Source organism: Nyctereutes procyonoides, unplaced genomic scaffold, assembly GCF_905146905.1.
Source record: "Nyctereutes procyonoides isolate TBG_1078 unplaced genomic scaffold, NYPRO_anot_genome, whole genome shotgun sequence".
NCBI lineage: Eukaryota > Metazoa > Chordata > Mammalia > Carnivora > Canidae > Nyctereutes > Nyctereutes procyonoides.
In genome coordinates this window covers 553,560-623,368 of record NW_026575111.1, presented here as the reverse complement: position 1 = coordinate 623,368, position 69,809 = coordinate 553,560, and the positions used below count along the sequence as shown (strand labels likewise).

The window sequence follows — 69,809 nt, the reverse complement described above, 5'->3', positions numbered from 1 at the left end:
GGATGGGGTCTCGGCAGGGTCACGGCCCAGGGCCCCTGTGACCCGCGGGGAGAGGGCGTCCGAGGCCAGTGGTGCTGACGGTGACTCCAGAGTGTGGGGGCCGGTGGGGGCACCGGGGCAGCGATGACCAGTGGCCGCGACGCCCAACCTGCAGCTCCCTGAGCTCCAGAGGGAGCCGGGACTCACCACGGGGGGCGGGGTCCCGGGGGCTGGGGCTGCTGCCCCCACACCCAGACCCCCTGCAGGGGGCCGGGACAAGCGCCCGGGTGGGACCGCCAAGGCCAGGGGACGAGGCCTGGGGGGGCGGGCACGTGACTCCATCCAGAGGGAGGGGGACCGTGAGCGGGTCTGGGGGCGCGGAGGAGTCGGGAGCCGCGGGCGTGGTGGGGACAGCACAGCTTGGCTGCCTCTAGGGGCCCAGGCTGAGGATCTGCAGGCGGGGTCTGGGTGTCCCGGGCTGCCGGGCGGGGTGAGCCCGGGCGTTCCCTGACCCCTAGCCCCCCGCCGCTCGCCCTCCCCCGCCAGGGCTGTCGGGGGGCCCTGAATGGAGAGCAGGACAGGAGGGGCGGCGGGGGCAGGACGCTCGTGCCTCTGGCGTGTGTGGGGGGTGACCCGGGCGGAGGTGGCATTGGGCCCTCGTCCCTGAGAGAGGTGTTAGGGTCAGGTGAGGGACGCGGTGACCCCACACGTCTACACATCACTCCTGCTGCCCCGGGGAGGGCCGTCACCTGTGTCACCCGCGACGCCGTCCCAGCGCCAGCGACCCGCTGCCGTGCGGCGCTCTCAGCCCGTAACCGGGAGTGGGTACCCCCGGGCCCTGCACCCGGGCCACCCGCCCCTCGCCCCGCCCCGCCGGCCACCGCCAGCTCGCCCTTCTACCCTGGTCACGTCTGAGACACGAGCTGTGAGCATCAACACACCCCGCGGCCTCCACACTCCTGGCCCCCGCGTGGCCCACCCGCACCCCGACCCCTGTCCCCCAGGGGGTAGCCCGTCGGGGCCTGAGCTCGGTGCCAGCAGAGCCCGCCTCCCCCCGAGGCCCCCGCCGCGCGGCTCCTCTGTCCCCGTTCCCCACGCAGCCCGGCCTCTCTGGGCGGCTCCGGGACCCCTCCCGCAGACCCCAAACCCACACGCGACCCCGCAGGGCCCCCGCCACTCTGGAACTCCCCACCCCTGTCCTGAGGCCCTCCCAGTGTCCACCCGTGTCCTCGGGCTGTGCCGTGTGCTGCTCTTGCTCTCCGGTCGTCCCCCAGGCCCCGGCCCCAGGGCAGCAAGGCCGGGCCCCAGGTGTCCGCCCCCCGTGGGGGCCCCTGCATGAGCCCCAGGCCTGAGCCCAGCAGCTGGGGTCCCAGGGCCTCAGGGCACCAGAGCTCCCGCGTCCCCTGCCACAGGGGCCCCCTCTTCCCAGCCCCTGCTGGGGACCCATGCAGCCTGCAGGCTCCCCCCCGAGGCCCAGGGGCCTGCTCGGGCCTGCACAGCGACAGGGTGCAGGGCGCAGGGCTGGGTGGGCGTCCCAGGGGCCGTGGGGGCCAGACCCCCGAGGGGCACGTGGGTGCCCAAGCGGCCCTGCCCCACCCGCACACCGCGCCCGCCTCTGCCCAGGACTTCTCGGCTGCTCCCGCGGGGGCTGACGTCCGCCCTCGTGCCCCTGCACCATCTGGGGGCCTTCGTGGGGCACAGGGCACGTGCCCCCCGACAGCTGGGCCCCCAAGGTGCACGGGGCGCTGGTCTAGGCACCCAGACACCCGGGTGTGCCGCTCAGCCCCACAGGGTGAGGCAGGGACCCCGAGCCCCCAGGGCGCAGAGGGGCAGTGTGGGTGGGGGTGGGCACATAGGCACGTGGGCGTCTGGCCGCCCCCCTCTGTGGACGTGAGGGGGTGAGTTAGGTCGAGAGTGCGGAGGGCGGTGGTGGTCAGGGCCCAGCCGTGGGTGCGTGTGTGAGGGGCTGGGTCCCGGGGCCGGGCCGCGTCCTGCCCTCTATCTCTGTCTCTCCCCGTCCCCATGTCGCTCCCGACTGTCCCGTGGTCCCAGCCCCCGTCCCGGACCCCCGGGGTCCCCGGCGTGGGATGTGGGTCCTGCCATGAGCCCCACGGAGCGAGCGTGCCTGTCCCGGTGCACGGCCCGGGGGGCATGGCTGCTGGGGTGCCAGCCAGCCTGGCTGTGGGCACAGACCTCAGCCCTCGGGGCCTGCACACTCACGGGTCCTGTGGCCCTTGGGAGCCCCACTGATCTGGCCTGAAGGTGTGGGTGTCACGGTGTCCTGCACGGATCCGAGCAAACCCCTGGCTGAGCCTGCAGACCTAGGGTGACTTTGTCTCAATCTGGGTGACCTTGGCCCCCCGAGGTCTGAGCCTGGCTGACCCTGGTTCACCCTGGCCGACATAGGATGACTTTTGTCTCAATCTGGCTGAACTTGGCCTCTCTTAGTCCTGACCCTGGCTGACCCTGGCTGATCCCAGGCTGGTGTTTGCTGTCCCAGGTGATCCGTGCTGACCCTGGACAGACCCTGGCTGATGGGGGCCCACATGAGGTGGGGGCTGGGGTGGTTTGCAGGTTTGGGGAACCTCCCTTGCTCAGGCCTCCCGCCCATCTGCCCAGGTCTTGGTTTTCGGGCCTGATTCTTGGAATAGCAGTCTCTGGTGGGGACACCTGGCCTGGGTTGCGCTGTGCTCACAATGACTCAGCCCCCTCCTAGGGCTATTTTGGGTGTTCAGCAGGTGAAGACTGACAAACATGAGAAAAACAAGAGAACGCAGACACCATCGCCTCTACCCCTGTTCCCACTCCAGTACCTGAGCCCCCTCCCCCTGGCACCCCTGTACTGGTGACCCTCATGGCCTGGGGGTCTAGCTCATTCATGCCTCCCGGGCCCTGGACTTGGGCTGATTCTCTTTCCTTCAAGTCAACATCTTTATGCCCCTCTGGGCCCTGGAAAAGATGAAACCGGACTTGGGGGTCACTATCTCATCCTCTGTCCAGTGCCCATGCCAAGAGGGTCTTGGATTGTCTGAGGGGCTCCCTCTCCTTACTGTGGGTCACTTCTGATGAGGGTTAGGACTAAGGACCCAGAACATGGGAACAGGACTCCAGATCTAAGTTGTAATGCAGGCCATGAACAAGGGCTCCAACTCAGAATAAATGGGCACTGGGTCACTTTCTGCATATGTAATGAACACTGTGACGCAGTTTTTAGGACAAGGGTTCAGTGACCAGGAACTGGGATTAGTGATCAGGACCAGGGCAGAGTGACTGGGCCCAGGGCCCAGTGATCAGGAGCAGGGTTCAGTAACTTGGACTGTTGATAAGTAATCAGAGCAAAATGTTAAGGACCAGAGCCCAGTGATTAGATCAGGTCACAGTAACTGGGACCAGGGCTGAGTGGTAAGTACCAGGGAACAATGTAAGGACCAGGGCTCAGTGACCAGGGCTCAGTGATCATGACCAGGACCAGGGCTCAGTGGCCAGGACCAGAGACCAGTGACCAGGGCCAGTACACAGTGATGAGGACCAGAGCTCAGTGATCATGACCTAAGCCCAGTGTCCTCTAGTGGGGCTACCTGGCCTGGGTTGCACGGTGCTCACAATGACTCAGCCTCCTCCTAGGGCTAAGACCAGGCCATGGTGATTAGGACCAGGGCTCAGTGACTAGGACCAGGGCTCAGTGATCATGACCTAAGCCCAGTGACTAGGACCAGGCCATAGTGATTAAGACCAGGGCTCAGTGATGAGGATCAGCGTCTAGTGAAGGGCTCAGTGACCAGTACCAGGGTCCAGTGACAAGGACCAAGGACCAGTGATGAGGACTAGGGTCTAGTGGTCAGCACCAGGCCTCAGTGATCATGACCAGGGCCTAGTGATGAGGACCAGGGCTCAGTGATCATGACCAGGACCAGGTCTCAGTGAGCAGGACCAGGAACCAGTGATGAAACCAAGGTCTAGTGATTAGAACTAGGGCTCAGTGACCAGTACCAGGGTCCAGTGACAAGGACCAAGGACCAGTGATGAGGACTAGGGTCTAGTTGTCAGCACCAGGCCTCAGTGATCATGACCAGGGCCTAGTGATGAGGACTAGGGATAAGTGATCATGACCAGGGCCTAGTGATGAGGATTAGGGTCTAGTGGTCAGCACCAGGCCTCAGTGATCATGACCAGGGCCTAGTGATGAGGACTAGGGATAAGTGATCATGACCAGGGCCTAGTGATGAGGACTAGAGTCCAGTGATCATGATCAGGACCAGGGCTCAGTGATCATGACCAGGGCCTAGTGATGAGGACTAGGGCTAAGTGATCATGACCAGGGCTCAGTGATGAGGACCTGGGTCTAGTGGTCAGGACCAGTTCTCAGTGATCATGACCAGAGCCTAGTGATGAGGACAAGGGCTCAGTGATCATGACCAGGACCATGTCTCAGTGACCAGGACCAGGGACCAGTGATGAAACCAAGGTCTAGTGATGAGAACTAGGGCTCAGTGACCAGTACCAGGGTCCAGTGACAAGGACCAAGGCCCAGTGATGAGGACTAGGGTCTAGTGGTCAGCACCAGGCCTCAGTAATCATGACAGGGCCTAGTGATGAGGACCAGGGCTCAGTGATCATGACCAGGATTAGGTCTCAGTGACCAGGACCAGGGGCCAGTGATGAAACCAAGGTCTAGTGATGAGAACTAGGGCTCAGTGACCAGTACCAGGGTTCAGTGACAAGGACCAAGGCCCAGTGATGAGGACTAGGGTCTAGTGGTCAGCACCAGGCCTCAGTGATCATGACCAGGGCCTAGTGATGAGGACTAGGGATAAGTTACCATGACCAGGGCCTAGTGATGAGGACTAGGGTCTAGTGGTCAGCACCAGGCCTCAGTGATCATGACAGGGCCCAGTGATGAGGACCAAGGCTCAGTGATCATGACCAGGACCAGGTCTCAGTGACCAGGATCAGGGACCAATGATGAAACCAAGGTCTAGTGATTAAAACTAGGGCTCAGTGACCAGTACCAGGGTTCAGTGACAAGGACCAAGGCCCAGTGATGAGGACTAGGGTCTAGTGGTCAGCACCAGGCCTCAGTGATCATGACCAGGGCCTAGTGATGAGGACCAGGGCCCAGTGACCAGGACCAGGGCTCAGTGATCATGACCAGGGCCTAGTGATGAGGACTAGGGTCCAGTGATCATGATCAGGACCAGGGCTCGGTGATCATGACAAGGGTCTGGTGATGAGGAGCAGGGCTCAGTGACCAGGAAAAGGTCCTGGGTGCAGTGCTTAGGAAGGTTTTGTTTCATACTGTCCTTGGTGAAGGACGACTTTTGTCCTAAGCCTGTGGCTTATGCAGGACCAGATCAGGTAGACTATAGGTGAAGGGAGCCTCAACCTGGGTCATGAGGCTGATGTCCCCCCTCTCCCAAGCCTCTATCCCTCTCCTCTCCCCTCCTCTCATTTAGAGTCTGAGAACCTTTGCCTTTGAGATCAGTTTATTGCACCAGCAAGGCCTGTGTGGGGGGCGGGTGGGCAGCTTCTGAGCAGGGCTGAGCTCTGACATCCAGCTGGGCTTCCAGGAGGCTCCTCCAGGCTCCTCCCTGCAAACACAGTGGGATCAGGGCCCAGGGGAACTCCTCACCAATGCCCTGTCCCCCACCCTGCCTGCCTCAGGGGAGATGGTTCGAGTCCTGCTGTGACTGGAGCCCAGGGGAAGCTAACTCCCTGATGCTGCTGGGAGATATCTAAGCTCTGACCCCAGGACTGCCCATAATCCTCAGTGTCAGACCCCCAGGGGTGGGGAATAGGCAGGTGCCCTGGTGGGCGACCTCCCTGCCCCAGTCAGCCCAGCACTCTGCCTCCTTGCCCCTACCTGTGCCTGGCTGGCTTCTGCTCAGTACTGGGGGCCCTCTCTGCTGTCAGTTGGGCCCCGCACACTTGTCACAGTCAGTGCTGTGCTGTAGAAGAGACTCAGTAGGAAGAGGGTGAGAAGGGTGACGGTAGTGGGCCACAGGCTGGCTCCTGGGGCATCCTCCTCCAGGTCCTCCTGCGGCAGGTCCAGCACCAGCCAGGGAAGTGGCTCCCGGTAACCTGCAAGACACTGTGAGTCTGCCAGGCCCATGCCTGCATGGACGGGGGCTGAGCCAATGCCTTCCCCTCCCACACACTCTTAGGGTCAGGACAGGGGCAATGGGGGTGCCCTCTCTGAGGTCTGAGGCTGCCTTGGGGAGGATGAGGTGACAGGTGCCCAGGGAAAGGGCTGGGGCCCTTATAGCAATTTAGATAGCCAAAGAGCCCCCATCTCTAAAGGAGTCCTGGCAGGACCGTAGGGAGAGGGACCTGGCAAGGCAAGAGGGTGGGCACTGGCTCTGCTGCCGTAAACAGAGCTCAAACCCAAAGCCTCCTGGATCCCAGCTCCATGTGTTTGCTCACCAAGTCCTCACTCTTGGCTTGGCCTTGGTCTGGACCCTGAGTGGCACCAGAGAGGACCAGACTTGCCACCCTCAGGGTGCTCCAGGTTGAGACGTAAATCTGGGTCTGTAGTTCAATGTGTCAAGGGCTAGACAGGCACGTTGCCTTCCCATAAGCTACAAGGAGCAGGAGGGGGGCCCAGGTGAAGGCCACCAGCACAGGCTATTTTCAGGATCCCAGGGCACAGACCTTCTAGGTTAAATGGGATTTGGACTTGCTTGTCATTGATGACACATCCAATTATCCATCCATCCATCCATCCATCCATCCATCATCTATCTGTCCATCCATCCATCCACCTGTCTGTCCATCTGTCCATCCATCACCATCATACAACCATCCATCCATCACCCACCCATCTATCCATCTGTCCATCCATCCATCCATTCATCCATCATCCACCCATCCATCTATCCCTCCTTCCCTCCATCCACCCACCCATCCATCCATCCCTTCTTCCCTCCCTCCATGCTTCCATCCACTACATGTCCTATGATCTGTCCATCTACTGACTCTTCCTCCCCTCTCCCTCTCTAGAATACTCCTGCTTCGGGCTGGGTGCTAGCTCCCTTGGTGGCTGGAGTACCTTCTCTATGGCAGCACCTCCCCTGCAATGAACCTGTTGTTCCCTCTATTACCCTTTGGTGATTAGACCCTTGAAAGGGGAGCAGTGAGCCTGTGGGTGTGTGTGTGTGTGGGTCCCACCTCACTTTGGCCCTGGGAGCAGAGAGAGGAGCAGAAGGCCAGGTCCCACGGGGAAGCCCAGAAGGTGTCTGAGACAAGAGCAGGGGCCCCGCTGCCCCCTTGTGGGAGCGGTAAGGCCAGGTGTCCCACAGTGTCCCCGTACCGCCTCTATGCTGTCTCCTCAAACCTCCCTTTCTACCAGACCATCCAGGAGCAGCTGCACAGGGGCCCTGGGTGGGAGGTTTCTCTGCTGACTCCTCTCTAACCTGCCCCCCACCCCTACCCTATCTGTGGTTTGGGCTACCCTTGGGCTCAGGAAGGGATGGGAGACTTGAGTCTGGGCGTCAGGCGGGGGGTAGAGGCTGCCTGTGTGGGGTCAGTGGGGCACACAGGGAAGGCCTGGGGAGGTGGCCCTGGGCCTGGGAAATCTTGCTGGGGCTAGGGTGGGGATCCCCCTCACTTTCCTGGGGCTGGGGCTGGGCTAGGGACTTCCTGCAGCTGGAGGGCTCCGGTGTGTGTACAGATGCGTGAGCGTGAGCATAGAGGGGGTGGCTGTGTGTGTCTGTGAGTGAGCCGTGTACGGAGCAGTGTGGCACAGGGCAGCTCCCTGTCCAGGGCACCAGTGGGGCAACTGCATGCACCGCACCCACCAAGGGTGGTGTGGGTCCCTCTGGAATCCTGCCTCGACCCCTGACAGTGACACCAGCCTCTTCACTGGTCACCTGCTCTCCTGCCTCCCTCTGGCCCCTCAAGGCTGCCCCTAGAGGCATCTTCTGAGACACAAGAAACTGCATCATTGCCCGCAGAGGACTTACCCACTGTGCTGTGCCCTCCCCCGACTGTCAACTGCAGGTTTTGCTCCCAGCTTGTCTAACTACCATGCACACCATACGCTCACACTAATGCTCACACTCTTACACACACACACACCCATGGGTGTGAGAGGCACGTTGAGGTGCCAGGCTGAGCAAGACAAGTGAGGCCCCAAAGGGTCAGGGGCGCAGGTACCCTTTCCTCTTTGGGCCCTACCCCTGCCTCAGTATGCCACAGACCCCGAATATGGACAGACAGGCGGCCTGATGGAAGCACGGGGCTGCTTTGGGCGAGCATGGAGTTTATTTAGGGAGGGAAGGCTGGGCGGTTCAGTAGCAGATGCCGTCCACCTCTGCCATGACCACAGACACGTTGACGTGGGTGGGTTTACCCGCCAGGCGGTCGATGGTCTTCTGGGTGAAGGACAGGGGCAGGGCCTCGTGGCCCACCATGCAGGAGAACTTCTCCCCCTGCTTCCAGTCTTCGGCTGTCACCCTCAGCATGCTGGTCACGGCAAACATGTTGGTCTGGTCGGGCTCCTTCAGGGGCTCCCAGGTCAAGTACTTCTCTTGGGGTAGCTCCTGGGTCCCTCGCAGCCATCGTACGAGCACATCTTTTGGGTTGAAGCCCCTCACCAAGCACGTCAGTGTCACCAGCTCATTGAGGGCCAGCTCTTCCGACGGCGGCGGCAGCAGGTGGACCTGGGGCGGGAAGATGTTCTCTGCAAGACAGAGAGCCAGGTCAGGGATCTGGGGTGGGGGAAGAGCCTTCTTCCCCATAGCACCCCATGCCACAGTTTCCCTTTGTAAAATGTGGATGGGAGCACCCAAGCCCAGGGGCTAGAGGAAGGAAGCAGGCTTAGGAGATGCCTCACAAACTTTTGTGTGCCAAGCAGTGCCTCACGGGCAGGGTCTGGGCCCACCTATGGGTTTGGTGATGCTGACGGTGATCGGGCTCTTGGATTCAGGGTGGGTGGCTGTGCAGGAGAAGGTGTCCCCACGGTTCCATGGATCAGAACAGCCTGGTAGGACACTGGACACACTGTAGCAGCCACAGGAGTCACGCTCAGGAGTCTTCTGGATGGGTTTCTTCCCGTTGGAGGGGTTCCAGGTGAAGGTGGCACCCTTGGGGTCTTTCAGGCCACTCAGTGTGCATGTGAGGCTGGCATTGGAGCCTAGAAGCAGATCCTCGAGGGCTGGCTTCTGTAGTGACAGGCGGGGCTCATTGCACGAGGGACACGGATAAGGACAGTTACCTTCAGGAGCAGAGAGAGAGAGAGAGAGAGTGGAACAGGTCAGTGTGTGCCCTCTGCCCGCCTGCCCCCTGCCACCCTCCAGCTCCTTCATGGGGGCCCCACCTTGGCCGCTTGCTGGGAGCTCAGCCCAGCAGCCCACTGCCCTCCCCGTGGAGTGCCCTTGGGGACACGGCTCCAGGTGGAGGGTCAGAGTGAGGATGTGGGGCCCCTGCCCCTCCCCAGCCTGCCCTCTGACCTTTGCAGGGCACAGACACGGCCGTGCTGGGGCTGGAAGCGTGCTGCACTTGGCATTTCACAGATGAGTCAGCAGGGCACTGGGAGGCTGGCAGGGTCAACTGGCTGCTCATGGTGTATAGGCTCCCGGTAGCAGCCTTCACGGGGGGGAAGTTCTTGACAGATGTGCTGTCCTTGCCGGCGTTCCAGGTCACGTTCACAGGCTCCGGAGGGAAGAATCCCTGCACCAGGCAGCCGATGACCACGTACCCTTCTGACTCCTGGCGGCTGAGGCTCAGCGGGAACACACTGGGGCTGGTTTTGGACTCTGTGACACAGGACACTCTGTGAGCCAGTGGGCCAGTGCTGCCTGGACCCCTGACACGGCCTCACAGGCCAGGGTGAGGCCTATTTTTTCTTTGCACTAGAGGAAACTGCACAGAGATGGTCAGTGACAGCCCCAAGGTCATGCAGCTCATATGCCGAGGACTCAGAACGACACGCCTGGGTCCAACTGGACATGCTCGTCAGGGTTCTAGCATGACCACCTGGACAGGTTCCTCGGGGAGGGCCTCTGGTCCAAGCCACCCCCAGATTGGATCTGTGGTTATTGAACGTGGCTCTCCCGCTCACTGAGTCTGCAGGTACTCCTGGAGCCTCAGTTTCCCATCCATGCAGTGGGCCCAGACATGCTCTGCTGGGCTTTGGGTATCACCAGAGATGGGCCCAGAGGGAGAGCACGGGCCAGGACAGAGCAGCCCAGGCTTCAAGCAAGGCTGTGTAGGGGGTGACACAGGGGAGGAGAAGGCGCCGGCTCCTTCTGGGACCCCCTTCCTCTTACCAGTCAGGGTCCCAGTCAAACCACCCACCCTCACTAGTCCCATGTCTAGCCTCCCTGTTACTGACAGGTGACATCTGTGGCTTATGAGGTTTTGGAGGTTAGAGGCCCAATTCAAACTCCATCCAAAGGTGTCCCTGCTGGAAAAGCCAGAAATACAGAGTGTGGTCTACTCACATATACAGGACCAGTTCCCTGAAGTGATGGTGGGGAAAGAGGGCATTATGGGTACAACCTAACTAGCATGATCCCATGGACCCCTAAGAACACACAGAAAAATGGGGCTGAGGACTGGATCTCTGGGGGGTGATACAAACCCAACTTATTCCTTTACATTCACCTCAGTCACTAGCCTGAACAGCGCAGCTCAACCCAATACGGTCCAGTTTAGACCAGCTCAGTCCAACTCATCCTAGTTCAGCACAGTTCAGCCTAGCTCAGCCCAGCCCAGCTCAGCCCAGGTCAGCCCGGCCCAGTTCACCCCAAACCAGTTCAGCCCAGCCCAGCCCAGTTCAGCACAGCTCATCTTGGCCCATTCAGCTCAGCTCAGCCCAGTCCAGCCCAGTTTAGCCCAGCTTGGCCCATTCAGTTCAGCTCATCCAAGCCCAGCTTAGCCCAGCCTAGCCCGGCCCAGCCCGGCCCAGCCCGGCCCAGCTTGGCCCAGTTCGGCCCAGCTCATCCCAGTTCAGTGCAGCTCAGCTTAGCCCAGCCCAGGCCAGTTCAGCCCAGTTTAGCCCAGCTCAGCTCAGCCCAGCTCAGCCAATTCAGCCTAGCTCAGCTCAGCCCAGCTCAGCTTAGCCTAGTTCAGCTCAGCCCAGCTCAGCCCAGCCCATTTTAGCCCAGGTCAGCTCAGATCAGCTCAGCCCAGGTCAGCCCGGCCCAGTTCACCCCAACCCAGTTCAGCCCATCCCAGCCCTGTTCAGCACAGCTCATCTTGGCCCATTCAGCTCAGCTCAGCCCAGCCCAGCCCAGTTTAGCCCAGCTTGGCCCATTTAGTTCAGCTCATCCCAGCCCAGCCTAGCCCAGCCTAGCCCGGCCCAGCCCGGCCCGGCCCAGCCCGGCCCAGCTCGGCCCAGCTCACCCCAGCCCAGCCCAGTTCAGCCCACCCCATTCTAGCCCAGCTCTGCTTGACCCATTCAGCTCAGCTCTTCCCAGGCCAGCTCAGCCCAGGTCAGCCCGGCCCAGTTCACCCCAACCCAGTTCAGCCCAGCCCAGTTCAGCACAGCTCAGCTTGGCCCATTCAGCTCAGCTCAGCTCAGCCCAGCCCAGCTCAGCCCAGTTCAGGGCAGCTTAGCTTGGCCCATTCAGCTCAGCTCAGCCTAGTTCAGCTCAGCCCAGCTTAGCCCAGTTCAGCCCAGCTCAGCCCAGTTCAGTTCAGTTCAGTGCAGCTCAGCTCATCCCAGCCCAGCCTAGCCCAGCCTAGCCCGGCCCAGCCTGGCCCAGCTTGGCCCAGTTCAGCCCAGCTCAGCCCGGTTCAGTTCAGTTCAGTACAGCTCAGCTTAGCCCAGCCCAGGCCAGTTCAGCCCAGTTTAGCCCAGCTCAGCTCAGCCCAGCTTGGCCCAGCTCACCCCAGCCCAGCCCAGTTCAGCCCACCCCATTCTAGCCCAGCTCTGCTTGACCCATTCAGCTCAGCTCTTTCCAGGCCAGCTCAGCCCAGGTCAGCCCAGCCCAGTTCACCCCAACCCAGTTCAGCCCAGTTCAGCTCAGCTCAGCTCAGCTCAGCCCAGCCCAGCTCAGCCCAGTTCAGGGCAGCTTAGCTTGGCCCATTCAGCTCAGCTCAGCCTAGTTCAGCTCAGCCCAGCTTAGTCCAATTTAGCTCAGCTCAGCCCAGTTCAGCACAGCTCAGCTCAGCTCAGCCCAGCCCAGCCCGGTTTAGCCCAGCTTGGCCCATTCAGTTCAGCTCATCCCAGCCTAGCCTAGCCCAGCCCAGCCCGGCCCAGCTTGGCCCAGCTTGGCCCAGTTCAGCCCAGCTCAGCCCAGTTCAGTTCAGTTCAGTGCAGCTCAGCTTAGCCCAGCCCAGCCCAGCCCAGCCCAGCCCAGCTCAGCCCAGCCCAGCCCAGCCCAGGCCAGCTCAGCCCAGCTCGGCCCAGCTCACCCCAGCCCAGCCCAGTTCAGCTCACCCCATTTTAGCCCAGCTCAGCTAAGCTCTTCCCAGCCCAGCTCAGCCCAGGCCAGCTCAGCCGTTTAGCCCTGCTTAGCTTTGCCCAGCTCAGCCCAGTCCACCCCACTCAGCTGAGCCCAGCTCAGTGCAACTCAGTTCAGCCCAGCCCAGTTCGGCCCAGCTCAGCCCAACTCGGCCCAGCTTGGCCCAACTCAGCCCAGCTCAACTCAGTTTAGCCCAGCCCAGCTCAGCCCAGTTCGGCCCAGCTCAGCCTAGTTCGGTCCAGCTCAGCCCAGCCCAGTTCAGTCCAGCCCAGCCCAGCTCAGCCCAGCTCAGCCCAGCCCAGTCCAGCCCAGCCCAGCCCAGTTGGCCCAGCTGAGCCCAACTTGGCCCAGCTTGGTCCAACTCAGCCCAGCTCAGCTCAGTTTAGCCCAGCCCAGCTCAGCCCATTTTGGCCCAGCTAAGCCTACTTCGGCCCAGCTCAGCCCAGCCCAGTTCAGTCCAGCCCAGCCCAACTCGGCCCAGCTCAGCCCAGCTTGGCCCAACTCAGCCCAGCTCAGCTCAGTTTAGCCTAGCCCAGCTCAGCCCAGTCCGGCCCAGCTCAGCCTAGTTCGGCCCAGCTCAGCCCAGCCCAGCCCAGTTCAGCCCAACTTGGCCCAGCTTGGCCCAACTCAGCCCAGCGCAGCTCAGTTTACCCCAGCCCAGATCAGCCTAGTTCAGCCCAGCTCAGCTCAGTTCAGTCCAGCCCAGCCCAACTCGGCCCAGCTCAGCCCAGCCCAGCTCAGCCCAGCTCAGCCCAGCTCAGCCCAGCCCGGCCTAGAGTAGCCCCCGGTAGTCTAGACGACTGTGCTTCTCCCAGCTCTCTGCTCGGTGATTCAATGGCTTCCAGGCCCATCGTCCCTCCTTCCTCTGCTCGCTGTCCCTTCTGCCTGTCTCCATCCTCTTGGGCCCAGCAGGGTTCAGGATGGTCTGACTGAGGAGAAAAGGTCTGGACCACGTTCGGACCCACCTGCTGTAGGCCGCCCGGGGGTCTATTGCATCTGAGAGGCCCGGCCTCCCTCTGCCAGGCGGTGCACTGCTGCATGTCCCCCAGCCTGCCTCCCTCGGGGACTGGAGTGAGGATGGGGCCGAGGCCTCCTGTCAGCCTGCCTGACGGCCCTGTGGTCTCAGCAGCCCCCTGCCCTGCTCTGGGGCATTTGCCGCTATAGGCGGGCTGAGGCTGTGAGGGGTGGGCTGGGAGGGATTGCATGACTGTGCCTGGCCCACAGACGGGGTCACTTGCCCACTTCCTGTCCCACAGTGGTGGCTGCTTGCCTCCACGTCATGTCTGGTCTGTGGTCTGGCTGTGGTGGGGCCAGGTGTATGTGGCCTGGCCTGTGAGACCCCCAAGAGTCTGACTCTGGCTTGAGGCCATGTGGGTGCGAGGCAGGTGGCCCAGTCGAGGTCATTGCTTCATGTGGCTGGCTGGGGGCCGAGGTGCAAGGAAGCGAAGGCTGAGGTGGACGTGGTGGGGGGCTCAGGGACACTGATGTAGAGGTGGCCTGGGAGGTGGAGATGGAGTGAAGGCTTGCAAACGCGCCCTGGAGGGAGAAGGCTTGCCCAGAGTGACCCCTGGGGGACCTGCGGGCCTCAGTAGGCCTTATGGCCACAGGGGCGGGTGTGAGGGTGAAAAGCCAGGCCAGTCTGGCCATGACCAGTGGCTGCCTTCCTCAGCCAGGGCTATGAGCAGGTGGCGGGGGTGGCAGGCTGTACCTGTCTGGGCCCCTGGAGCCCAGGTGGGAGGGGGCAGCTGCAGGGCCACCCGTGCCCTACCCTCCCAGCCCAGGGCTCTCCTGCCGGCGCCCGGGCGGCACCCACGTGTCTGCTCCCCTGCACCCTGTGTGGCTGTCCCTGGTGCAGATCGGGTCCAGCTGGTGTCTGTGCCCATCTGATCCTTCATTCCTGCAAGCAAGGAAGATTCTGGAGCCACACACAGGAGCCCTTGGTCCGCCCCCAGGAAGGACACCACCAGGGGGAGTGGCAGCAAGCTGCAGGCTGAATGGAGGTGTCTGCTAACCATGCTGCTTCCCTGTGGGCTGGGGGGGCCCGGGGACGGGGAGTCTGGGCAGGCGGAAGGGGGAGGAGGAGGTGGATTCCGGGAGGGCGGCCCAGGGTGCTGCACACACTGCGGCCGGCTCCAGGGGTGGGGGGCTTCACTAAGAGCCCCAGGGTCCCTGCAGCAGCATCACCTGTGGGGGATGTTCCCTCCCAGGCCGCCTGCCACTTGTCCCCCGCCTGCACCCTGTGAGCACTGCTGTGCGGATGACGCCCCTGGAGCTTTCCCTTTTTGCCTGCCTGTTGGCCCCTGGATTCTGCAGCCTCTCAGGGTCTGAAGCAGTAGAGTCCCCCAAAGCAGCCCGGGCCTAGGGAGCAGGAGAAATGAGAGGCAGGGTGGGCAGCACCCACAGGTCCGGCAGATGGTCCACCTTCTCCGTCAGCCGCCCTGCTCCTCAGCCCAGGCACCCACCTGTGGGCATCGTGGGCACAGGCAGCCTGGAACACAGGGCAGAAGAGGTGTTGTTTGGCCCTGGAGGTGACATCACAGTATTGCCCACCTGGCTGCAGCCATGAATGGAGTCCCTGGGAGCTCAGGAAGCAGGTCTGAAGTGCACTCTGCTGACACTGACCCAGCGCCCTCCATGGTCAGGCCTCTGCCCAGTGTGACCCAGCTCCCTCCAGGTGTCAGTGGCTGTCCCCAGGGCGACTCAGCCACCTCAGGGTTAAGGGGATGTGCCCTGTGTGACCAGCACCCTGCAGGGTCAGGGGCTCTGGACAGCACTGGGCCCATGCGGCTTGAAAAGACCCAGGAGTCTCCTGAACCTCCTCTTGGCCAAGCCCTTCTGGCTGCGTGTGCAAGTGTCCTGGGGCTGCTGTGACAGGGGCCACAGATGGACTTGAGCAGTGGAAATTTCCCTTCCCAGCTCTGGAGGCCAGATGTCTCAGGTCCGGGGGGACAGGACCGCCCTCCCCCCACAGGCTCCACGGAGGGTCCTTCCTGCCTCTTCCAGCCTCTGTGGGCCCCACACGCCCCGGGTTGTGGCCCCGTCCCTCCGGCCTCTGCCTCCGTCTTCATGAGGCTCCTCCTCTGCGTCTGTGTGTCTCCTTGTATGTGTCTTGTAGGACACGTACCATCGGGTGTAGGCCTGGAGCTTCTCATCCTAAGCTCGTTGACTTGAATCAGATGTGCAAGACCCTTTTTCCAAACAAGGTCACATCCACAGGTGCCACGGCATTGGGGGTGGACATAGCCTCTGGGCGCCAGCGTTCAGCCCACTGTGCTGGGTCCATAAGAGAAGGAGAGAGAGAGGGACAGAGGGACCTGACGTGGTGGCCTCTTGGTGCCCGAGGGCATGTGAAGGTAGCATCCCTGGTACTGTCCCCCACGCCCTGCTCCCAGGCTGTGCTCCCCGCGTGACAGGCCGCTGCTGGCCCCGCCTGACCGGTGACCGGCACACCTCCTCCCAGGCTCGGGCAGATGCCTTCTTCCCCTGTGCAGGGGTCTCTGGTGCTCGGGTCCTGTGTGAGCCGAGCCCTGGTTGTCCTCGAGCTGGGGGCCACAAGGCAGGTCTCCTGAACTGGGGCACCAGTCAGACAAGGGAGACGCTCAGCGCTGCCCTGAGGGACCCCCAGTCCAGGGGATGGGAGGAAGGCCCCCAGGCCTGGGCCTCTGAGAACCTGCCAGGTGGGGGTGGGTCTTGTGGCAGGAAATGAGTCATGTCTCTTGTAACATTATCTATCATCTCTCTATCATCTATTCATATATCTCTCCATCTCATATCTACCTACCTACCCAAGCATCGTCGTCATCTGTTTATCTTCGATTCATCTATCTAGTCATCTAGTTACCCATCCACTTATGTATTGTTCATCCATTCATAAAACTCTCTATCATGTATCACTCATCCTTCTATTATCTATCTCTCCACCATCCATCCATTGATCTGTCCATGTATCATCTATTGGTCTATCCTTCATCTATCTATCATCTATCCATCTGTCCATCCATCCATGCATCCATCCACCCACCCAACCATCCTTCCATCCCTTTCTTTCTTTCTATCCTTCCATTCATCCCATCCTTCTATCTATCATCTATCATCTATCTATCTATCTATCTATCTATCTATCTATCTATCTATCATTTTGGATGATACTCAGGTCCCAGGGCTGCCATATACTCCGCCTCCTAGCTATGCCTCTACAGGGCCTAGGCCCATGTAGGGAGAATACAGTTCCACCCTGCACCCTCTGCAAAATTTTTTTATTTATTTAAAGTTTACTCAGTTCACATGCAGTGCAATATTGTTTTCTGGAGTAGAATTCAGTGAATCATCACGTACATGTGACTCTCGGTGCTCATCACAAGAAGCCTGCACCCTTTGTGAAAATTGTAACAAAAAAGGAGAAGGCAGTGAGGACGGTGGCCGGGACCCTGCCTGCCCCGGGAGCGGTATTTCCTACAGGGTCTGTCTCCCATCAGGAGTTACAGATCATCGCGACCAAGGTCATTTCAGAAAGCGACAGATCACCTCCTGGTTTTGGTACATGCAAGGCTGCGTGATGCAACCCAGCGGGGACTTGGGGCGGCCTTCCTCTTATCTTGGCGTCTGCCCTGTTTCCCGCAGGTCACCCACAGCTGAAGCAGATGGACAGCATGTGCTGGGGGCGGCGATAGAGCCCCTGCTCTGAGGTCTGGTTGCGTCCCTGTGACCTTGGTCACAATCGAAGTAGAGCCTTCCTGGGAGCTCAGAAATAGTCTTAAAGCTGAAAATATCCTTTACTTTACCAGCGTGGGGCCCGGGTTCCTGAGAGCGTGTGTGCCTGTGTGTGAGCGCCGTGTGGGGCTGCAGCGTGGCCTCCTCCAGTTCTTAGACCCCGCCCCGGCTTCCTTCTTTTTAGGCCAAATCCTCCGAGGCTGGAAGGAGCCCCCGAGCCGCCCGATCCTGGGTGTTCTCCCCGCCCCCCGTGGGAGGCCAGTAGCCCAGGTGTGACCCCCACAGGCTGCAGGCAAGCTGTCACTCACTTCGATTCAGATCTGTGTGACATGAGCCAGGGATGGGGCTTGTCTCGGAGGGCCACTGGCACACGTGTCGCCTCCCGTGCACAGCATCCTGGGCATTTGTACGCTGGGCGTGCGGCCAGGGCCTGAGCGATGGTGCTAAGAGTTCACATGGCCTCAGACGGGGCTGAGAGGGCTGCCTCTCCCTGGCGTCCCTCTTAGTGTAGCTTTCGTAGCTATTTTAATGTTTTCTTCCCATAGTTGGCCACTTGGTTTTCCCTTTCTGCAAAGGACCCACGGCTCACTTTCTTTCCTTGTATTGGTTCCTGAGCACTCTTTGTATATGAGGGATTAATCCTTTCATCACGTGTGTGCACATGTTGTCCCCCCTTTTCCAGGGCACTTCAGGCAGACCCTAGAGGGAAGGTGTATCCAGCCAGGGAACCACCTCTTTATTCTGAGGAGGGGCACAGCCTCACACCCAGCACTGTGCTTGGCCAGCTGGCCGTCTCTCCAGCCCCTGGGCTCCTGCCTTCCAGGCTCGTTGGGTTTCTTGTTGAGGACGGCGCTGGCTGGCCCCCAGCAGCTCTTGCTTGCACGTCTGACTTGCTCAGCTCGCTGGGCATCCCAGGCTGGCTGGTGGGGTGGGGCCCAGGATGGCCTGTGTGTGTGCTCAGGGGGTGGACAGTCTGGGGTGGGTGCCCGGTGTCCCCGGAGGCTGATGGAGGCCCTGTGCTTGGTGATTGTGCAGCTGTATTCCTATGGCCTCCTGCACTGACCATGGAAGTAGCTACTTTGGGTTTGCCCGGGGAGATGTTGCTTTTGTGTTAGCGTGGAAGGGGCAGTGAGCCCTGCTGGAGGCCAGCAGAGGTGTGAGGGACTGAGCTGTGGTGTCTCTGGGGGTGTCCAAGGCAGCAGGGAGCAGCTGGCCGGCCCCCTGGGCTGTCAGGGTCAGACCTGACCCCTGCTCCCTTCCTCGGCCCCTTGTCCACATCCTGTGGGAGACTCTGCCTCGTGGCGCCTCGCAGGACCATCAGGACCCCTTCCAGCGCTTGCTCAGGTGGCACGGGATTTGTAAAAACGAACTTTACTAAGAAACTCAGAAGGAAGGCAACAGGGCCGCCAGGCGGGGAGCGAGGGTTCAGGTGAGGCCAGGGCGGGGTGGGCAGCTGCGGGCTGAGGCGGGACCCGTGGGAAGCTCCTTCTGCTGGGCGCTCCCTCGTCCCCCAGCCCCGAGCAGTCCTGCGGCCTCTGCCCAGCCATGCTTCTCTGTCCTGGCCTTCTGCAGGGACGGAGCTGCCAGTGGATGGCAGGAAGGCGGGGCAGGGGGCCCGGGGCTGGGCACAGGGCCGGGGGGACTTGAGCTGGTGCCAGGGAGGTGGACTGAGTCTGGGCGCCGAGGTCTTGCCCTGGACTTGGACTCTGAGTCGCGGGGTTGGCTCTGGGCCAGGCCATGGGCATCCCCCTCCCTGTGCTTTGGGGGGAGTTGCTCAGGGAGATGAGGAGTGGTCCTGACCCTAGGACAGGGAGGAGCCCGGGGGTCAGCGCCCAGGCCCAGCTCAGGTCACGGTGGCAGGGACAGATGCTCTTCTGAGGCTTGTTGCCAAGTGTGGGGGGGGGGGTAGGGGCTGTGACTGGCAGGTCCCATCGGTGCCTTGGAGCTGAGCTGGAAGCTTCTGGATGCCTGTGTGCTGGGCGTCTGGCTCTGGCCCCTCCGGGGCTTTGTCTGCTTTCCTCCTCCCGCTCAGGGCCAGCAGATTGCCCTCAGCCAGGGGGAGGGAGAAAGCAAGGCCTCATCGCCGTGTCTCTGGGCCTACTGTGCCGGTCGCACGATGTTGGCGTAGTCTCGGGCGGCCTGTGGCTTCTCCTGCAGGACGGTGGCGAGTACCCACTTCACCTGGGGGGAGGGCACGTGTGAGGACAGCTCTGCCGGGAGCTCTCCCTCCCTCCGGGCTGCCCCCGCCCCCGGCACAGGGGCTCCGCATGCCCACCTTGAAGAGGGTGCTGGTGGCGCCGTAGCTCACGCTGAGCAGGAAGAGGGTGATGAAGACGAGCAGGCTGGCCCACAGCTCGTCCAGCTCCTCGCTCTCAGTGGCGTCCGCGCACAGCTCCTGGAGCTCTAGCTCTGCGGGCACCGGCCAGTCAGCCCTCCCCGGTCCAGCCGCTTCATGCGCTGGTGGGGGGAAGGCAGGCCCACCCCCCCCCAGGGGACAAGAGAATGATGCCCTGGCCTCGGCAGCCCTGCCAGCGGCTGGAGTGGCAGGCCGCCTGGTCCAGCCCGTTCTGCAGGTGCAGCTGCCCCCAGAGGGTTGGGGTCCGAGGCCCTGCGTGGTGGCCGGTGGCCGTGGGAGTGCCCTGCCCTCTCTCACCCACCCCCCGCCCTCTGGGACGGCTCTGCTTTCTGCTGCATGGCCTGGGGCCACCGGCCTGGCCACCCCAGCCCTGTGCCCACTTCCTTTATACTCCTGCCAGCCTGAGGATGTGTGTGAACTGTCCTGGGATTGCCGCCCTGCCAGGAGCCCTGAGGAGCCTGAGCTCGGGAGCCCATCTCAGAGGACCTGGAATAACCCCAGGAAGCAGTGGACTGGGTGCTCTGAGGTGCCAGGTGGGCCATGTGGACCTGCTGAGGCCTGACAGTGCCCAGAGCTGCCACCTGGCCGCACACCGGGCCCATGGCCGTCCCCAGCCTCCTGGCCCTCCCGGCCTTGCACAGGTGGGCATCCACTCTGCAGGGTGACAGTGGGCCACGTGCATTGCCCAAGGGCTCCCGCGGGGAATGCAGGAGCTGCTGTTTCCAGGCTTGTCTTCAGAAGGTGGGCCGTGTGTGGGGGGGGAGGGGCATGCCTGGGCTGGGGGTCTAGGGCTAGCAGAGACCTGTACGCAGGCTTGGCGCTTGGGTGGGGGGGGGGGGCTCAGGCCCTGGGATGGGGCCAGCGCCTGTTCTGGGTCCAGTGGGAGAAGAGGACAGAGCCCACGCTCTAGGCGTGTGCATGCGTGTGTGTGTGTGTGTGTGTCCTGGAGTGTCGGTGTGTGCGTTCTTTCATCCTTGGGGTGCAGCCTACAGGGGGTGTCTGGACTAGGGAGGCCAGGGACACAGAGGAGGCTCCCGGGTGGGGGGCGGGAGGCCTCTCCATGTCCATCCTGGATGCAGCGGTCCAGATGGGACAGGGAGGTAGGAGCCACGTGTGTCCCTGTAGGGTGCGTCTGCCCTATGGTGCTTGGTGGTGGTGGGTGATTGTTGGAGCCACTTTGCTACTTGGTGTGCCTTGAAGGACGGCTGAGGTGTGTGTGACCCCGTGTGAGGCTCATGGGAACTTTTGTGCAAGGGCTGGGGGCTTCCCTGGCATCAGTTCAGGGCGGAGTGAGGCTGAACAGCAAGACAGGGCACTGGGTGCTGACCCCGCCTGGCGTGGCCGTGTAGGCAGGGGGGCGATTAGAGGGGCCGTGTGGGAGTAGGTGTGCAGTGGCCCCAGTGTGGGGTCGGGGGCCTGTCTGGCCCGTGTGTACGAGGGAGGTGACGCTGAGGGCCTGCCGGGGTGGGGCTGTCTGGGTTTCTGTGTGCAGGCACCCGTGTGGGGGTCTGGCTTGGCTGATTTCCCCTCTCAGAGGGCCTGCGTGCGTGTGTGCAGCTGGACCTGGTGATAGGTCCGTGTCTGGAGCGGCTGACAGGAGACTTGGTGAGGGTGGAGGCTGAGACCTCGGGGGCCTTCAGGAGAGGGAGGGGCCCCGGGCTGGCTGGGGTGTCTGTGGTCCCTCCCCTGGGACCCCTCTGAGCGGGCATACTCCATAGAGGGGTGGCAGGGAGGGCCCCCCACATGGATGGCTATGGTGGACAGAGCCATAGCCACACCTCCGCCCTGCCTCGTCCCCTCCTGTCCCCTCTCCTGGGGGTCCCTTCTGTGCCAAGACATCCCTGCTCTGCAACCCTGCCCACCCCCAAGAATGGGTGTGCCCAGGGCTCTGAGCAGACACTGGAGTGTTTATTGACAAGGACAGATGGAGGGTCTTGCCAGCCCCCCTCCCCTGCCCCAGCAGGGTGGAGCCCTGGGGGGTGGCGGCGGGAGGAGGGTGGGCATCATTTACCGGGGCTTTTGGACACCCATTTCTGGAGGATCCTAGAGCCGGACAGCGCCTCATGCACCACTTGGCACGTGAATTTGTTCTTCTGCTCCCAGTCCGCCCGGCTAACCTCCAGGCGGCTGAAGATGAAGAAGGCAGGCCTGGAGCCCGAGACCTTGTGGGGCCCCGTGGTGGTGTACTGGTCTGTCTGGATGGGGCTGTCGTTTCGCAGCCATTGCACCGAAATGTCAGCGGGGAAGAAGTTCTGGATCAGGCACGTGAGGGTGACTCTGTCCTTGGTCCCCTGCTCCTCCTCCGGTGGCAGGAACAAGTACACATCCGGGGGGGCACGCTTGCCTGTGGACAGGTGTGGGGTCAGCCCAGGCTCCGGCTCAGGAGGCCCGCCCACCTCCCCTGGGCCCGTGGCTCACCGGGGGCCTTGGCAATGGAGCGCACGATGTCCTTGGGCAGGTCCGGGTGGGTCACCCTGCAATAGTAGGTCTCGCCCTCGATCCAGTCATTGGTGTTCACTGGCAGGGTGGACGTGACTGTGATCGTCCCATTGAAGTGATTCTTCTTGTTCAAAGGGCCCGGGTTCACGGGTTCATTGCTCTCCCGGGACCAGGTCAGGCTCATGCCTTCTATCCTGGCCAGGTCCACTACCAGGCAGGTGATCTTGGGCGCCTTGTGGACATACAGGTCAAGGGGGCTGGGCGGGCTCAGGTAGCTGCTCACGCCTCGGGGGTCGGACTCTGCAGTGTGTGAGAGGCTGCATGAGGGCGTGCCTTGGCCCTCATCTCTGAGCCCTGCGCATCTGGGTGTCGGGGGGACAGGGGGGTCATACCTGTGCACTTGCGAGCCTCATCTTTAAAGGTAAAGCCTTGATAGGTGACCTGGCAGGTGTAGGTTTTTTGGGATACCCACTCGCCCTGGGTGATGTTGAGCTCGCTGTGGGTAGAGGTCACGTTGCCCTCCTTTGTGCCAGGCGCAGTGTATGGGAATATGTTTGTAGCCTTTTGCCCATCCACCAGCCAGATGACCTCCATGTCACCTGGGACGTAGCCAGAGATGAGGCACAGGAGCTGGATGGTGGTGTGGGTGTCACCGACGGGGTTGCAGGAGGAGTGGAAGAGCTTCACGGTAGGCGGAATGAAGTTTAAGGCACATGCTAGGAGTAGAGGCAGCCATGTGGAGTGGCGTCTCTGAGCCCACGGGACTCATGTGTCAGCCAAGTTACCATGTTACCAGCCATGGCGGCATTCGGGCCCGCCACCACCCCTCTCCTACCGCTCCCGCCCAGCCTGTCCCTCCTCCCTCCGGTGTCATGTGGGCCAGCCCAACCCTGGCTCACCACTGAAGGTCTTGTTGATGGCGGTGGACTCAGCGTGAGCCACGCTGCAGGTGAACCTCTGTTTGGCCCACTCGCCCGAGGCGGTCACCTGGCTGACGGTGCTGTGGAGGCCGGAGGTCTCGTGGAAGGTGGTGGGGAAGGTTGTGACATTCTTACTTAGAGACCCCGCGTCCCAGGTCACAGTTGTCGACATGGGGAGATAGCCGGTGACCAGGCAGCCCAGTGTCACAGAGGTACTGGCGATGTTGTCTTTACAGCAGGAGGCCAAGGGGAACACAGACAGGCCCTGGCTGGAGGCTGTGGGGACGGGGCCAGTGTCAGTGCCTGCCTTGGGACTGTCACCCCATCATATGCCAGGCCCGCTGTTGACCTGGGGTATCCCGCTCCTGGCCGCCTGGCGGGGGGCGTCTGAGAAGGAAAAGCGTGGGGGCAGAGATGGAGGGTCACTGGGACCCCTTCTCCAGCCTTGGGGGATAGATGCTCGTTTTGGACTCTTTCCTTATTCCCTGCTTCTGCTTGGAACACTTTCTGATGAACCACTTGTCGGAAGTAGTTGCTGCCCTTACCTTTGGCCAGGACTCCCTGCCCTCAGCCCTGAGAGGCAGGAACGTGGGGTTCTTGGGGACTCCTCCTCTCCTGACCAGACAGCCCTCTCTGGTTCTCTACTGTCCCTGCAGAGCTTCCAGGAGGCCTGACAATGGGCCCCATTCATAGAAGAGGAGACCCCGTCAGAGCCCAGGTCAATCTTCCCCAGTTGATGACTTGGGTTTGCACACCTGCCTGTGCTCCCTTGGCCTAGGAGCCCAGACCCCAGGTCATGTTGGTCCTGCCTCTCAGCTCCACTCTGCCCAGCCAGTCCAGTGAGACCAGTCCCATGGCCTTGTGTCAGGAGAGAGGGCGCCAGGGACACAAACCAGCTCCACACACAGCCTCACCAGCTCTGCCTAGTCAGATTACCTAAGTTCAAGGGGGCCACCTTGGCCTAGCCTGGCCCAGGTCAGCCTAGGATAACCCATTTCAAGCAAGCCGACTCATCTGATCAGTCTGCAAGTTCAACCAAGTTCATCCAGCTCAGCTTAACTTAGCGAGCCAGCCAGGCTTGTTCCACTAGGTCAGTTCCACTCACATTATTCCCATGGACCCCTGCCACTGGGCCTAGGAACACCCTACATGACTCAGGGCCAGGCCAAACCAACTAGCGAAATAAATTTAGTCTTACTCAGCTCAGCCCGGTTCAGCCCAGCTCAGCCCAGTTCAACCTAGTTAAGCCAAGTGCAGCTCAGCTCAGCCCTGTCCAGCTCAGCCTAGTTAAGCTCATCCCAGATCAGCCCATTTCAACCCAGTTCAGTCCAACCCAGCTCAGCCTAGTCCAGTCCAGCTCAGCCTAGTTAAGCTTGTCCCAGCTCAGCCAATTTCAGCCCCGCTCAGCTTAGTTCAGCCCAGCTCAGCCCAGTTCTGCCCAGCACAGATCATCCCAGCTTAGTTCAGGTCGGTTCAGGTCAGCTCAGCCCAGCTCAACTCAGCCCAGTTCAGCTCATCCCAGCTCAGTTCAACACTGCTCTCAGCTCAGTTCAGTCCAACTCAGCCTAGTTAGGCTCATCCCAGCTCAGCCAATTTCAGCCCAGTTCAGCCTGGTTCAGCCCAGCCCAGCTCAGCCCAGCTCAGGAGAGCTCAGGCCAGTTCAACCCAGTTCAGCCCAGCTCAGCCCCGTTCAGCCCCGTTCAGCTCAGCCTCAGTCCAGCCCAGTTCAATTCAACTCAGCTCAGCCCAGTCCAGCCCAGCTCAGCCCAGTTCACCCAGCTTAGCTCAGCCCGGCTCAACTCAGCCCAGTTCAGCTCAGCCCAGCCCAGTTCAGCACTGCTCAGCTCAGTTCAGCCCAGCTCAGCCTAATTAGGCTCATCCCAGCTCAGCCAATTTCAGCCCAGTTCAGCCTGGTTCAGCCTGGTTCAGCCTGGTTCAGCCCAGCCCAGCTCAGCTCAGCCCAGCTCAGCCCAGCTCAGGAGAGCTCAGGCCAGTTCAACCCAGTTCAGATCAGTTCAGCCCAGTTCAGCCCAGCTGAGCTCAGGCTGGTTCAGGTCAGCTCAGCCCAGCTCAACTCAGCCCAGTTCAGCTCAGCCCAGCCCAGTTCACTTCTCAGCTCAGTTCAGTCCAGCTCAGCCTAGTTAGGCTCATCCCAGCTCAGCCAATTTCAGCCCAGCTCAGCTTGGTTCAGCCTAGCCCTGCTCAGCTCAACCCAGCTCAGGAGAGCTCAGGCCAGTTCAACCCAGTTCAGCCCAGCTCAGCTCAGTCCAGCTCAGGAGAGCTCAGGCCAGTTCAGCCCAGCTCAGCCCAGCTCAGCCCAGTTCGCCCCAGCTCAGATCAGCCAAGTTCAGCCCAGTTCACCACAGCTCAGCTCAGCCCAGCTCAGGCCAGCTCAGCCCAGCCCAGGTCAGCCTAACTCAGTCCAGCCCACTTCAGTTCAACTCAGCTCAGCCTAGTTCAGCCCAGTCCAGCCCAGCTCAGCCCAGTTCAGTCCAGCTGAGCTCAGGCTGGTTCAGATCAGCTCTGCCCAGCTCAACTCAGCCCAGTTTAGCTTAGCCCAGCCCAGCTCAGCACTGCTCAGCTCAGTTCAGTCCAGCTCAGCCTAGTTAGGCTCATCCCAGCTCAGCCAATTTCAGCCCAGTTCAGCCTGGTTCAGCCTGATTCAGCCCAGCCCAGCCCAGCTCAGCCCAGCTCAGGAGAGCTCAGGCCAGTTCAACTCAGTTCAGCCCAGTTTAGCCCAGCTCAGCCCAGTTCAGCCCCATTCAGCTCAGCTTAGCCCAGCTCAGCCCAGTTCATTTCAGCCCAGCTCAGTGCAATTCAGCCCAGCTCAGCCCAGCACAGCCCAGTTCCATCCAGCTTAGCTCAGGCTGGTTCAGATCAGCTCAGCCCAGCTCAACTCAGTCCAGTTCAGCTGAGCCCAGCCCAGTTCATCACTGCTCAGCTCAGTTCAGTCCAGCTCAGCCTACTTAGGCTCATCCCAGTTCAGCCAATTTCAGCCCAGCTCAGCCCCGTTCTGGCCATTTCAGCCCAGTCCAGTCCAGTTCAGCCCAGCTCAGCTCAGCCCAGTTCAGTCCAGCTCAGTGCAGTTCAGTAGAGTTCAGTGCAGCCCAGCTTAGGCCAGTTCATCCCAGCTTAGCTCAGCTCAACTCAGTTCAGCCCAGCTCAGCTCAGCCTGGTTCAGCCCAGCTCAGCTCAGCTCAGCTCAGCCCAGCTCAGCCCATTTCAGCGCAGCCCAGCGCAGCCCAGCCCAGCTCAGGTCAGCCTAGCCCATTTAGCCAAGTGCAGCTCAGCTCAGCTCAGCTCAGCCCAGTTCAGGGCAGCTCAGCCCAAGCCAGCCCAGCCCAGTCCAGTCCAGTTCAGCTCAACTCAGCCCAGCTCAGCCTAGTTCCTTCTAGCTGAGCCCAGATCAGTCCACTTCAGCCCAGCTCAGCCCAGTTCAGCTCAGTTCAGCCCAGTTCAGCTTAGCCCAGTTCAGCCAGTTTATCTCAGTACAGCCTAGCCCAGCTCAGCCCAGTTCAGCTCAGTTCAGCCCTGCTCAGCCCAGCTCAGCTCATCCCAGTTCAGCCCAGATCAGCCCAGCCCAGCCCAGTTCAGCTCAGCTCAGCCCTGCTCAGTCCAGCTCAGCCCAGGCAAGCCCAGCCCTGGTCAGTGCAGCCCAGCGGAGCCGAGCCCTGTCCAGGTCAGACAGACTTAGCTCATTTAGGCACAGGTAGCCCATCTGTTTGCCAGCCTAAATCTTGCTGGTCTGGTCAGGTTGCCCAGGTTTTCCTGACTCAGCTCAACAATGCTGCGTGCAGTGCAGCTCAGGTTAGCCTAGTTCAGCTATTTGAGCCAAGGTGAGTCAACCCAGGACAGTCCTGCCAGGCTGCCTCAGATCTGCTCAGTTGGACCTGCTTGCCCAAGCCCTTTCCATCCACATCAGCCCAGCCCAGGACAGTCCTCACTGAAGAGAGCGTTTCACCTGACCCAAGTCTCCCCGACTCCCTGAGCCGCTCAGCTTGGTTCAGATCATCTTGGCTCAGGATAGCCCAGCACCGCCACAAGTACCCAGACTGGTCAAGCCTGTCCTGTGCTCTGTCCACCAAGCTCACCCCAGCTTAGCTCACCCCAGCTTTCCCCATCCACCCTGGTTCTGTAAAGTCAGCCCAGCCTGGCCCATCTCAGTCCACTCACACAGTGGAGCCCAGAGAGACCAGCCTGGTCCAGCTGAGCCTGGAGTAGTTTGACCTCTTTCACTTAACTCCTTCCCCTCAAGCTGTATAGGGCAGACCCAGGCAACCTGGCCCACCTTATTCAGGCTGGCTCAGGCAACCCAGCTCACACACCTGAGGATGTGGGCCAGTCCAGCCTGCCGCCTAGTCCACCATAGGGACAGCTCCCTGGTGCTTCCCCCCGACCTTGGGCTGGTGGTCATTGCCCTGCTGGTTGCAGGCAGCTCCATGCTCAGGCCCTCTCTCCATGCCCTCTGCATGGTCCTGGACCTTCTCAGCCTTGGGCTCTGCCCTAGTCCTGTCGTGTCTTTGATTCTTGGCCCCTAGTCTTCTCCAGATCAGCTTTGGGCAGAGTCTTGCTCCCGTGTGTCCATGTGCAGGGAAGAGACATCTGGGAGATGAGCAGTGACCAGGAAGCTCTGTTCCTCCTGGCTGCGTAGTGGACTGCAGCTTGGGCCAGCTTGAGTGGCTGGGATACCTGAGGTGCCTGGTGCTCCAAGAGGGGGCCTGGCCTGGCTGTCTGCAGCTCCCTGGATAGGCTCCTGGACAGATGAGGTGAATCATTAGTACAATGGCTGTTATTTTTGTGTCCAGATAATAGGGCCTGGGGGGAGGGGAGCTCTGCCTCAGTGCCCTGGCTAAAAATGGGGTGGGAACCCCCAGGGCCTCAGCAGCCCTGGAAATTCCCTTTCTTTATGTTCTTGGGAAGTGTACAGCAATGGTGGGGTTGCAGGTGAGACTCCTGTGCCATGGGTGAAGTGGGCTCCTCTCTGAGGCCTCTGCTGCCCAGCTCATGGCCTCTGCCTTGATACCATGGCTGACTCTGTGCACTGCAATACTGTGGTGACCACCGGGATGCCCCAGGAAGGGAGAAGGCCCCGGGCACCACCACCACTGCCTTGAGGCAGCCCTGTGAGGAAGGGGGGGCTGTTGTGTGCATGAGAAGCCAAAGCCCACATGGCCACGTGTCTGAGACATGGATGCAGGGCTTCCTGGTGGCATGCCACCCTTGTTCCTGTGTCCCACTGCCTAGAGGAGCAGGTTGGTGGCTGGCCCCATGGGAGGGGCTGTGCGTGTGAGTGTGCAGGGCCAGAGTCCCCAGTGGCCTTTGGGGACCAGGGACCTCACCCATTACCCACACACTTGTTCCCATACTAGCATCTCAGAGCTGGGCCTCTTACTGGGGCTGCAGCTGGGTGGTGTGGCCAGTGAGGGCTGGCAGGGACCTTGGGGGGTCTGGGCCTGGCTGTGAAGTTGGCCTGTGTGTCTGCAAGTCCTCTGTAGCTGCTGGAGGCTGGGGTGGACTGTGCCGTGGATCTGTTTTCTGGTTGCCCAGCACGGGGTGAAGACCGCGGAGTGGCTTTCTGGAGGTGCCCTGGCATCGGATTCTGGGCTGTCGGGGCAGCTGTCCAGTGATGACACGCCACCGATGTGTATGGAGCTGTGATGGGCTGGGTCTAGGCCTCACCTTCACCCAGTGCAGCCCTGGGTGCCCCCCAGAAAGCCCCGTAGGCCTGAGAGCACATGCCACCCCAGCTCATCCATGTGAGTGCTGGGAGATGTTGTGCAGAGTTTTGGAGAGGGGGGCATCAGGATCCCATCATCTGGACCCAGGACACCAGGGCCAGCATTCCCATGCTGGGAGGCTGTGTGGAGGTGGTCTCTGGCTGGTCTGGTGCCCTTGGGGGAACATTCAGGCTCACCTAGGAGGCCGAGAAAGGCTATTGCCCGCTGGGGCTGGGTGGCATGGGGTGGAGCTAGGCCCTGGAAGGCCTGGATGTGATGCCTGGGGAAGGCAGTGCCCAGCCCAGCCCCTCTGCCCTTCAGAGCTGTCTGTCAGTCTGTCCTGCTTGCCCTTGTCCCGGGGGACAGGTGCTGTGTGGGAGGCAGAGGGGGAGCACCCAGTTCCCAGGAAGGACGCGTGATTCTGAGAGAAACCACAGGGCTGAGAGCCCCACCTGGGAGCCTGTTGCCCCTGAGGGCCCAGGTCAGGTGGTGCCAGGCCCGGCAGGTGCACATAGGTGAGCATGCTGGGCTAAGGCTCCCCTGGCAGCCCTGGCTCACCCTGGTGTCCCCCTACTCATTCTGCCCAGGCTGTGGGGCAGGGTCTTCAGCGCCCAGCTGGGCTCCGGGCTCTATGCCGACATCCCAGGATGTGCCGTGCTGCTGGTGGGCCCTGTCTTCAGCCTGGGCCACCCGTGGAGAAGAGAATGGCTCTCCTCTCCTCTCCTCTCCTCCCCGTTCCCAGTAGGTGGCTGAGCTCTGAGCTCCCAGGTCTGTGCTGTCCCGCTCCACTCCTCTCTGGGGCTGTGGCCCTGCCTTGGTTCCAGGCACCACCCTTGCCTCTGCCCCCTCCTGTCCAGGGGCAGGCCTGGCAGCTGCAGGTAGCAGGCATGGGGCACTCAGGTCCAGGCTGCTCTGCTCTGGCCTTCACAGCTGTCCTGCCTGCAGAGTCCCCTGCCTCCCCACAATGTTGCTCCTGGACAACAGTGACCTGGGACAGACGACAGTAAACGGGCTGCTTCTCAGCTGTGCATGCGTGTGTGTGTGTGTGTGTGTGTGGCTAATGCCCCTGTGGGTGTGTATGGGTGTCTCCCTGTGCCTGTGTGTGGGTGGAAGCCCTTATCTGGGTGTGTCTACGTGTGTGTGTGTGTGTGTGTGCGCGTGCGTGCATGGCCCATGTCTGCATGTGTGTGCATGTGTATCTCCATGTGCATGTGTGTGCATGAGGCCCATGTTTGCATGTGTGTCTCCATGTTCTTGTATGTGGGCTCATGACTGTATGTGTGTGTATGTGTGTCTCCATGTGCATCTGTTTGTTGGGGAGTCTGTGCCTCTGTGTGTGTCCCAATGTCTCCATGTGCATGTGGATGAGTCGGGTCTGGGTCTCTGTGTGTGTGCATGTGTATCTCTATGTTATTGCATGTGGGCACGCATGTGCATGTGCATCTCTATGTGCATGTGTGTGTTGGGGGTCCATGCCTCTGTGTGTCCCAGGGTGTCTCTATGTGTGAGTGTGTGTGTTTGTGTGTGTGGAGGCCTGTGTCTGCATATGTGTGCATTGTGCCTCCCTGTGTGTGTATGTGGAGACCAGTGTCTGTGTGTGTGCACGTGTATCTCGATGTGCATGTGTGTGCATGGAGGCCTGTGTGTGTGTATATGTGTGCATATGATTTCCATGTGTGTGTGTTTGCATGGGGGTCGGTGTCTGCATGTGTTTGTTTATTTTATTTTATTTATTTTTTAACATTTTATTCTCTTTATTTTTTAAAATTTTTTATTTATTTTATTTTATTTTTATTTTTTTTATAATACATTTATTTTTTATTGGTGTTCAATTTGCCAACATACAGAATAACACCCAATGCTCATCCCATCAAGTGCCCCCCTCAGTGCCAGTCACCCAGTCACCCCCACCCCCCACCCTCCTCCCCTTCCACCACCCCTAGTTCATTTCCCAGAGTTAGGAGTCTTCATGTTCTGTCTCCCTTTCTGATATTTCCCACTTATTTTTTCTCCTTTCCCCTTTATTCCCTTTCGCAATTTTTTATATTCCCCAAATGAATGAGACCATATAATGTTTGTCCTTCTCCGATTGACTTACTTCACTCAGCATAATACCCTCCTGGTTCACCCACGTTGAAGCAAATGGTCCACACAGTTTTCCAGAGTGTCTGTCCCAGTTCACATTCCCACCAACAGTGCAGGAGGGTTCCCTTTTCTCCGCATCCTCTCCAACATTTGTTGTTTCCTGCCTTGTTAATTTTCCCCATTCTCACTGGTGTGAGGTGGCATCTCATTGTGGTTTTATTCATATTTCCCTGATGGCAAGTGATGCAGAGCATTTTCTCGTGCATGTTGGCCATGTCTGTGTCTTCCTCTGTGAGATTTCTCTTCATGTCTTTTGCCCATTTCATGATTGGATTGTTTGTTTCTTTGGTGTTGAGTTTAACAAGTTCTTTATAGATCTTGGAAACTAGCCCTTTATCTGATATGTCATTTGCAAATATCTTCTCCCATTCTGTAGGTTGTCTTTTAGTTCTGTTGACTGTATCCTTTGCTGTGCAAAAGCTTCTTATCTTGATGAAGTCCCAATAGTTCATTTTTGCTTTTGTTTCTTTTGCTTTCGTGGATGTATCTTGCAAGAAGTTACTGTGGCCAAGTTCAAAAAGGGTGTTGCCTGTGTTCTCCTCTAGGATTTTGATGGAATTTTGTCTCACACTTAGATCTTTCATCCATTTTGAGTTTATCTTTGTGTATGGTGCAAGAGAGTGGTCTAGTTTCATTCTTCTGCATGTGGATGTCCAATTTTCCCAGCACCATTTATTGAAGAGACTGTCCTTTTCCAGTGGATCGTCTTTCCTCCTTTATCGAATATTAGTTGACCATAAAGTTCAGAACTCAACGAAATTGAGACCAGAAGAACCGTGGAACAGATCAACAAAACCAGGAGTTGGTTCTTTGAAAGAATTAATAAGATAGATAAACCATTAGCCAGCCTTATTAAAAAGAAGAGAGAGAAGACTCAAATTAATAAAATCATGAATGAGAAAGGAGAGATCACTACCAACACCAAGGAAATACAAACGATTTTAAAAACATATTATGAACAGCTCTACGCCAATAAATTAGGCAATCTAGAAGAAAAGGACGCATTCCTGGAAAGCCACAAACTACCAAAACTGGAACAGGAAGAAATAGAAAATCTGAACAGGCCAATAACCAGAGAGGAAATTGAAGAAGTCATCAAAAACCACCCAAGACACAAGAGTCCAGGGCCAGATGGCTTCCCAGGGGAATTCTATCAAACGTTCAAAGAAGAAACCATACCTATCCTACTAAAGCTGTTTGGAAAGATAGAAAGAGATGGAGTACTTCCAAATTCATTCTATGAGGCCAGCATCACCTTAATTCCAAAACCAGGCAAAGACCCCACCAAAAAGGAGAATTACAGACCAGTATCCCTGATGAACATGGATGCAAAAATTCTCAACAAGATACTAGCCAATAGGATCCAACAACACATTAAGAAAATTATTCACCATGACCAAGTAGGATTTATCCCCGGGACACAAGGCTGGTTCAACACTTGTAAAACAATCAATGTAACTCATCATATCAGCAAGAGAAAAACCAAGAACCATATGATCCTCTCATTAGATGCAGAGAAAGCATTTGACAAAATACAGCCTCCATTCCTGATCAAAACTCTTCAGAGTGTAGGGATAGAGGGAACTTTCCTCGGCATCTTAAAAGCCATCTACGAAAAGCCCACAGCAAATATTCTCAATGGGGAAGCACTGGAGGCCTTTCCCCTAAGATCAGGAACAAGACAGGGATGTCCACTCTCACCACTGCTATTCAACATAGTACTGGAAGTCCTGGCCTCAGCAATCAGACAACAAAAAGACATTAAAGGCATTCAAATTGGCAAAGAAGAAGTCAAACTCTCCCTCTTCGCCGATGACATGATACTCTACATAGAAGACCCAAAAGCCTCCACCCCAAGATTGCTACAACTCATACAGCAATTTGGTAGCGTGGCAGGATACAAAATCAATGCCCAGAAGTCAATGGCATTTCTATACACTAACAATGAGACTGAAGAAAGAGAAATTAAGGAGTCAATCCCATTTACAATTGCACCCAAAAGCATAAGATACCTAGGAATAAACCTAACCAAAGAGGTAAAGGATCTATACCCTAAAAACTACAGGACACTTCTGAAAGAAATTGAGGAAGACACAAAGAGATGGAAAAATATTCCACGCTCATGGATTGGCAGAATTAATATTGCGAAAATGTCAATGCTACCCAGGGCAATTTACACATTTAATGCAATCCCTATCAAAATACCATGGACTTTCTTCAGAGAGTAGGAACAAATTATTTTAAGATTTGTGTGGAATCAGAAAAGACCCCGAATTCTCTAGGTTGTCTTTGAGTTCTGTTGACTGTGTCCTTTGCTGTGCAGAAGCTTTTTATCTTGATGAAGTCCCATTAGTTCATTTTTACTTTTATTTCCCTTGACTTCATAGGTGGATCTTGCAAGGGTTGCTGTGAGAATGACCTCTTGTCATTCTTCTCTTGTTTGTGTGATTCTGGGTCTCTATCTCTTACCTCTAATTAATCTCCTCCTGACTCTGTGATACTGAAACTATCTCTTACCTCTCATCATTCACCTCCTGGTTATGTGATCTGGGTCTCTATCTCCTACTTCTCATCCTTTCCTTCCTCGTTTTGTGACTCTAGGTCTCTCTCCTACCTCTCCTCAATGTCCGCCTCATCCTATGACTCTGGGTCTCTATCTCTTACCTCTCAGTTTTCTTTCCTTGCTCTGTGACTCAGTCTCTATCCCTTACCTTATCCTTCTCCTCCTGGTTCTGTGACTGCGTCTCTCTCTTACCTCTTATAATTCTTCTTGTTTTCTGACTCTGCAACTCTATCTCTTTTTTTAAATAATAAATTTATTTTTTATTGGTGTTCAATTTACCAACATACAGAATAACACCCAGTGCTCATCCGGTCAAGTGCCCCCCTCAGTGCTATCTCTTATATCTCATTATTCTCCACCTGATTCTTGACCCTGGGTCTCCATCTCTTACCTGTCATTCTTCTCTTCCTGGATCTGTGACTCTGGGTCTCTATCTTATCTCTTATCATTATTCTCCTTGTTCTCTGACTTTGCAACTCTGTATCTTATATTTCATCATTCTCCACCTGGTTCTTGACCCTGGGTCTCTATCTTTTACCTTTCATTCTTTTCTTCCTGCTTCTGTGACTCTGGGTCTCTACTCCAACTTCTCATCATTCATGTCCTGGTTCTGTTACTCTGGGTCTCTATCCCTTACCTCTCATCATTCTCCTCCTGGATCTGTGACTCTGGGCCTCTATCTTACCTCTTATCAATCTTTGCCTGGTATGGTGACCCTTGGTCTCAATCTCTTACCTCTTATCTTTCTCTTCCTGGCTCTGTGACTCTGGGTCTCTACCTCTTTCTTACCTCTTGACATTCATCTCCCATTTCAGTGTCTATGGGTCTCTATCTCTTTCTTCTTATCATTCTCCTCCTGGTTCTGTGACTCTGCATCTCTCTATCTTACCTCTCATCATTCACCCGTACCTTGTATGATTCTGGGTCTCTATCTTTTACCTCTCATCACTCTCCTCCTGGTTCTGTGACTCTGGGTCTCTACTTCAACCTCTTATCATTCACCTCCTGGTTCTGTGACTCTGGGTCTTTATATCTTACTTCTCATCATTCTCCTACTTGTTCTGTGATTCTGGGTCTCTATCTCTTACCTCTCATCATTCATGTCCTGGTTCGGTGAATCTGGGTCTCTGTCCTTTACTCCTCATATTTCCCCTCCTGGTTGTGACTCTTCATCTCTATCTCTTATCTCTCATCAGTCACTTCCTGCTTGTGTGACTCTGGGTCTCTACCTCTTACCTCTCATTCTTCTCCTCCTGGTTCTGTGACTCCGCGGCTCCATCTCTTACTTCTCATTATTCACCTTGTGTTGTGTGACTCTGGGTCTCTATCTCTTACATTCATTTTTCATGTCCAGGTTCTGTGACCTTGATCTGTATATCTTACCTCTCATCATTCCCCTCCTGGTTCTGTGATTGTGGGTCTGTATCTGCAACCTCTCATCATTCACCTGCTTGTTCTGTGATTCTTGGTCTCTATCTCCTACCTCTAATAACTCCCCTTCTGGTCTGTGACTCTTCATCTCTATCTCTCACTTCTAATCATTCTCCTGCTTTTGTGACTCTGTCTCTCCTTTTCTTAACTCTCATCCTTTTCTTCCTAGGTCTGTGACCTGCTTCTCTATCTCCGGCTTCTCATCTATTTTCTATGGTTCTTTTACTCTTGAGTGTTCCAATACATAGTTTATACTTGTGTAAATGTCAAATAGTATGTGTGAGTCACTGGGGTCACATGGTAGTTGAGGGGTGTCCAAGTATGAGGACAATATTGGAGGCTTACAATTGGGAGCCCCAGAACCTTTTGGGTAGTAAGTCTCACAGAGTAGGTGTAGCACCAAGGGTGAGCAAATAGCTTGACTTGTTTTTGGTGTCAGCAAAGAGGACATGGGCTCCTCCTGATGTAGGATGTCCAGTTCTTCCTTTGGGTGTAGTGGACAGGATGTGGGATCATTGGTCCAAGGAATGAGACAGGGGCAGGTGCTGGCACACAAAGTAAGAAGGGGCTGGGCAGGCTGTGTGGTGCGTTGGCAAATAGGCTTCTCAGGTAGATGTATAGTGTGAAGGGGATGGAGGGTGTGGCGTGAGCCTCAGGATGGTAACCTGGAGCCTCCAGGGTCCCTGAGGACTGGCTCATTCTCCTGGATGTGCTCTCTGTGCCACAGCCATCATGGGGCCCAGGCCAGGAGTCTGTGGCTGCCCCTCCTGTTGCCCTGGCCACTGGTGAGACAAACCCTTTTCTGCAGACAATTCCCTCTCAACCACAGGGAGCTGGAAGGGTGTTTCCTTTTTTAAAAGGTATTAAAAATTGCACTGTTGGGGATTTACCCCAAAGATTCAGATGCAATGAAACACCGGGACACCTGCACCCCGATGTTTCTAGCAGCAATGTCCACAATAGCCAAACTGTGGAAGGAGCCTCGGTGCCCGTCGAAACTTGAATGGATAAAGAAGATGTGGTCTATGTACACAATGGAATATTCCTCAGCCATTAGAAATGACAAATACCCACCATTTGCTTCAACGTGGATGGAACTGGAGGGTATTATGCTGAGTGAAGTAAGTCAATCGGAGAAGGACAAACATTATATGTTCTCATTCATTTGGGGAATATGAATAATAGTGAAAGGGAATAGAAGGGAAGGGAGAAGAAATGTGTGGGAAATATCAATGAGGGAGACAGAACATGAGAGACTCCTAACTCTGGGAAACGAACTAGGGGTGGTGGAGGGGGAGGAGTGAATGGGTGACGGGCACTGAGGGGGGCACTTGACGGGATGAGCACTGGGTGTTATTTTGTATGTTGGTGAATTGAACACCAATAAAAAATAAATTTATTATAAAAAAATAAAGATTACTATCTCTTGGGATAGTACCAACCACACCTAAGAGCATCACTTTCTTCTTTTTTTTTTATTGGAGTTCAATTTGCCAACATATAGCATATCACCCAGTAGAGCATCACTTTCCAAGCTTTGAATGATTGTTGAAAATTAGGTTTCTAGCTTATCTTACACTTGACTAGGATTCATCATCTGAGATTTTATTTCTGAGATTTTTTTGTATATTTTTTTATTGTAGTTTGATTTGCCAACATATAGCATAACACCCACTGCTCATCCCGTCAAGTGCCCCCCTCATTGCCTATCACTCAGTCACCCCATCCCCCCTTCCACTTCCCTTTCCACTTCCCTGGAAGGGTGTTTCCTGACCAGCCCCGGGGGCTGTGGCCATGCTGACCAAGATTCTGTCTCCTTCCCAGACCTCAGGCTGCACTGTCGGCTTGCAGACTCAGAGTCGGGAAGAACAGACGGTGGCTTGGCTCGTGGCCTCTCAGCCTCATGTTGGCCTGGGGAAGCCCAATGCTGCCAACGACCCTGCCTATCTTCCCTGGAGATTTTACTGGGAAAGGCTAGCAGGTGTGGTCCTGCCTCTGCCCTGAGTCGTGTGTGTCCCCTACAATCCAGGGGCATCTCTCTTGGACCTGAGACCTTCCAGTCACCACAAGGAGAGAATCTCAACTTCGTAATCACTGGCCCTGGATCCGTGGCCTGAGTAGACCTGCATGTGACCAACCCTTCCCGAGTCTTCATTGGTGCCCTGCCTGCCCTCACTCCTCGTTTACCTGGAAAAAACGGTCACTCTGTGCCCAGGTGAAGTTCACACGACATCCCCTGAGGGTCTCTCCTGACCCAGTGCCCGGATCACTTGACTGGCATCCTGCTTTGCTTACCTTTGCCAATGCTCTCCCCATGGCCTCGCCTGGCCTGGCCTTCACCAGTGATCCCATTTGGTCCTCATGCCTCAACCCAACCGGCCTGTGTCGGCCTAAATGTGTCCCTCAGATTCCAGTCTTGTGCCCTGACCCACGACCTCAGAATGTGGCTGCATTTGAGATGGGTTCTTTGAGAGGTAGCAAGGTGAAAGGAGGTCATAGCCCCATCAGCATTGCTGGTCCTCCATATGGACTCCTGTCCTTGTAAGAGCAGGTGTCAGGATACAGGCAGCACAGGAGGTCAGCCAGGGAGGACACGGGGAGGGGCCCTGTGAATCCTGCATCTCCCACTGCTGGCTACTATGACTGTGAAAGCATAAATGCATGTGGTTTAAGCTGCCAGAATGGGGGTATTTGTCTAGAAACCTGCACTGACTAATACACACCCAACACATGCCCTTTGCTCTGTACACAGCCAGGGCGGGCAGCCACTGTGCCTCCAGCCCCAGGCTGGGTCTGCTCCCCACCCGACTCCCATGACGGGAGGAAGCCAATGCATGGTGTGGCATGGCTGTGGATTTCACCCGCCCATCAACATAGGAAGACTTTCTCCAGTGATTTCTGGAATTTTTAAAGATTTTATTGTCGTTAAGAAAAGAAAGAAACAGTAATAGAAATTAATGAGCTCCAGAAATGTAAAGAGATTAAAACAAGCTAGCCAAGCTAAAACAGTGGCTTTCATTGCATGATCCCTGCACATTCTCTCCCAGGGGGCACAGGGGCTCTGTTTCTCCTCCCCGGCATGCCCATCTGAGGCCACATAGGGGCTCCCACCTGGCACTAGCTCCAGGACAGGCAGAGATCCAGGCCTAGGGGTTCTCCGGCCATTACCCATGGCTGCAGGCTCTCTCTCTGACCCCTGCTACTCCCTGGAACTGCGAGCTAGCAGGAGTTCCTGCCCCATGGGACTCAGGTCCAGGCCACAGGACAGAGTGGGCTGGGTCTGCTGCCTTGGCCTCTCAGGACCCTCCAGCTCTGTCCATGGAGCCTGCGTCCCCCTGCCTGGCACCAGGTCAGCAGGCCCCTCTCCAGGAGGGGTGTCTGGGTGACATCACTGCTTCCCCAAGTGTTGTCGTCTAGCAGCTGTGGGGCTCCTGCAACAGCCTCAGGCCCAAGCCCTCTCACTGTGGTCTCCTCTGGTGGAGAAGACCTGGTTGACCATTCGCGATATGTCAGGGGTTTCCCCATTGGGTGACAGCAGCCCATGGCTTCCTCTCGACGTGCCAGAACGTGCCTGTCTGGGGGCATCCTGAATTCTGGAGCCTGGTCTGGATGGGGTGTTCACAGAGGCCATACCCTGCCCAGATAGACACTGGACTCACAGCCGTTTGCCTCTTGGGGGATCAACGTGCTGGTCTACCTAGGGGCCATCCCCTGAGGGCCATTCTGCCTGATACCTCAGTGTCCACATGGCCCAAGGCATATGTTGGTGGCTGCTAGGAGGGGCCAGCAGGTGTCCATCAGCTCAGGTTGGGGGCATTCTTGGTGTTCTCTTGATTCTCCAGACAGTGGGCCAGGGGGCAGGGACAGCCCATGGTGGCCACGAGGCCAGATGGTAGAGGTGCAGGCCCAAGATGACCGTGAGGTCAGAGCTTGGTGAGGTAAGAGGGCATAGGAGCAGGCCTGGAAGCATCTGAGTGACACAGATTGAGGCACCTGGATCCCGCATTGGATCTAGGGCAGTGCTGGACATCCTTCCCAGAGGGCTGGCCCTAGGCCCCCTGTCCGATCATGTTCCTGTAGTCGGGGATAATTGAGCGCTTCAGCTCCACCACTGACGAGAAGATCCACTTCACCTGCAGCAGGGAGGGGAGGGTGTGAGCTTGGCCTGGACCCCCACGGACAGCCTCCCTCCATGACCAAGCTCCTGCCCCCAAGGCTAGGTAGTGTGAGGGGATCCTGGAGGGGACAGTGTGGGGGAGAGGGAGCAGACAGTGAGAGGACAAGGGTGGGACAGAGAAGGGACAGTGTGGGGGTAGTGAGGAGATAGTGAGGAGATAGTGAGGAGACTTTGTGGGCACAGTGAGCGACATTGTGGAGATAGTGAGGGGCCAGTGAGGAGAGAGTAGGGGACACTGAAGAGTCTGTGTGGGGACACTGTGGGGACAGTGATGGGACAATGATGGGACAGTGATAGGACAATGAGGGACAGTGAGGAGACTGTAAAGAGACAATGAGGGGACAGTGAGGAGACAGAGAGATCAGCGTTGAGATAGAGAGGGGACAGTGAGGAACATAAGGGTACAATGAGGGAACATTAAGGAGACAGGGAAGGTACAATGAGGAGACTGTGAGGAGATAGTGTGGGACAATGAGGGGACAGTGAGGAGACAGTGACAGGACTGCAAGGAGATGAGAGAAGAAAGTGAGGAGACACAGAGGAGACATTGAATAGACAGTATGTGGACAGTGAGGAGACAGTGAGGGCACAGTGAGGTGATAGTGAGTAGATAGTGAGGGGACAGTCATGGGGCAGTGAGAGAACATTGTTCCAATAGGAAGAGGACACTGAGGAGACAGCAAGGAGACGACGTGCCACAGTGTGGGATAAGCATGTGTGCTGTGTGTGGTCAATGTGGGGACATGGTGGAGACAGCGACGGGACAGTGGGCCATAGTCCAGGGACAGTACGGGTGTGCCCACCTTGAAGAGGGTGACAGTGGCGCTGTAGCACACGCTGAGCAGGAAGAGGGTGATGAAGATTGTGATGGTGGTCCACAGCCCGTCCAGCTCCCCGTCCTGGTCCTCAGCACAGCTGTCATCCAGGATCAGCTCTGGACAGGAAGGGGGTGGTTAGTCTCATGCATGCCTGAGGGGCAGATTCCCTAGGGACAGTCACAGCCCTCTCCAACCCTGGGTGCCAGCCTCAGCACCCCAGCCCTACCGCTTGCGCCAGGCCAATGGGGGACCCGCTCTGCTCTGCCCTGTGCTGGGACCCTGTGGGGAGAAGGGTGCCCACCTCCTCTTGCCCTGGGGTCCAGGCCCTTGTGGGAGGGTCAGCGGAGAATAAGGAAGGGCCCAGAGTGACAGGGAGTGTCCCTAGTGAACAAGTGGGTGGGAGCATCAGGATAAGCTGGTTTGTGGGGGTTTTGTGCACGTCAAGAGGGGGTGTAGGCTCCCTGGGGCAGAGGAGGGCGGGTCGGTGTGGTCAGTGTGTGGATGAGCTGCTGAGCAGATGACGGGCAGTGGAGGGGGTGGGGACCAGGGTGTTGTCCATGGTGAGGGTTCCCAAGACTGGCTCTGCTCTGGGCACTGCAGCTGGTCCTGTGTGAGGACCAGGGTATAAGGTCTCTCTCTCTGTGTGTGTGTGTGTGTGTGTGTGTGTGTGTGTGAGAAGGTGGCGGTGCTCAGCACGATGGGCTTGTTTTCAGTGGATCTGGACTCAGCGTCCATGTGGAGGTCTCCAGTGGTCCCTCCCCTGGGCACTCAGGGACACCTGCCTCTGCCCCACTGGGGCACGGGGTGAGGTCCCCATGAGTGGACAGGCCTGGTCCCAGGGGGGATGAACTCAGGGGGGACCTCGTCACTGGAGGCAGGGTGGGGGACTGTACATGGATGGAGTGTCGTGTCTGAGGGCAAACAGGGCCTGTCCCCTCCTGACAGGACAAGCATGGCTACTGCGTTGACACAGAGCTACCAAGCAGAGCTCTCCGCAGGTCCAGGGGACAGGGAGCCCAGGGCATGAGGACAGGCCAGTGTCCCACAACTCGGTACAGAGGTGGGAAGGTCTGTGTGCTCATTTCCCTGAGGGGCCCTGGAGGGGACAACTCCTGCCGTCCCCGTCCACACACCCCAGCCCTGGCTAGCTTCTGGCTGGATTGAGGGCGCACAGGGGCTGCACCTCTGCCAAAGTGCGCTCCCCAGGCTCAGGCGGCTCCCGGCCCCACGTTGTGGCAGCCTGTGCCGCCCTCCCCACTCGAGGTGCAGAGCTCACCCACCAGTGGTGACACCTTAGACTCAGAGCTGGCCTGCCCGTACCACCCAGGGCCCGGGTGTCACGAGCTCTACCTCGGAAAGAACCATGACAGCGTGCAGGGTCCCAGGGCAGTGCTGGGTGCTTTATTTCATGCCAAGTGCCTACCCGGGGTTATGTACACAGGGGCGGGGGCTCAGGCATCCTCAGGGGATCCTGAGAGCCAAGGTGGGGGGCTTGCTGGGTGCCGGGCGTGTTGCTCATTTACCCGGAGAATGGGAGAGGGAGAGATCTGTGTAGTGGTTCTGTAGAGTTTCGTGCATCACCACACATGTGAAGGGGTCTCCCCCCTGCCAGCGGCTCTTGTCCACAGAGAGCTTGCTGTACAGGAAGTAGGACCCGTCCTCGTCCAGCTGGGGCGGGGTCATGCGGTGCTTCCTCTCGGGCTCCTGCTGTCCATTGCTCTGCCACTCCACATCAATCTCAGGTGGGTAGAAGTCTTTGACCAGGCAGGTGATGCTGACTGTGTCACTGGATGACAACTCCCTTTGGGATGGCGGCAGGACATACACACTGGGCTTATGGGCCCTCCCTGTGGGGTAAAGGGTCAGCACAGATGGTCACTGTCAGGGTGGAGGACTGGACCCTACACGGGAGCTCTCCTTCCCTGAAGCCCCTCTGCCCACCTCTGGCCTTGGAGATGGTCCTCTCGATGGGGGACGGGAGGCCTATGTGGTTGACTCTGCACGTGAACTGCTTCCCGGTGAGCCAGTCCTGGTGCTCGATGGGGAGGACGCTGACCACACGGTACGTGCTGTTCAACTGCTGCTCCCGAGGCTGGGTCTTGGCTGCGTGCACCTGCTTACCATCCACGAACCAGCTGATCTGCACCTCAGGGTCCTCACGGCCCAGATCTAACACCACACAGGTGACCTCGGGTGTTCGGGTAATCCTGAGGATGTCCTTGGGTTTCGGGGGAAAGATGAGGACCGAAGGCCCTCCCAGAGGTTCAGGGACTGGAATGGGAGACAGTTAGGGTCAGCTTTTGGGTGACTTCCTTTTTAGCACCCATTCCCCTATTAGTCAGTGCCTGGATGTGCACCATCTTCTTGGGTTGCAGAGCGGGGCCCTGCTGACTCACCTGGGCATGGGGGTATCTCACTGCATCTGCATTCATTGACCACTGCAGAGAGAGCAGACTGGGGTTATTGGGAGCGTGGGGTGGGCACAGGTCATGGGGTGAACTTAGGTCAGGCCAGCTCATGAGGGGATCCCTGACCAGTGGCACCCAATGGGCCCCGGGAATGCAGTGGGGAATGCAGCCTGTGATCATCTGGACCAGGCAGCCACGCCCAGAGGACACCCTCCCAGAAAGGGGAGGCCTTGAGGGCGGGGACACTGAGGTGACTCCCCGGTGACGTGGGCCGGGAGGGACAGCTGACCTGGCCTGTCCCCGAGTGGACCCCTCTCTGAGGTCCGACGTCTCACCTGGCTTGTCTACTTTAGTGTTGCTGGCCGGGTGGGCCACGTTGCAGGTGAAGGTCTCGCTGGGCCACCTGCTGGAGGGCACTGTCACCATGCTGCTGAGGGAGTAGAGCCCTGAGGACTGCAGGACGGACGGGAAGGTGTGCACACCGCTGGTCAAGGAGCCGTAATTCCAGGACACGGTTACAGGCTCGGGGAAGTAGCCTGACACCAGGCAGGCCAGGGCCACCGTGGAGCCGGAAGTGGACCCGCAGCTGGGGGCCAGTGGGAAGACCGAGGGGGCCGTGGTGGAGGCTGCAAGAGAGGAGGCTGTGTGACCCCCAGGGTCTCAGGGGTCCAGGCCTGGGGTGGCTCTGATCACCACGCCCACGTGCTTCAGGGAGTCTGCACACCAGGCGCATGGCCCGGCTCGCTGTGGCCACAGAACCTGGACTCCTCGGCCTGGTCAGTGCTGGGTGACCACCTGGATCACGTCCCCAGGGCCTCGGCCCCTGGGTCCCCGCTCAGGTTTTCCCTGGCTGCCCCACCTGACCACGGCCTCTGTGGCAGCCCCGACCTGGGAGCCCTGTGCCCAGTGGGCTCCTGCGGGCCCCTGAGCCCAGGCCTGCTGTCCCCGTCCGACCGCGTCTTGCCCCAGCAGGGATTTGCACCCACTGCCCAGGCCCCTCAGCACGGAGCTCTCGTCCTGGGCTGCCATGTGCCCTCCAGGTGCCACGACGTCAGGGTCAGCTCTGCAGCCAAGCACCCGGGGCCGGATCCCGTCCCTGCCCGAGCCGTCGGGACTGCCCCAGGCCTTCCAGGCATGGCTTCCTGACGTCCCTCAGGGCTGCTCCCGCCTTGGCCCCGGCCTTTGCCCCCCGTGCTCTGGGGCCCGGGCAGCTCCCACAGGCCTCCCGCACCCAGGGCTGCCCTGAGCCTGTGCGCCCCTCGGGGTGGGAGGGAGCGCGGCCCTGCCCTGGCTGTCCCGTCCTGCGTGGTGACAGCAAGTAGGCTGCAGCTCAGACGCCGCCACCCGCCGGCCTGTCCCCTTGGACCCTGGGCCCCGCTGCTCAGCTCAGGGCCCTGAAGCTGCCCCTCGCACGCCCACCACGGCTGGCAGCCCTGCCTGGGGCTCCCCACGGGCCCCTTGGTCTCCTGCCTCTGGCTCCTCGGCCCTGCACCCCGGGACCCGGCTGGCCATGACCCCCCTCCCGGGCGGGTCTCAGGGGCCTGCAGGACCGCGCTGCTGCCCTGACTGGAAACCCGTGGCTCCCTCCTTCCTAGAGTGGCCCCCCTTCCCCTGGGCCCCAAGGCCTTCCCGGGGAGGCTCTGCTCCCCACCCGGCCTCACCGCCTCACACTCCCCGGGTCCAGGAGGCTCAGCTGCCCGGACCCTCAGCCCCTGAGCGGGTGGCGCCGGCTCAGCCGCTGCGCAGTGCAGCCCCGCTTGGCGCTCAGGCCTCGGCGCTGAGATTCTGGAACAAGGCGGCACCTCCCTGGCCCCTGGGCCTCCCAGATGGGCATGTTCCGGGGCCTCGCTGAGCTGAGATCTGAGTGCACCCCTGCCCCTCCTGCTCCCCACCTGCCCTGCTCCCCTGCACCTGCTCCCCTGCTTTCTGAGATCCTGGGGTGACCCCTGCACCTCCTGTCCCCATCTCCCCCTGCTTCTTGCACCAGATCCCCTGATCCCTGAGCTCCTGGGGTTACCCCTGCCCCCCCTGCTCTCCCACCTGCCCTGTGCACCTTAAACAGCTCCCCTGCTCACTGAGCTTTGGGGAGACCCCTGCCCTGCCTGCTCCTTCACCGGCCCCTGCTCTCCTGCACCAGCTCCCCTGCTCCCTGGGCCCTTGGGGTGACCCCAGTCCCTCATGCTCCCCCACTTGCCAGTTCATCTCCTCTACTCCCCTGCTCCTTGGGCTCCTGGGGTGACTGACCCCTGCCCCTCCTGCTCCCCCACCTGTCCCTGCTTCCCTGCATCAGCTCCCCTGCACCATGAGCTCCTGGGGTGACTCCTGCACCTCCTGCTCTCCCACCTGCCCTGCTCACCTGCACTATCTCCCCTGCTCCATGATCTCCTGGCATGATCCTTGCCCCTACTGCTCCCCATCCTGCTCCTGCTCCCCAGCACCAGCTCCCCTGAGCACTGAGATCCTGGGTGACCCCTGCCCCTCCTGTTCCCCATCTGACCCTGCTCACCTGCAGCATCTCCTTGCTTCCTGGGATCCTGGAGTGACTCCTGCCCCTCCTCTCCCCTACCTGCCCTGCTAACCTGCACCTGCTCCCCTGCTCCCTTTGCTCCTGGGGTGACCTCTGCCCTTTCTGCTCACCCACCTGCCCCTGCTCCCCAGCATGAGCTACCCATTCCCTGTACTCCTGGATGAACCCTGCACCTCCGGCTCCCCACTTGCCCTGCTCACTTACACCAGCACCCCTACACCAGCTCCCCTGCTCCCTGGGATCCTGGGGTAACCCCTGGCTCTCCTGCTCCTCCACCTGCCCCTCTCCCCTACACCAGCTCCCCTGCACACTGACCTCCTGGGGTGACCCCTGCCCCTCCTGCTCTCCCACCTGCTCTGTTCCCCTGCACCAGCTCCTCTGCTGTCTGGGCTCTTGGGATGATGCCTGCCCCCGTTGTTCCCCACGTGCCCTGCTCACCTGCAGCAGCTCCTTGCTTCCTGGGCTCCTAGGGGTTGGCCCCTGCCTCTCCTGCTCTCCCACCTGCCCCTGCTCCCCTGTTCCAGCTCCCCTGCTCCCTCAGCTCCTGGCGTGACCCCTGCCCCTCCTGTTCCCCACCTCCCCTGCTCACTTGCACCACCTCCGCTGCACTGGCTCCACTGCTCCCTGAGCTCCTGGGGTGACCCCTGCCCCTCCTGCTCCCCCACCTGCCCCTGCTCACCTGCACCAGCTCCCCTGCCCCTGGGCTCCTGGGGTGACCCCTGCCCCTCCTGCTCCCCCATCTGCCCCTGCTCACCTGCACCAGCTCCCCTGCCCCTGGGCTCATGGGGTGACCCCTGCCCCTCCTGCTCCCCCACCTGCCCCTGCTCACCTGTACCAGCTCCCCTGCCCCCTGGGCTCCTGGGGTGACCCCTGCCCCTCCTGCTCCCCCACCTGCCCCTGCTCACCTGCACCAGCTCCCCTGCCCCCTGGGCTCCTGGGGTGACCCCTGCCCCTCCTGCTCCCCCACCTGCCCTGCTCACCTGCACCAGCTCCCCTGCCCCCTGGGCTCCTGGGGTGACCCCTGCCCCTCCTGCTCCCCCATCTGCCCCTGCTCACCTGCACCAGCTCCCCTGCCCCTGGGCTCCTGGGGTGACCTCTGCACCTCCTGCTCCCCCACCTGCCCCAGCTCAACTGCACCAGCTCCCCTGCCCCCTGGGCTCCTGGGGTGACCTCTGCACCTCCTGCTCCCCCACCTGCCCTGCTCACCTGCACCAGCTCCCCTGCCCCCTGGGCTCCTAGGGTGACCCTGGCCCCTGCTCCCCCATCTGCCCCTGCTCACCTGCACCAGCTCCCCTGCCCCTGGGCTCCTGTGGTGACCTCTGCACCTCCTGCTCCCTACCTGCCCGGCTCCCCTGCACCTGCTCCCCTGCTCTCTGAGATCCTGGGGTGACCCCTGCGCCTCCTGCTCCCCACCTGTCCTGCTCCCCTGCACCCCCTCCCTTCTCCCTGGCCTCCTAGGGTGACCCTGGCCCCCTGCTCCCCCACCTGCCCTGCTCATCTGCACCCTTTTCCTTCTTCCTGGGCTCTTGGGGTGACCCCTTCCCCTCCTGCACCCGACCTGCCGCTGCTCCCCTGCAGTAGCTCTCCTGCTGCCTAGGCTCCTGGGGTGACCTCTGCCCCTCCTGCTCCCCACCTGACCCTGGTCCCGTGCACCTGCTGTCCTGCTCCTGGGCCCCTGGGGTGACCCCTGGCCCCCTGTTCCCCCACCTGCCCTGCTCATCTGCACCCTCTCCCTTCTCCCTGGGCCCCTGGGGTGACCCCTGCCCCTCCTGCACCCCTACTGCCCTGGTCACCCGCACCCACTCCCTGCTCCCTGAGACCCTGGGGAGACCCATGAACCTCCTGCACCCCAGTTACCCCTGCTCCCCTGCACCAGCTCCCATGCTGCCTGAGCTCCTTGGGTGACCCCTGACCCTCCTGCTCCCCTCCTGTCCTGCTCAACTGCACCTGCTCCCTTCTCCCTGGGCTCCTAGGGTGACCCCTGCACCTCCTGCTCCCTACCTGCCCCTGCTCGCCTGCACCTGCTCCATGCTCCCTCTGCTCCTGGGGTGACCCCCATCGTTCCTGCTCCCCTTCCTGCCCTGCTCACCTTCACACGCTCCCTGGGCTTCTGGGGTGACCCCTGCCCCTTCTGCACGCCACCTGCTCTGCTCCCCTGCACCAGCTCCCATGCTGCCTGAGCTCCTTGGGTGACCCCTGACCCTCCTGCTCCCCTCCTGCCCTGCTCACCTGCACCAGCTCCCTTCTCCCTGGGCTCCTAGGGTGACCCCTGCACCTCCTGCTCCCTACCTGCCCCTGCTCGCCTGCACCCGCTCCATGCTCCCTCTGCTCCTGGGGTGACCCCCATCGCTCCTGCTCCCCTTCCTGCCCTGCTCACCTTCACACACTCCCTGGGCTTCTGGGGTGACCCCTGCCCCTTCTGCACACCACCTGCTCTGCTCCCCTACACCAGCTCCCATGCTGCCTGAGCTCCTTGGGTGACCCCTGACCCTCCTGCTCCCCTCCTGCCCTGCTCACCTGCACCAGCTCCCTTCTCCCTGGGCTCCTGGAGTGGCCCCTGCACCTCCTGCTCCCCACCTGCCCCTGCTCCCCTGCACCCAGCTGTTCTTCTCCCTGAGATCCTGGGGTGACCCCTGGCTCTCTTGCTCCCCTGCTACCCCTGTTTCCCCGCACCAGCTCCCCTGCTCCCTGAGCTCCTGAGGTGACCCCTGTCCTTCCTGTTCCCCCCTGACCTGCTCTCCTGCACTTGCTCCCCTATTCCCTAGGCCTTTCGGGTGACCCCTGCCCCTCCTGCACTCCCACCTGCCCTGCTCCTCTGCACCAGCTCCCCTGCTCCTTGGGCTCATGGTGTGATCTCTGCCCTTCTCCTCCCCCACCTGCCCCTGCTCACCTGCAGCATACCCCCTGGACCCTGGGATCCTCAGGTGACCCCACCCTCCTATCCCCCCGACCTCACCTGCACACCTGCATCAGCTCCCTGCTGCCTGGGCTCCTGGGGTGACCCCTGTACCTTCTGTTCCCCCACATGTCCTGCTCCCCTGTACCAGCTCCCCTGCTCCCTGAGCTCCTGGAATGACCCCTGCCTCTCCAGCTCCCCACCTGCCCTGTTCACCTGCAACAGCTCCCCTGCTCTCTGAGCTCCTGGGTGACCCTTGTCCCTCCTGCTCCCCCACCTGCCCTGCTCCACTGCACCAGCTTCCCTGCTCCCTGAGGTCCTGGTGTGACCCCTGCCCCTCCTGCTCCCCCACCTGCCCTGCTCCCCTGCACCAGTTTCCCTGCTCCCTGAGGTCCTGGGGTGACCCCTATATGTCTTGCTCCCTAACTGCCCTGCTCTACCATAGTAATTCCCCTACTCGCTGAACTAGTGGGGTGACCCTTGCCTCTCTTTCTCTCCACATGCCCTGCTACCCTCCACCAGCTCCCCTGCTCTCTGAGTTTCTGGGGTGCCCCCTGCCGCTCCTTCTCCCCTACCTGCCCTGCTCCACTGCACCAGCTTCCCTGCTCCTTGAGCTCCTGGGGTGACCCCTGCACCTCCTGCTCCCTACCTGCTCGGTTCAACTGCAACAGCTCCCCTGCTCGCTGACCTCGTGGGGTGAACCCTGCCCCTCCTGCTCCCCATGTGCTCCTGCTCCCCTGCACCCAGCTGTTCTTCTCCCTGAGATCCTGGGGTGACCCCTGGCTCTCTTGCTCCCCTGCTGCCCCTGCTCCCCTGCACCTGCTCCCCTGCTCTCTGAGCTCCTGAGGCAACCCCTGACCCTCCTGCTCCTGTTCCCCTGCTGTCTAAGCCTCTCGGGTGACTCCTGCACCTCCTGCACCCCAGCTGCCCTGCTTCCCTGCACCAGATCCCCTGCTCCCTAAGCTCCGGGGGTGACCCTTCTCCCTCCTGCTCTCCCACCTGCCCCTGCTCACCTGCACCAGCTCCCCTGCTCCCTGAGTTCTGGGGGCTGCCCTCTGCTTGTGCTCCCCCCGTGGCTCGTGCTCCCCCCGTGGCTCCTGTTCACCCAGGGATGCTCTCTCCCGGTCCCAGGATCTCACAGACACGGGCACTCCTGCCCTCCTGTCCTAGGATCTGTCCCCAGAGCTCCATGATCCACACCCCAGTCTCTGTGTGCTCCAGGTCTGCCCCTGCCCTGCGTCCCACCCCCGACCCTGTGTCCCGGATTGGATCCTGCCCTCACCCCTGAGCTCCCATCCATGTGGATCCGCCCCTCAGCCCCTCTGCTGACCTGGGATCTGGGTCCCGCGAGCCTATGCTGGTCCCCCTGCTCCACCCCAACTCACCTCTGCTCATCTGATGCAGCTCAGGGCTGCTCGGCCCTCACCTGTGACCCTCCCGGGGGCATGAGCTGCTTCCTTAAGTTGGACAGGCCCCGGGCTCCCTGGGGTGTCTTCCCCTCCTCTGGTGAGTCAGCCCCCCCCCACGTCCTCACCTGGGACCCACCTGTCCGTCTAGACATTGCTCTTGCAGTGGCTCATGCAGTCTAGGCCTGGGCCCCTGCAGGTGTGATGAAGGGCAGCCCTCAGGCTCCTGCCCACCGGGCCCGTCATGTTCCTTGATGGTCCAGGTCCTTCCCCAGCCATCAGCGTGTCGTGCATCCACCCTTGTTGGCTGGGTGTGTTCGTCCCGTCGCACTCGACCGATGTGTTCCTGGGATGTCACGTAGGCCTGCGGGCGGCCTGCCCTCCCCGTTGCCGGCTCAGCTGCTGCTGCCTCCATGGGTCCTGAGGGCCTGGTGTCTCCTCAGGTCCTGTGGCTGGTTCTGCTGCCCCACCTCCCTCCCTCTGTCCTGGCTCCGAGCACACTCCACTCATCTCGGGCCGGGCTGTGGCGGCGGCTTTTCTGTAGCCTTGGTCCCCCTGCAGCCTGCCCCATCCCTGCTCTGACGAAACCCCCCTGGGGCTCCTTGTGGCTGAGCTCTGTGCCCACAGCCCTGCTTCCTAGGTCCCAGCAGCCCTGGGAAGATTAACAACAGCATTGAAACCAATGGCCTGGCCAGCATCCTGAAGTTCCCTTTTCTTCTGGGCGCTTTCTGTGTTACAGAGTCTGGGGGGAGTCTGGACATGGTCAAGGCCTGCTCATGTGGGTGTGTGTGGGTGGAGTACGGTGGGTGCCCAGAGGCCCTAGGGGTTAACCCAGGAGCCCTGGGACGGCCCCATGTGCTGCTGTCTGCTCTCAAGCTCCTGCAGGTATATGTCTGAAGCTTGGTACCTACTGCCCAGAGCCACCAGCCATCCCTGGGTCCTCAGGGAACCCAACCCTGGTGGGCTCCTCTCTGTGCCCTGACCAGCGAGCAGTGTGGCTGTAGCCCTGGGATTTGTCCTGTCCTCCCAGGAGAATGCCGTCTGCCCTGTCGCCATCCATGGTGGCAGGTTGAAATAATTTAACCTAACATGGGGCATTTGGAGGACGACCTATCTGGGCCTCCACAGCCAGCCCAGGTCATGTTGCAGCCTCATCTGGTCTCCCTTTGGCCTCTGAAGCTGAGCTGGGAGCCTCGTGGGCTGGCCTGACCTACCCCCACATGTCCCTGCTCTGGGTGCCTGTGTGGTTGCCATCAGGGGGCCCCCACATGTCTGAAGACTGGGGGCCTTTGCTGCCCACCCTGAGCCTGTGCTGCAGCCCCATCCAGGGTGTCCACACAAACTGCACAAGCCTTTTAGGCAGGAATCATGTGTGAAGTGCATCAGGGCTCTCATGGTCAAGCCCCCAACACACCTGCACCCCTTGAGTCCCACCCTGGAGTCGGCCCTGTGGGCACCTGTGGGTCCCATACCAGTCTTGTGTGCCGAGGGAGGGGGCAGCTGGAGAAGGCTCCGTGCTGTCCCATTCCAGCTCACGACTTCAGGAAGGCAGGGCGACTACGACAGTGGGAGGGTTGGTGGCCTGGGTGTTAGGGCCGAGCGAGGGAGGAGCAGGTGAGCAGAGGGGCTCTTGTGTGGAAGGAAGGAATTGTGCAGGGACTGCGGTGGGGGAGCCCGGGGACAGCAGCCGGCAGAGCAGGGCTGACCAGGGCAGCACCTTGGACAGGGCCTGCGTGGGGGACGCGGGGCCGGGCTGCCTGGGCCAGGGCTCCGGGACGGGCCTGCAGGGGCGGTGAGCACCACGTCCGCCCTGCCCTTGACCTCAGCGGGATGTACTAGCACTGGCTCCTCGTGCCTACCCACCGGAGCACCCCGTGCTTGCTGTCAATCACAGCGAACCTGGGCACCTGGTCGGGCTCTGGGCCGTGTGGAAACTCCTTTCTGCTCTCTCACCTATGGTCCTGAACCTGTTCTGAAAGAGCACGGTCTTCTGGTTATAGGGTTACAGAAGCAGGCACGGGGAGGAGAAAGCAGCTCGGCAGGGAAGTCGCTGGCGCTGGATGGCGTCGTGGGTGACACGGGCTGACGGCTCTCCATGTGGGCAGTGAGTGACTTGTAGACTTGTCAAATCACTGGGAGCTCAGGAAGCAGGTCTGAAGTGCACTCTGCTGACACTGACCCAGCGCCCTCCATGGTCAGGCCTCTGCCCAGTGTGACCCAGCTCCCTCCAGGTGTCAGTGGCTGTCCCCAGGGCGACTCAGCCACCTCAGGGTTAAGGGGATGTGCCCTGTGTGACCAGCACCCTGCAGGGTCAGGGGCTCTGGACAGCACTGGGCCCATGCGGCTTGAAAAGACCCAGGAGTCTCCTGAACCTCCTCTTGGCCAAGCCCTTCTGGCTGCGTGTGCAAGTGTCCTGGGGCTGCTGTGACAGGGGCCACAGATGGACTTGAGCAGTGGAAATTTCCCTTCCCAGCTCTGGAGGCCAGATGTCTCAGGTCCGGGGGGACAGGACCGCCCTCCCCCCTACAGGCTCCACGGAGGGTCCTTCCTGCCTCTTCCAGCCTCTGTGGGCCCCACACGCCCCGGGTTGTGGCCCCGTCCCTCCGGCCTCTGCCTCCGTCTTCATGAGGCTCCTCCTCTGCGTCTGTGTGTCTCCTTGTATGTGTCTTGTAGGACACGTACCATCGGGTGTAGGCCTGGAGCTTCTCATCCTAAGCTCGTTGACTTGAATCAGATGTGCAAGACCCTTTTTCCAAACAAGGTCACATCCACAGGTGCCACGGCATTGGGGGTGGACATAGCCTCTGGGCGCCAGCGTTCAGCCCACTGTGCTGGGTTCATAAGAGAAGGAGAGAGAGAGGGACAGAGGGACCTGACGTGGTGGCCGCTTGGTGCCCGAGGGCATGTGAAGGTAGCATCCCTGGTACTGTCCCCCACGCCCTGCTCCCAGGCTGTGCTCCCCGCGTGACAGGCCGCTGCTGGCCCCGCCTGACCGGTGACCGGCACACCTCCTCCCAGGCTCGGGCAGATGCCTTCTTCCCCTGTGCAGGGGTCTCTGGTGCTCAGGGTCTGTGTGAGCCGAGCCCTGGTTGTCCTCGAGCTGGGGGCCACAAGGCAGGTCTCCTGAACTGGGGCACCAGTCAGACAAGGGAGACGCTCAGCGCTGCCCTGAGGGACCCCCAGTCCAGGGGATGGGAGGAAGGCCCCCAGGCCTGGGCCTCTGAGAACCTGCCAGGTGGGGGTGGGTCTTGTGGCAGGAAATGAGTCATGTCTCTTGTAGCATTATCTATCATCTCTCTATCTATCACCTTTCTTTTCTTTCTTTCTTCTTTCTTTCTTTCTTTCTTTCTTTCTTTCTTTCTTTCTTCTTCTTTCTTTCCACACATCTATCATCTATCTATTTGTGCAAGTCCTCTGTAGCTGCTGGAGGTTGGGGTGGACTGTGCTGTGGATCTGTTTTGTGTTTGCCCAGCACAGGATGGGGACTGCAGAGTGGCTTTCTGGAGGTGCCTTGGCATCGGATTCTGGGCTGTCGGGGCAGCTGTCCAGTGATGACACACCACCGATGTGTATGGAGCTGTGATGGGCTGGGTCTAGGCCTCACCTTCACCCAGTGCAGACCTGGGTGCACCCCAGAAAGCCCCGAAGGCCTAGAGCACATGCCACTGCAGCTCATCCATGTGAGTGCTGGGAGATGTGCAGATTTTTGGAGAGGGGGGCATCAGGTTCCCACCATCTGGACCCAGGATGCCAGGGCCAGCATTCCCATGCTGGGAGGCTGTGTGGAGCTGGTCTCTGGCAGGTCTGGTGCCCTTGGGGGGACATTCGGGCTCACCTAGGAGACCTAGAGAGGCTGTTGCCCACTGGGGCTGGGTGGCTTGGGACAGAGCCAGGCCCTAGAAAGCCTGGATATGATGCCTGGGGAACGCAGGGCCCAGCCCAGCCCCTCTGCCCTTCAGAGCTGTCTGTCACAGTCTGTCCTGCTTGCCCTTGTCCCGGGGGACAGGTGCTGTGTGGGAGGCATGGGGGGAGCACCCAGTTCCCTGGAAGGACGCGTGATTCTGAGAGAAACCACAGGGCTGAGAGCCCCACCTGGGAGCCTGTTGCCCCTGAGGGCCCAGGTCAGGTGGTGCCAGGCCCGGCAGGTGCACATAGGTGAGCATGCTGGGCTAAGGCTCCACTGGCAGCCCTGGCTCACCCTGGCGTCCCCCTACTCATTCTGCCCAGGCTGTGGGGCAGGGTCTTCAGGGCCCAGCTGGTGCTCCGGGCTCTATGCCGACATCCCAGGATGTGCCGTGCTGCTGGTGGGCCCTGTCTTCAGCCTGGGCCACCCGTGGGGAAGAGAATGGCTCTCCTCTCCTCTCCTCTCCTCCCCGTTCCCAGTAGGTGGCTGAGCTCTGAGCTCCCAGGTCTGTGCTGTCCCGCTCCACTCCTCTCTGGGGGCTGTGGCCCTGCCTTGGTTCCAGGCACCACCCTTGCCTCTGCCCCCTCCTGTCCAGGGGCAGGCCTGGCAGCTGCAGGTAGCAGGCATGGGGCGCTCAGGTCCAGGCTGCTCTGCTCTGGCCTTCACAGCTGTCCTGCCTGCAGAGTCCCCTGCCTCCCCACAATGTTGCTCCTGGACAACAGTGACCTGGGACAGACAGTAAACGGGCTGCTTCTCAGCTGTGCATGTGTGTGTGTGTGTGTGTGTGTGTGTGTGTGTGTGTGTGTGTGCCAGTGCCCCTCTGGGTGTGTATGCATGTCTCCATGTGCCTGCGTGTGGGTGTAGGCCCTTTTTTGCGCGTCTACGGGTGTGTGTGTGTGTGTGTGTGTGTGTGTGTGTGTGTGTGTTTGGGCTCAAGTCTGCTTACGTGTGCACATTGTCCTATGTGCATGTGAGTACTTGGGAGCCAGAGTATGCCTGTGTGTGCATGCATGGGCAGGTGCATGTGTGTGCATGGCGGTCTGTGTCTGCATGTGTGTATACTCTCTCCCTTACCTCTTATCATTTCCTATTGGTTCCTTGACTCTGAGTCGCAATTTCTTACCTTTCTTCAATCTCCTCCTGGTTCTGAACTCAGCATATCTGTCTCGTACCTCGTATCTGTCTCTTGCTGGCTTAGTGACCCTAGGTTCCTATCTCTTACCTTGCATCCTTGTCCTCCTGCTTTGTGATTCTGGGTCTCTATCTCTTAATTCTCACGTCTCTTCCTGGTGACTCTGGGTCTATCATTTATCTCTCAATTCTCCCCCTGGTTATTTGACTCTGGGTCTCTTTCTCTTATTCTCATCAACCTCCTCTTGTCTCTGTGACTCTGGGTCTCTAAGTCCAACGCTCATTTACTTCTTGCCTTTCTGTAACTCTGGGTCTCTATCTCTGCTTCTCAAAATTCCTCTCCATTTTGTGTGACTCTAGGTCTCTATCTCATGCCTCTCACCAATCTCCTCCTGCTCTGTGACCCTGGGTCTCCATTTCTTACCTTTCACCATTCACCTCCTGGTTCTGTGACCCTCCGTCTCTATCTCTTACTTCTGATCTGTATTCTCCTGGTTGTTTTACCCTGGCTCTCTATCTCTTACTTCTCGTCAAACTCCCCTCTGGTGTGTAACTCTGGGTCTCTATCTCGTATTGTTGTCTCTCTCCTCCTGGTTCTGTACCCTTGTCCCTATCCTTATTTCCTATCTGTCTCTTCCTGGGTCTGTAACTTTGGGTCTGTCACTCTTACCTCTCATCACTTCATCCTGGCTGTGATACTGGGTCTGTTACCTCTTATGAATCTCTTCCTGGTTCTGAACACTGTGTCTCTATCTCTTACCTCTCATGAATCTCTTCCTCATTCTGTGACTCAGGGTTTCTATTTCTTACATTCCATGATTCACCTCATGGTTCTGTGACTTGGGTCTCTATCTCTTACCTCTCATCATTCACCTCCTGGTTCTGTACCCTCATGCTCTATCTCTTACCTCTGATCTGTCTCCTGCTGGGTCTTTTACCCGGGTCTCTATCTCTTACCTCTCTCATCTCTCTCCTCCTGGTTCAGTGATCCTGGGTTTCTCTCTTAATTTTCTTCTGTCTCTTCCTGGCTCTGCAACTCTGGGTCTCTATCTCTTACCTCTCATCATTTGCCTCCTGCTTGTGTGACTCGGGTCTCTATCTCTTACTCTTATTAGTCTTCCCTGGTTCTGTGACACTGGGTATCTCTCTCTCTATTACTTCTCAAAATTCTCTTCCTTTTTGTTGGACTCTAGGTCTCTGTCTCTTATCTCTCATCAATATCTTCCTGCTTTGTGACTCCTGGTCTCTATCTCTTACCAGTCATCTACTCCTCCCTGTTCTGTGACTCTGGGCCACTATCTCTTACTTCTCAACATTCTCCTCCTTTTTGTGTGACTCTGTGCCTCTATTTCTTACCTCTCATTATTCACCTGTGGTTCTGTGACTTTGGGTCTCCATCTCTTACCTCTCTCCTCCTGCCCTGTGACTCTGGGTCTTTATATCTTACCTCTCATCAGTCTCCCTTGGTTCTGTGACATTGGGTCTCCATCTCTTACTTCTTAAATTCTCCTCCTTTTTTGTGTGACTCCAGGTCTCTATCTAATAACTATCACCAATCTGCTCCTGCTTCTGTGACCATGGGTCTCCATCATGTACCTCTCATCATTCACCTCCAGTGTCCGTGACCCTTGGTCTCTATCTCTTACTTCTGATATGTCTCCTGATGGTTCTTTTACTCTAGCTCTCTATCTCTTACCTCTCATCAATCTCCTGGTCTGTGACTCTGGATCTCCATCTCTTACCTGTCATCTCTCTCCTGGTTCTGTGACCCTGAGTCTCTATCTCTTACTTCTCATCTGTCTCTTCCTGTTTATGTGACTGTGGGTCTGTAACTCTTATCTCTCACCATTTCCTCCTGGCTCTTTGGCCCTGAGTCTATCTCTTACCTCTCATCAAACTCCTCCTGGTTCTGAAAGCTGGGTGTCTATCTTTCTTTTTTAATAATAAATTTATTTTTTATTGGTGTTCAATTTGCCAACATACAGAATAACACCCAGTGCTCACCCCATCAAGTGCCCCCCTCAGTGCCTGCCACCCAGTCACCCCCACCCCCGCCCTCCTCCCCATCCACAACCCCTAGTTCGTTTCCCAGAGTTAGGAGTCTTCCATGTTCTGTCGCCCTTTCTGATATTTCTACCCATTTCTTCTCCCTTTCCCTCTATTCCCTTTCACTATTATTTATATTCCCCAAATGAATGAGACCATATAATGTTTGTCCTTCTCTGATTGACTTATTTCACTCAGCATAATACCCTCCAGTTCCATCCATGTTGAAGCAAATGGTGGGGATTTGTCATTTCTAATGGCTGAGGAATATTCCATTGTATACATAAACCACATCTTTTTTATCCATTTGGGTGTCTATCTCTTACCTTGGATCTGTCTCTTGCTTGTTCTGTGTCCCTGGATCTCTATTTCTTACCTCTCATCATTGTACTCCTGGTTCTTGACTCTGGGTCCCTATATCTTACATGACATCATTCTCCTCATGGTTCTGTGACTTTGGGTCTCTATCTCTTACCTCTCATCATTCTTTTTGGTTTTGTGACTCAAAGTTAGTAAATCTTACATATCATTATTCACCTCCTGGTTCTTGACTCTGTGTCACCCTCCCTTACCTCTCACATTTGACTCCTGGTTTTTGACTCTGGGTTTCTATCTTATGTCTCAGCATTTTCCAGCTTTTTGTGTGACTCTGGGTCTCTATTTCATAGTTCTCATCTTTCACCTCCTCCTTCTTTGTTTTTAAAATATTTTATTTATTTATTTATTCATGGGAGACACACAGAGTCAGAAACATAGGCAGAAGGCACAGCAGGCTCCATGTAGGGATTCTGATGTGGGACTCAATCCTGGGACTTCAGGATCATGCCCTGGGCTGAAGGCAGGCAATAAACCGCAGAGTCACCCAGGTGTCACTGGGTCTTTATTTCTTACCACTCATTATTCACCTCATGGTTCTGTGACTTTGGATTACTAACTCTTTCCTCTCATTATTTTCTCCTGGTTTTGTGATTCTAGGTCACTATATCTTAGTATATCAGATTAACAGCAGACCTCTCCACAGAGACCTGGCAGGCCAGAAAGGATTGGCAGGATATATTCAGGGTCCTAAATGAGAAGAACATGCAGCCAAGAATACTCTATCCAGCAAGGCTCTCATTCAGAATAGAAGGAGAGATAAAGAGCTTCCAAGATAGGCAGAAACTGAAAGAATATGTGACCACTAAACCAGCTTTGCAAGAAATATGAAGGGGGACTCTGTAAAAGAAAGAGGAAGTCCAAAGAAACAATCCACAAAACAGGGACTGATGCAGGGTTTCAGACTGCATAAAAAGGCAAGACCCATCTATTTGCTGTCTACAAGAGACTCATTTTATTTATTTTATTTTAATTTAATTAATTAATTAATATTTAATGTTTTTTAGGTAATAAATTTATTTTTTATTGGTATTCAATTTGCCAACATACAGAATAACACCCAGTGCTCATCCCATCAAGTGCCCCCTCAGCGCCCGCCACTCAGTCACCCCGACTCCCTGCCCACCTCCCTTTCTACCACCCCTTGTTCCTTTCCCAGAATTAGGAGTCTCATGTTCTGAAGAGACTCATTTTGAATATTTTTTTAATTTTTTTATTTATTTATGATAGGCACACAGTGAGAGAGAGAGAGGCAGAGACACAGGCAGATGGAGAAGCAGGCTCCATGCACCGGGAGCCCGACGTGGGATTCGATCCCGGGTCTCCAGGATCGCGTCCTGGGCCAAAGGCAGGCGCCAAACCGCTGCGCCACCCAGGGATCCCAAGAGACTCATTTTAGACGTAAGGACACCTACAGCCTGAAAATGAAAGGTTGAGAACCATTTATCATTCAAATGGTCCTCAAAAGAAAACAGGGGTAGCCATCCTCATATCAGATAAATTAAAGTTTATCCCAAAGACTGTAGTAAGAGATGAAGAGGGACACTATATCATACTTAAAGGATCTATCCAACAAGAGGACCTAACAATAATGAATATTTATGCCCCGAATGGGGGAGATGCCAAGTATATTGATCAGTTAATAACCAAAGTTAAGACATACTTAGATAATAATACATTTATACTGGGAGGCTTCAGCATGGCGCTTTAGGCAAATGACAGGTCTTCTAAGCACAACATCTCCAAAGAAACAAGAGCTTTAAATGATACACTGGACCAGATGGATTTCACAGATATTTACAGAACTTAACATCCAAACGCAGCTGAATACGCATCTTCTCAAGTATACATGGAACTTTCTCCAGGATAGACCACATACTGGGTCACAGATCAGGTCTGAACTGATACCAAAAGATTGGGATAGTCCCGTGCCTGCTTTCAGACCAGAATGCTTTGAAACTAGAACTCAATCACAAGAATAAAATTGGAAGAAATTCAAACACGTGAAGTTTAAAGAGCATCCTGCTAAAAGATGACAGGGCCAACCAGAAAATTAGAGAAGAATTAAAAAGATTCATGGAAACTAATGAGAATGAAGATATAACCATTCAAAATCTTTGGGATACAGGGATCCCTGGGTGGCACAGTGGTTTAGCGCCTGCCTTTGGCCCAGGGCGTGATCATGGAGACCGGGGATCGAGTCCCACGTCGGGCTCCCGGTGCATGGAGCCTGCTTCTCCCTCTGCCTATGTCTCTGCCTCTCTCTCTCTCTGACTATCATAAATAAATAAATAAATAAATAAATAAATAAATAAATAAACCTTAAAAAAAACCCAAAATCTTTGGGATATAGACAAAGCAGTCCTGAGAGAGAAATACATTGTAATACAAACATCCCTCAAAAAAATTAGAAAAAACTCAAAAACACAAGCTAACCTCAAACCTAAAGGAACTGGAGAAAGATACAGCAAATAAAACCTACACCAAGCAGAAGAGGGTTAATAAAGGTTCAAGCGGAACTCAATGAAATAGAGACCACAAGAACTGTAGAACAGATCAAGAAAACCAGGAGATGCGTCTTTGAAATTATTAATAAGATAGATAAACCATTAACCAGCCTTATTAAAAACAACAGAGAAAAGATTCTAATTAATAAAATCACAAATGAAAAAGGAGAGATCAAATGGGTAGGAAATATCAGAAAGGGAGACAGAACATAAAGACTCCTAACTCTGGGAAACGAACTAGGGGTGGTGGAAGGGGAGGAGGATGGGGGGTGGGGGTGAATGGATGACAGGCACTGAGGGGGCACTTGACAGGATGAGCACTGGGTGTCATTCTGTATGTTGGCAAATTGAACACCAATAAAAAATAAATTTATTAAAAATAAAATTAAAAAAAAACCTCCCAAGACATAAAAGTCCAGGGCCAATGGCTTCCCAGGGGAATTCTATCAAACATTTGAAGAAGAAACAATACCGATTCTACTGAAGCTGTTCCAAAAGATAGAAAGGGATGGAATACTTCCAAACTCATTTTATGAGGCCAGCATCTCCTTAATTCCAAAACCAGACAAAGACCCCACCAAAAAGGAGAATTAGAGACCAATGTCCCTGATGAACACAGATGCAAATATTCTCAACAAGATACTAGCTAATAGGACCCAACAGTACATTAAGAAAGTTATTCACCATGACAAAGTGGGATTTATCCCCAGAATGCAAGGCTGGTTCAACATCTGCAAGTCAGTCAATGTGATATAGAACATTAACAAAAGAAAGGACAGGAACCATAGGATCCTCTCCATAGATGCAGAGAAAGCATTTGACAAAATACAGCATCCATTCCTGATCAAAGCTCTTCAGAGTCTAGGGATAGAGGGAACATTCCTCAGCATCTTAAAAACCATCTACAAAAAGCCCACAGCAAATATCATTCTCAATGAGGAAACCCCAGGAGCCTTTCCCCTAAGATCAGGAACACGACAGGGATGTCCACTCTCACCATTGCTATTCAACATAGTAATGGAAGTCCTAGAATCAGCTATCAGGCAACAAAATGAAATAAAATACATTCAAATTGGTAAAGAAGCAATCAAATTCTCCCTCTTCACAGATGCCATGATCCTGTACATAAAAAACCCAAAAGACTCCACCCCAAGGTTGCTAGAACTCATCCAACAATTCCGCAGTGTGGCAGGATACAAAATCAATGCCTAGAAATCAGTGGCATTTCTTCTTTTATTAACGATTTTATTTAATTATCCATGAGAGAGAGAGAGAGAGAGAGAGAGAGAGAGAGAGAGAGGCAGGGATGCAGGCAGAGGGAGAAGCAGGCTCCATGCTGGGAGCCCAACAGGGGACTCAATCCCGGGACTCCAGGATCTCGCCCTGGGCCAAAGGCAGGTGCTGAACCGCTGAGCCAACCAGGGATCCCCATCAGTGGCATTCACTTTTTTAAAAATAAATTTATTTTTTATTGGTGTTCAATTTGCCAACATATAGAATAACACCCAGAGCTCATGCCATCAAGTGCCACCCTCAGTGCCCATCACCCAGTCACCCCCACTCCCCACCCACCTCCCTTTCCACCACCCCTAGTTCGTTTCCCAGAGTTAGGAGACTCTCATATTCTGTCTTCCTTTCTGATATTTCCATCGGTGGCATTTCTATACACTAACAATGAGTCTGAAGAGAGAGAAATTAAGGAGTCGATCCCATTTACAATTGCACCCAAAAGCATAAGGTACCTAGGAATAAACCTAACCAAAGAGGTAAAGGATCTATACCCTAAAAACTATAGAACACTTGTGAAGGAAGTTGAGGAAGACACAAAGAGATGGAAAAATATTCCATGCTCAGGGATTGGCAGAATTAATATTGTGAAAATGTCAATGTTACCCAGGGCAATTGACATGTTTAATGCAATCCCTATCAAAATACCATGGACTTTCTTCAGAGAGTTTGAACAAATTATTTTAAGATTTGTGTGGAATCAGAAAAGACCCCGAATAGCCAGGGGAATTCTAAAAAAGAAAACCATATCTGGGGGCATCACAATGCCAGATTTCAGGTTGTACTACAAAGCTGTGGTCATCAAGACAGTGTGGTACTGGCACAAAAACAGACACATAGATCAATGGAACAGAATAGAGAACCCAGAAGTGGACCCTGAACTTTATGGTCAACTAATATTCGAGAAAGGAGGAAAGACGATCCACTGGAAGAAACACAGTCTCTTCAATAAATGGTGCTGGGAAAATTGGACATCCACATGCAGAAGAATGAAACTAGACCACTCTCTTGCACCAGACACAAAGATAAACTCAAAATGGATGAAAGATCTAAATGTGAGGCAAGATTCCATCAAAATCCTAGAGGAGAACACAGGCAACACCCTTTTTGAACTCAGGCCACAGCAACTTCTTGCAAGATACATCCACGAAGGCAAAAGAAACAAAAGCAAAAATGAACTATTGGGACTTCATCATGATAAGAAGCTTTTGCACAGCAAAGGGTACAGTCAACAAAACTCAAAGACAACCTACAGAATGGGAGAAGATATTTGCAAATAACATATCAGATAAAGGGCTAGTTTCCAAGATCTATGAAGAACTTGTTAAACTCAACACCAAAGAAACAAACAATCCAATCATGAAATGGGCAAAAGACATGAAGAGAAATCTCACAGAGGAAGACATAGACATGGCCAACATGCACATGAGAAAATGCTCTGCATCACTTGCCATCAGGGAAATACAAATCAAAACCACAATGAGATACCACCTCACACCAGTGAGAATGGGGAAAATTAACAAGGCAGGAAACAACAAATGTTGGAGAGGATGCGGAGAAAAGGGAACCCTCTTGCACTGTTGGTGGGAATGTGAACTGGTGCAGCCACTCTGGAAAACTGTGTGGAGGTTCCTCAAAGAGTTAAAAATAGACCTGCCCTAGGACCCAGCAATTGCACTGTTGGGGATTTACCCCAAAGATGCAGATGCAATGAAACGCCGGGACACCTGCACCCCGATGTTTCTAGCAGCCATGTCCACAATAGCCAAACTGTGGAAGGAGCCTCGGTGCCCATCGAAAGATGATGGATAAAGAAGATGTGGTCTATGTATACAATGGAATATTCCTCAGCCATTAGAAATGACAAATACCCACCATTTGCTTCAACGTGTATGGAACTGGAGGGTATTATGCTGAGTGAAGTAAGTCAATCGGAGAAGGACAAACAGTGTATGTTCTCATACATTTGGGGACTATGAATAATCGTGAAAGGGAATATAAGGGAAGGGAGAAGAAATGTGTGGGAAATATCAGAAAGGGACACAGAACATAAAGACTCCTAACTCTGGGAAATGAACTAGGGGTGGTGGAAGGGGAGGAGGGCGGGGGGTGGGGGTGAATGGGTGACGGGCACTGAGGGGGACACTTGACGGGATGAGCACTGGGTGTTATTCTGTACGTTGGTAAATTGAACACCAATAAAAATTAATTTATTAAAAAAAGAAGATGTGGTCTATGTGTACATTATAATATTATCAGCCATTAGGAATGATGAATACCCACCATTTGCTTCCATGTGGATGGAACTGGAGGATATTATGCTGAGTGAAATAAGTCATCGGAGAAGGACAAACATTATATGGTCTCATTCATTTGGGGAATATAAAAAACAGTGAAAGGGAATAAAGGGGAAAGGAGAGAAAATGAGTGGGAAATATCAGTGAGGGTGACAGAACATGAGAGACACCTACCCCTGGGATACGAACAAGGGGTAGTGGAAACGGAGGTGGGCAGGAGGTTGGGGGTGCCTGGGTGACTGGCACTGAGGGGGGCAATTGATGGTATGAACACTGGGTGTTATGCTATATGTTGGCATATCGATCTCCAATAAAAAATATCTACATAAAAAGAAAGTTGTCTAGGTAAGTTGGTGGGGACTGGTGGCTTGGGTACCCTGCTCCTCCACCATTTGGTCTGCCCTCCCTCACCTCCTGGTTCTTGACTATTAGTCTCTCTCGTATCTCTCATCATTGTCTCTTGTTGCTGTGACTCTGTGTCTGTATCTCTTACTTCTTATCTGTCTCTTCCTGGTTCTGTGCTTCCGGGTCTGTATCTCTTACGTTTCATCATTTCCTCCTATTTCTATGTTCTGAGACATAATATCTTACCTCTCATCAATCAACCCCTTCGTGTGTCCCTGGATCTCTATTTTTTACATCTCATCAATCTCCTCTGGTTCACTGGCCCTCCTGTCTATTTATCAGCTCTCATCATTCTCCTCCTCCATTCTCCTCTCTCCTCCTCCTCCTATTTCAGATAGAGACTCTGGGTCTCTATCTCTTACCTCACATAGCTCACCTTCTGGTTCTGTGACTCTGTATCTGCAACCTCTCACCTTTCTCTTGGTTCTATAACTCTGGGTCTCTCTCTGTTAGTTTTCATTATTCTCCACCAGCTTCTGTGACCCTTAGTCTCTATCTCTTACTTCTCATTTCCCTAACTGGTCCCGTGACTCTGGGTTTATATCTCTTACCTCTCCATTCTACTACTGGTAATTTGACCTTGGATCTCTTTCTCTTACTCTCCTCAATCTCCTACTGCTCTGTGACTTAGGGTCTCTATCTTTCACCTTTCATCGACTTCTCCCAGTTCTGTGACTCTGGGTCTCTATCTTTTACCTCTCATTTCTCATCCTGATTATTTGACTCTGGGTCTGTTTCTCTTAATCTCATCAATCTCCTCTTGGCTCTGTGATTCTGCGTATCTATATCTTTTTTTAAAAATAAATTTATTTTTTATTGGTGTTCAATTTGCTAACATACAGAATAACACCCAGTGCTCATCCCATCAAGTGCCCCCCTCCGTGCCCGTCACTCATTCACCCCCACCCCCCACCCTCCACCCCTTCCACCACCCCTAGTTCGTTTCCCAGAGTTAGGAGTCTTCATGTTCTGTCTCCCTTTCTGATATTTCCTACCCATTTCTTCTCCCTTCCCTTATATTCCCTTTCACTATTATTTATATTCCCCAAATGAATGAGAACATACACTGTTTGTCCTTCTCCGATTGACTTACTTCACTCAGCATAATACCCTCCAGTTCCATCCACGTTGAAGCAAATGGTGGGTATTTGTCATTTCTAATGGCTGAGGAATATTCCATTGTATACATAGACCACATCTTCTTTATCTTCTCATCCATCATCTGTTGATGGACACCGAGGCTCCTTCCACAGTTTGGCTATTGTGGACATGGCTGCTAGAAACATCGGGGTGAAGGTGTCCCAGCATTTCATCCATTTTGAGTTTATCTTTGTGTCTGGTGCAAGAGAGTGGTCTAGTTTCACTCCTCTGCATGTGGATATCCAATGTTCCCCAAGCCATTTATTGAAGAGACTGTCCTTTTTCCAGTGGACATTCTTTCCTGCTTTGTTGAATATTAGTTGACCATAGAGTTGAGGGTCCACTTCTGGATTCTCTATTCTGTTCCATTGATCTACGTGTCTGTTCTTTTTAATAAATTAATTGTTTAATAAATTAATTTTTTATTGGTGTTCAATTTACCAACATACAGAATAACACCCAGTGCTCATCCCATCAAGTGTCCCCCTCAGTGCCTGTCACCCATTCACCCCCACCTCCCGCCCACCTCCTTTTCCACCACCCCTTGTTCATTTCCCAGAGTTAGGAGTCTCTCATGTTCTGTCTCCCTCTCTGATATTTCCCACTCATTTTCTCTCCTTTCCCTTTTATTCCCTTTCACTATTTTTTATATTCTCTGAATGAATGAGACCATATATTGTTTGTCCTTGTCCGATTGACTTGCTTCACTCAGCATAATACCCTCCAGTTCCATCCACATTGAAGCAAATGGTGGGTATTTGTCATTTCTAATGGCTGAGGAATATTCCATTGGATACATAGACCACATCTTCTTTATCCATCATCTGTCAATGGGCACCAAGGCTCCTTCCACAGTTTGGCTATTGTGGACATTGCTGCTATGAACATCGGGGTGCAGGTGTCCCGGCATTTCACTGCATCTGTATCTTTGGGGTAAATCTCCAGCAGTGCAATTGCTGGGTCGTAGGGCAGGTCTATTTTTAACTCTTTGAGGAACCTCCACACAGTTTTCCAGAGTGGCTGCACCAGTTCACATTCCCACCAACAGTGTAAGAGGGTTCCCTTTTCTCCGCATCCTCTCCAACATTTGTGGTTTCCTGTCTTGTTAATTTTCCCCATTCTCACTGGTGTGAGGTGGGATCTCATTGTGGTATCTCTTTTAATTTGTATTTCCCTGATGTCCAGTGATGCAGAGCATTTTCTCATGTGCGTGTTGGCCATGTCTAGGTCTTCCTCTGTGAGATTTCTCTTCATGTCTTTTGCCCATTTCAGGATTGGATTGTTTGTTTCTTTGGTGTTGAGTTTAACAAGTTCTTCATAGATCTTGGAAACTAGCCCTTTATCTGATACGTCATTTGCAAATATCTTCTCCCATTCTGTAGGTTGTCTTCTAGTTTTGTTGACTGTACCCTTTGCTGTGCAAAAGCTTCTTATCTTGATGAAGTCCCAATAGTTCATTTTTGCTTTTGTTTCTTTTGCGCTCGTGGATGTATCTTGCAAGAAGTTACTGTGGCCAAGTTCAAAAAGGGTGTTGCCTGTGTTCTCCTCTAGGATTTTGATGGAGTCTTGTCTCACATTTAGATCTTTCATCCATTTTGAGTTTATCTTTGTGTATGGTGCAAGAGAGTGGTCCAGTTTCATTCTTCTGCATGTGGATGACCAATGTTCCCAGCACCATTTATTGAAGAGAGTGTCTTTCTTCCAGTGGATCGTCTTTCCTCCTTTCTCGAATATTAGTTGACCATAAAGTTCAGGGTCCACTTCTGGATTCTCTATTCTGTTCCATTGATCTATGTGTCTGTTTTTGTGCCAGTACCACACTGTCTTGATGACCACAGCTTTGTAGTACAACCTGAAATCTGGCATTGTGATGCCCCCAGATATGGTTTTCTTTTTTAAAATTCCCCTGGCTATTCGGGGTCTTTTCTGATTCCACACAAATCTTAAAATAATTTGTTCAAACTCTCTGAAGAAAGTCCATGGTATTTTGATAGGGATTGCATTAAATGTGTAAATTGCCCTCAGTAGCATTGAAATTTTCACAATATCAATTCTTTCAATCCTTGAACTTGGAATATTTTTCCCTCTCGTTGTGTGTCACGGTTTCTTACCTCTCATGAATCTAATCCTGGCTCTGTGTCCCTGGATCTCTATTACTTACCTGTCATCAATCCTTTCTGGTTCTGTGACCCTGCTATCTCCTACCTCTCATTAATCTCCTTGTTCTGCACTCTGGGGATCTATTTTCTCTGATTATTTCTTGCTGGTTCTATGATACTCAGTCTCTGTCTCTTACTTCTCATCATTCCTCTCTTGCTTCTGTGACCCTTAGTCTGTATCTCTTACTTCTCATGTCTACAAATGGTTCCATGGCTCCGGGTCTCTATCTCTTACCTCTTTTCATTTGCCTCCTCTTGTGTAATTCCACATCTCTGTCTCTTACCTCTCATCAATTCCTCCTGCTCTGAGACTCTGGGTCTCTATCTCTCAACACTCATCTACTCCAAGTTCTGTGACTCTGGGTTTCTATCTCTTACCTCTCATCTCTCCTCCTGGTTATTTGACCTTGGGCCTCTTTCCCTTACTCTCATCAATTTCCTCTTTGCTCTGAGTCTCTGGGTCTCTATCTCTTTCCTCTCATCAATCTCCTCCTGGCTCTGTGACACTGGGTCTCTATGTCTTACCACTCATCTAACTTCACCTTTCTATGACTATGGGTTTCTATCTTTTACTTCATCATTCACCTCCTGGATCTTGATCTGGTTCTCTATCTCTTACCTCTCATCACTTTGCTCCTGGTTATGTGACTCTGGGTCTCTATAATACCTCTCATAATTCACCTCTTGGTTCAATAATTCTTAGTCTCTATCTCTTACCTCAGCATTCACCTCCTTGTCTGTGACTTTGGATCTGTATCTGCAACATCACCCTTCTCTGGGTTCTGTAACTCTGGATCTCTATCTCTTAGTTTTCTTTTTAAAAATTTATTTATTTATTTATGATAGTCACACACACACACACAGAGAGAGAGAGAGAGAGAGAGAGAGAGAGAGAGGCCCAGAGACATAGGCAGAGGGAGAAGCAGGCTCCATGCACCGGGAGCCCAACGTGGGATTTGATCCCGGATCTCCAGGATCGTGCCCTGGGTCAAAGGCAGGCGCCAAGCCGCTGCGCCACCCGGGGATCCCTATCTCTTAGTTTTCATCGTTCTTCTTCTGCTTCTGTGACCCTCAGTCTCTATCTCTTACTTCTCATTTCTCTAAATGGTTCTTTGACTCCAGGTCTCTATCTGTTACCCTCAATTCTATTCCAGGCTATTTGACTCTGGGTCTCTATCTCTCACCATTCATCTACTCCTCCTACTTCTGTGACTCTGTGCTTCTATTTCTTACCTCTCATTTCTCCTCCTGGTTATTTGACCTGTCTCCTTATCTTACTCTCATCAAGCTCCTTGGCTCTGTGTCTCTAGGTCTTTATCTCTTATGGGTCATCAATCTCTTAATGTTTCTGCGACTCTGGGTTTCTGTTTCTCCTCATCATTCACATCCTGCTTCTTGACTCTTGGTCTGTATCTCTTACCTCTCATCAACCTTCTGGTTCTGTGTCTCTGGGTCTCTATAATACCTCTCACCATTCATCGTCTGGTTCTGTAACTCTAGGTCTCTAACTCTTACCTCTTGCCATTCACCTCCTGGTTCTGTGACTCTAGTCCTCTATCTCTTATCTCTCACCATTTTCCTTTTTTAAAATAAATTTATTTTTTATTGGTGTTCAATTTGCCAACATATAGAATAACACCCAGTGCTCATCACCCCCTCAGTGGTGCTGGGAAAATTGGACATCCACATGCAGAAGAATGAAACTAGACCACTCTCTTGCACCATACACAAAGATAAACTCAAAATGGATGAAAGATCTAAATGTGAGACAAGATTCCATCAAAATCCTAGAGGAGAACACAGGCAACACCTTTTTTAACTTGGCCACAGTAACTTCTTGCAAGATACATCCATGAAGGCAAGAGAAACAAAAGCAAAAATGAACTATTGGGACTTCATCAAGATAAAAAGCTTCTGCACAGCAAAAGAAAGAGTCAACAAAACGAAAAGACGACCTACAGATGGGAGAAGATACTTGCAAATGACCTATCAGATAAAGGGCTAGTATCCAAGATCTATGAAGAACTTCTTAAACTCAACAGCAAAGAAACAAATAATCCAATCATGAAATGGGCAAAAGACATGAACATTTTCCTTTTTTTTGCGTGTGATTCTGGGTGTCTATCTCTTACCTTCCATCATTCACCTCCTGGTTGTGTGACTCTGAGTCTGTATGTGAAAGTACTCACTCTTGTCTTGGTCCTTTAACTCTGGGTCTCTATCTCTTAGTTACCATCTTTCTCTTCATGGTTCTTTGACTCTGGGCCTCTGTCACCTACTTCTCTTCCTTCTCCTCCTGTTTGTGTGACTCTGGGTCTCTTTCCTTTGTCTCTCATCCTTCTCTTCCTGGGTCTGTTACACTGGGTCCCTGTCTCCTATTTCTCATCTATTTCCTCTGGTCTGTTACTCTTGTGCTGTTTGATGCATAGTCTCTGAAGCTTGTGTAAATCTTATATTCTGTGTGTGGGTGACCGGATGCATGTGGAGATGTGAGGGGTGTCTGCGTGCTCGGACAATATTTCAGGGTCACATTTGGGAGCCCTAGAGCCTGTGAGCAGTAATACTCACAGGGTAGGCATCGTAGCCCTGAGGGTGAGAGTGTAGTTTTGTCTGGGCTTGGTGTCGACAAGGAGGACATGAGGTCCTCCTGTTATGGGAGATCCTGCCATACCCTTGGGAGTGGTGGGGGGGATGTGGGATGATCATTGTTCCAGGGAATGGAAGTGGGGCAGGTGCTGGCACGCAGAGTAAGAGGGGGCTGGACAGGTTGTGTGGACACTGGCAAATAGGCTTTTCAGGTAGATGTGTTGTGTGAAGGGGCAGGAGGGTGGGCGTGAGCCTCAGGATGGTAACCTGGAGCCTCCAGGGTCCCTGAGGGCTGGGTTGTTCTCCTGGATGTGCTCTCTGTGGCAGGAAATTCATGGGTCCCAGACCAGGAGTCTGTTGCTGCCCCTCCTGCCTCCCTGGCCACTGGTGAGGGTGAGACAGCCCCTGTTCTGCAGACAATTCCCTGTCACCCACAGGGATCTGGAAGGGTGTATCCTGACCAGCTCAGGGGGCTGCGGCCATGCTGATCAAGATCTGTGTTCTTCCTGGGCCTCAGGCTGCACTATTGGACTGCAGACTCAGAGTCTTCTCCCCACTCCCACTGGTGCCAGAATGGATGGTGGCTCGCTCCTGGCCCCTCAGCCTCCTGCTCACCTGGGGAAGCCCAATGCTGCCAACATCCCCACCTCCCTTCCCTGGATACTTTACTGGAAAGAGCTGGGAAGTATGGTCCTGCCTCTGCCTCTGAGTAGTGTGTGTCCCCTACAATCCAGGGGCATCTCTCTTGGACCTGAGACCTCCTAGTCACCACAAGGACAGAATCTCGACTCTGTAATTGCTGGCCCTGGATCTGCAGCCTGAGTAGATCTGCGTGTGAACAACCCTTCTTGAGTCTTCATTGGTGCCCTGCCTGCCCTCACTCCTCGTTTACCTGGAAAAAACGGTCACTGTCCCCAAGTGGAGTTCACATGACATCCCCTGAGGGTCTCTCCTTACCCAATGCCCTGATCACTTGACTGGTGTCCTTCTTTGCTTACCTTTGCCAATGCTCTCCCCATGGCCTCGCCTGGCCTGGCCTTCACCAGTGATCCCATCTGGTCCTTGTGCCTTGA

General features: G+C 56.0%; 3 gene segments (V, D, J or C); all 3 read right to left on the bottom strand.

Moving 5' to 3' along the window:
- Positions 1 to 8,264: 8,264 nt before the first annotated feature.
- Positions 8,265 to 20,054, bottom strand: LOC129514868 (immunoglobulin heavy constant alpha 2-like). The segment is given in 8 exon segments: positions 8,265 to 8,656; positions 8,858 to 9,190; positions 9,426 to 9,731; positions 14,849 to 14,874; positions 19,198 to 19,277; positions 19,372 to 19,505; positions 19,612 to 19,675; positions 20,016 to 20,054. Coding segments are annotated over 8 exon segments (1,374 nt in total).
- A 1,297-nt stretch (positions 20,055 to 21,351) lies between these two features.
- LOC129514867 (immunoglobulin heavy constant epsilon-like) lies at positions 21,352 to 38,166 on the bottom strand. The segment is given in 5 exon segments: positions 21,352 to 21,796; positions 21,871 to 22,191; positions 22,284 to 22,607; positions 22,791 to 23,087; positions 38,130 to 38,166. Coding segments are annotated over 5 exon segments (1,320 nt in total).
- Positions 38,167 to 38,716: 550 nt separating this feature from the next.
- On the bottom strand, positions 38,717 to 42,693 carry LOC129514850 (Ig gamma-3 chain C region-like). The segment is given in 6 exon segments: positions 38,717 to 38,800; positions 39,648 to 39,778; positions 41,186 to 41,509; positions 41,604 to 41,933; positions 42,059 to 42,100; positions 42,406 to 42,693. Coding segments are annotated over 6 exon segments (1,002 nt in total).
- Between the last annotated feature and the right edge of the window lie 27,116 nt (positions 42,694 to 69,809).